Below are 50,768 nucleotides of genomic sequence, written 5' to 3' on the forward strand. Positions count from 1 at the left end.
GGGTGGCCACCCCACACACACTTAGGTGGGGTGGCGCCCCACACACACTTAGGTAGGGTGGCGCCCCACACACACTTAGGTAGGGTGGCGCCCCACACACACTTAGGTAGGGGTGGCGCCCCACACACACTTAGGTAGGGTGGCGCCCACACACACTTAGGTAGTGTGGCGCCCACACACACTTAGGTGTGTGGCGCCCACACACACTTAGGTAGTGTGGCGCCCCACACACACTTAGGTAGGTGGCGCCCACACACACTCTAGGTAGGGGTGGCGCCCACACACAACCTTAGGTAGGGTGGCGCCCACACACACTTAGGTAGGGTGGCGCCCCACACACACTTAGGTAGGGTGGCGCCCACACACACTTAGGTGAGGTGGCGCCCCACACACACTTAGGTAGGGTGGCGCCCCACACACACTTAGGTAGGGTGGCGCCCACACACACTTAGGTAGGGGTGGCGCCCACACACACTTAGGTAGGGTGGCGCCCACAACACTTAGGTAGGGTGGCGCCCCACACACACTTAGGTAGTGTGGCGCCCCACACACACTTAGGTAGTATGGCGCCATTTAGCACACACACTTAGGTAGTGTGGCGCCCCACACACACTTAGGTAGTATGGCGCCATTTAGCACACACACTTAGGTAGTATGGTGCCATTTAGCACACACACTTAGGTAGTATGGTGCCATTTAGCACACACACTAAGGTAGGGTGGCGCCCCACACACACTAAGGTAGTATGGTGCCAAATGTTCTGTCCAAAAATGACGCAGAAAAATTAATCCATGCTTTTGTTACTTCTAGGCTGGACTACTGCAATGCTCTACTTTCCGGCTACCCGGATAAAGCACTAAATAAACTTCAGTTAGTGCTAAATACGGCTGCTAGAATCCTGACTAGAACCAAAAAATGTGATCATATTACTCCAGTGCTAGCCTCCCTACACTGGCTTCCTGTGGGCAAGGGCTGATTTCAAGGTTTTACTGCTAACCTACAAAGCATTACATGGGCTTGCTCCTACCTATCTTTCCGATTTGGTCCTGCCGTACATACCTACACGTACGCTACGGTCACAAGACGCAGGCCTCCTAATTGTCCCTAGAATTTCTAAGCAAACGGCAGGAGGTAGGGCTTTCTCCTATAGAGCTCCATTTTTATGGAATGGTCTGCCTACCCATGTGAGAGACGCAGACTCAGTCTCAACCTTTAAGTCTTTACTGAAGACTTATCTCTTCAGTGGGTCCTATGATTAAGTATAGTCTGGCCCAGGAGTGTGAAGGTGAACGGAAAGGCTGGAGCAACGAACCGCCCTTGCTGTCTCTGCCTTGCCGGTTCCCCTCTTTCCACTGGGATTCTCTGCCTCTAACCCTTTTTACAGAGGCTGAGTCACTGGCCTACTGGTGTTCTTCCATGCCGTCCATGGGAGGGTGCGTCACTTGAGTGGGTTGAGTCACTGACGTGGTCTTCCTGTCTGGGTTGGCGCCCCCTTGGGTTGTGCCATGGCGGAGATCGTTGTGGGCTATACTCGGCCTTGTCTTAGGACGGTAAGTTGGTGGTTGGAGACATCCCTCTAGTGGTGTGGGGGCTGTGCTTTGGCAAAGTGGGTGGGTTATATCCTGCCTGTTTGGCCCTGTCCGGGGTATCATCGGATGGGGCCACAGTGTCTTCTGATCCCTCCTGTCTCAGCCTCCAGTATTTATGCTGCAGTAGTTTATGTGTCGGGGGCTAGGGTCAGTCTGTTACATCTGGAGTATTTCTCTTGTCTTATCCGGTGTCCTGTGTGTATTTAAATATGCTCTCTCTAATTTTCTCTTTCTCTCTTTCTGTCTTTCTCTCGGAGGACCTGAGCCCTAGGACCATGCCTCAGGACTACCTGGTATGATGACTTCTTGCTGTCCCCAGTCCACCTGGCCGTGCTGCTGCTCCAGTTTCAACTGTTCTGCCTGCGGCTATGGAACCCTGACCTGTTCACCGGACGTGCTTGTTGCACCCTCGACAACTACTATGATTATTATTATTTGACCATGCTGGTCATTTATGAACATTTTAACATTTTAACATTTTGACCATGTTCTGTTATAATATCCACCCTGCACAGCCAGAAGAGGACTGGCCACCCCTCATAGCCTGGTTCCTCTCTAGGTTTCTTCCTAGGTTTTTGGCCTTTCTAGGGAGTTTTTCCTAGGGAGTTTTTCCTAGCCACCGTGCTTCTTTCACATGCTTTGCTTGCTGTTTGGGGTTTTAGGCTGGGTTTCTGTACAGCACTTTGAGATATCAACTGATGTACGAAGGGCTATATAAAAATAAATTTGATTTAGCACACACACTAAGGTAGTATGGTGCCATTTAGCACACACACTAAGGTAGTATGGTGCCATTTAGCACACACACTAAGGTAGTATGGTGCCATTTAGCACACACACTAAGGTAGTATGGTGCCATTTAGCACACAGCTCCTGAGTGCACCAAAATAGACACTGTTCTTTCTTCTTCTTCTTCATCATGTTTACAGCTGGAGGCCAGGTAACTGTTCCTTACCTGACTGGGTCTCAGTGAACACGGCCAGGGTCTGTCCTCCTACAGTCTGCATGGTGAACGGGTGGTCCCTGGGGGCCTGCACCCCCGATGGCTTGTCCCCGAGGCTGTCAATCATGGTCAGGTCTTCGTTCAGAGTGAATGCCACCTGGTTCACAACAAGTGTTAAGTTTAAATCAGTTTAGGACCAGGACACCGCTGGCTGAGTGGGGATCAATATTCCATAGGAATGTAATTCATCTGTGTCTGTAACCATAGTCACTATTATTACCTCTGCTTTCCCTTGGTTCCTAACGCAAAATAAGAAGACAACAACTGATTAGCTAAATCACCTTAGCTTGCTACTTCTCTTTAGCTAGCAGAGAAAGTAAACAACGATGGTGATTACCAAACAAACCATTAACACACGAACGAGACAATTCTACATACTTGCCGATCCGGAGCTTCCCCACCTCTCCTCTTCCTGATGCTTTGGCCCATTGCTGTGACAGGTATTTGGGCACCTGTGGGCACAGAGACTGGTTGTTAAAGTTAGCTAGCTAACTTGTGCAGTGTGATGATAATGATAGTTACTGTAGTCTACTTCAATAGATCGCTAGTCTCGTCCTCATCCATCCGCGCTGCCACTAGTTTGCTAACGTGTTAGCCGCTAGCTAGTCGTGTTAGCCGCTAGCTAGCTACTAGTGTTAGTCGTGTTAGCCGCTAGCTAGTTTATACCCAACATTTCCAACGTACCTTTACCAGCCACACGCCCGTGTTCTGTTTAGCACCAGTTAAGTCCACTTCGCCTTTCTCTGACATGTTTAAAACTGTTGAAATGACCTCTTACACGTTACCATTACAATTCGTTTGGCGTTATGAGGTAGGCTAGCTAACGTTAACTAAACAACACACCGTCCGGAAAAAGGAACAAACCATAACTACGGAGGCACAGGAGAGACAGACAGGACTCGCGAAACCGGAAATACTAGAACTCGAAGTTCGGTGGTCAATCATTTACTTTTACTCCCCTAACATTAGTTACTAAATATCTCCACAGAAAATTCAGTGTTTACATTTCGCTCCTCTTTTAGCCGACATTTAATCAATGCAGGCAAACTTTTAGCAAGCTATTCATACTAAATAATGTTTTCCTGCCTGGTGCCAGGCCCAACAAATGCAGCTTCAGGCTCAGCAGCCCTGTCCACCCATCCCCATACCCTGAACCAGCCCTGTCCACCCATCCTCCTGAACCAGCCCTGTCTCCCCATCCCCCCTGAACCAGCCCTGTCTCCCCATCCCCCTGAACCAGCCCTGTCCACCCATCCTCCTGAACCAGCCCTGTCCACCCATCCTCCTGAACCAGCCCTGTCCACCCATCCTCCTGAACCAGCCCTGTCCACCCATCCTCCTGAACCAGCCCTGTCCACCCATCCCCATACCCCTGAACCAGCCCTGTCTCCCCATCCCCTGAACCAGCCCCTGTCCACCCATACCCCTGAACCAGCCCTGTCTCCCCATCCCCCTGAACCAGCCCTGTCTCCCCATCCTCCTGAACCAGCCCTGTCCACCCATCCTCCTGAACCAGCCCTGTCCACCCATACCCCTGAACCAGCCCCTGTCCACCCATCCTCCTGAACCAGCCCTGTCCACCCATACCCCTGAACCAGCCCCTGTCCACCCATCCCCCCTGAACCAGCCCTGTCCACCCATCCTCCTGAACCAGCCCTGTCCACCCATCCTCCTGAACCAGCCCTGTCCACCCATCCTCCTGAACCAGCCCTGTCCACCCATCCTCCTGAACCAGCCCTGTCCACCCATCCCCCCTGAACCAGCCCTGTCCACCCATCCTCCTGAACCAGCCCTGTCTCCCCATCCCCCCTGAACCAGCCCTGTCTCCCCCATCCCCCCCTGAACCAGCCCTGTCTCCCCATCCCCTGAACCAGCCCTGTCCACCCATCCTCCTGAACCAGCCCTGTCCACCCATCCTCCTGAACCAGCCCTGTCCACCCATCCTCCTGAACCAGCCCTGTCTCCCCATCCCCTGAACCAGCCCCTGTCTCCCCATACCCCTGAACCAGCCCTGTCCACCCATCCTCCTGAACCAGCCCTGTCCACCCATACCCCTGAAGGTGGTGAGCAGCATTGTGTTGAATTGTGTCAGGTGACATAATTGCAGGTATTGCAATGCATTGAGGACAGGAATGTGATTCTCCAGTCAGGAAAAATCTGACTTGACACAGAGGGAGCCAATATCAGAGCCTTAATAAAGGAAGAGATGCCGGCTCTTAGAGATGGATGGACGTCTCTCCTGTCTGAGGGAGCCAATATCAGAGCCTTAATAAAGGGAAGAGATGCAGGCTCTTAGAGATGGATGGACGTCTCTCCTGTCAGAGGGAGCCAATATCAATAGCCTTAATAAAGGAAGAGATGCCGGCTCTTAGAGATGGATGGACGTCTCTCCTGTCAGAGGGAGCCAATATCAGAGCCTTAATAAAGGAAGAGATGCCGGCTCTTAGAGATGGATGGACGTCTCTCCTGTCAGAGGGAGCCAATATCAGAGCCTTAATAAAGGAAGAGATGCAGGCTCTTAGAGATGGATGGACGTCTTTCCTGTCAGAGGGAGCCAATATCAGAGCCTTAATAAAGGAAGAGATGCCGGCTCTTAGAGATGGATGGACGTCTCTCCTGTCTGAGGCAACACTGATTGCTACGCAAATGAACATTGCACCTCAATTTAGTAGGGAACACAGCCGCCAGAGGAAAAAGGAAGAGGTTACATGATGAGACATCTGAAGAGGAAACAGCTCAGGACAGTGCAGCAAATGTGTTTCAGAACACAGTGTTTTTCACTTCTATGGACAACATCATAAGTGACTTGGACACTAAGTTCCACACCACTGCAAACATTTGTAGAATAATTTTCTGCTGTTCTGAAAGTTTTTTCAGATTAGTGGAGGATAAAGTCCCTTCTGTGTGCCATCCGCTGATCATGAAGTATTCTAGAGATCTTACACCTGAGTTTCGACATGAAGTAAGATACACCTGGACACTGTATCTGCTGCCACTTTCCCCTCCTAACTTGTCCCCTCTTGGTCTCCTGAACACTGTATCTGCTGCCACTTTCCCCTCCTAACTTGTCCCCTCTTGGTCTCCTGAACACTGTATCTGCTGCCACTTTCCCCTCCTAACTTGTCCCCTCTTGGTCTCCTGGACACTGGCTATGCTGCCACTTGTCCCCTCTTGGTCTCCTGAATGCAGTTTGTAAGATGCAGCTGCAAAGCATTTTGGGAGAAGTGAGCATTGCTTTATGTATATTTTGCACACTGCCTGTAACTGTTGCTGGTGTTGAGAGAACTTTCAGTAAGATAAAACATAATTATTATTTATTTTTTTACTATTTGAGGTCCACTATGTCCCAGGACAGGCTTCGCAGTCTTGCAATGCTGTCCATTGAAAGTCAGTTAGCTAGAAAGCTGGACTTCAAAGACTTAAATCAGTGACTTTGCTACCAAGAAGGCTCAGCGCTGGGCTCTTGGTGAGTAAAGCTGAGCAAGGGCCAGTGATAACTGTTAAATGGCATGGCTATGGATATTGGATCACTACACAACATGATGCCCACAGGCTGAGAACAAGACTGAGAACAAGAACTGAGAACAGACTGAGAACAAGAACTGAGAACAAGAACTGAGAACAAGAACTGAGAACAAGAACTGAGAACAAGAACTGAGAACAGACTGAGAACAGACTGAGAACAGACTGAGAACAAGAACTGAGAACAAGACTGAGAACAAGAACTGAGAACAAGAACTGAGAACAAGACTGAGAACAGACTGAGAACAGACTGAGAACAAGAACTGAGAACAAGAACTGAGAACAAGAACTGAGAACAGACTGAGAACAGACTGAGAACAAGAACTGAGAACAGACTGAGAACAGACTGAGAACAAGAACTGAGAACAGACTGAGAACAGACTGAGAACAAGAACTGAGAACAAGAACTGAGAACAGACTGAGAACAGACTGAGAACAAGACTGAGAACAAGACTGAGAACAGACTGAGAACAAGAACTGAGAACAGACTGAGAACAGACTGAGAACAGACTGAGAACAAGAACTGAGAACAAGAACTGAGAACAGACTGAGAACAAGAACTGAGAACAAGAACTGAGAACAGACTGAGAACAGACTGAGAACAGACTGAGAACAGACTGAGAACAGACTGAGAACAAGAACTGAGAACAAGAACTGAGAACAGACTGAGAACAGACTGAGAACAGACTGAGAACAGACTGAGAACAGACTGAGAACAGACTGAGAACAAGATGTATCTCATAGTAATGGCTGGATTGACCATAAAATATGTTGTTTACAATCAAGACCCCAAGTGGAAGAAACCTATTGATTTGGTGACCTCTTGACCTTTCCTCTAGCGCCACCATCAGGCCTTTTCATTTCCATTTTGTTTTCCATTTTCCATTTCCACTTTTCCAGCTGCTTATTGTCTAGTTGGTATGTATACTTCGTTCAAACAGCAGGAGCGGTAGAGATACTCTGAATGCTCAGCTATAAAAAGCCAACTGACATTTACTCCTGAGGTGCTGACCTGTTGCACCCTCGACAACCACTGTGATTATTATTATTTGACCCTGCTGGTCATTTATGAACATTTGAACATCTAGGCCATGTTCTGTTATAATCTCCACCCGGCACAGCCAGAAGAGGACGGGCCACCCCTCATAGCCTGGTTCCTCTCTAGGTTTCTAATCTCCATCCAGCACAGCCAGAAGAGGACTGGCCACCCCTCATAGCCTGGTTCCTCACTAGGTTTCTAATCTCCACCCAGCACAGCCAGAAGAGGACTGGCCACCCCTCATAGCCTGGTTCCTCTCTAGGTTTCTAATCTCCATCCAGCACAGCCAGAAGAGGACTGGCCACCCCTCATAGACTGGTTCCTCACTAGGTTTCTAATCTCCACCCGGCACAGCCAGAAGAGGACTGGCCACCCCTCATAGCCTGGTTCCTCTCTAGGTTTCTAATCTCCACCCGGCACAGCCAGAAGAGGACTGGCCACCCCTCATAGCCTGGTTCCTCTCTAGGTTTCTAATCTCCACCCGGCACAGCGAGAAGAGGACTGGCCACCCCTCATAGCCTGGTTCCTCTCTAGGTTTCTTCCTAGGTTCTTGGCCTTTCTAGGGAGTTTTTCCTAGCCACCGTGCTTCTACACCTGCATTGCTTGCTGTTTGGGGGTTTTAGGCTGGGTTTCTGTACAGCATTTTGAGATATCAGCTGATGTAAGAAGGGCTTTATAAATACATTTGATTTAATCTGCTGCTGATTTTATCATTTTGTTTGTTATATTATTCTATAGATGATAATGATAATTTATTTTAATTGAAGAGGTTATAATGTATATTTAAGTTATATTTATTTTAAGTTATTCATTAATGTTAAGAGAATTTTCCATTCAAGAATTTTTACCATTTAAAATGACATTTAGGGCCGTCCCTGTAGCTCAGTTGGTAGAGCATGGTGTTTGCAACGCCAGGGTTGTGGGTTCAATTCCACGGGGGCCAGCACAGAAAAAAATTTATGAAATGTATGCGTTCACTACTGTAAGTCGCTCTGGATAAGAGCGTCTGCTAAATGACTAAAATGTAAAAAAAATGTAAAAATGTAAAACATTTAGACTGCTAAAGGCCATCTTTAGCACATTTCTTATAGAGGGCATCAGTCTTGCATCAAATAGTGAATTCCACTGTATGCTGAATGTTACATGCACGTCTGCACAGTGTTATATTTTCACAGCTCACTGTCAGTAAACATCTTACAGTAAATATTGGGACTACAAGAGAGTTGCAAGCTTACAAAGGTAGAGTTATTTAAAGCTTTGAATGGGTCGATTGGGTTCTGGAGGTGTACGGTTACAGGTCGAGAGTTATTTAAAGCTTTGAATGGGTCGATTGGGTTCTGGAGGTGTGCGGTTACAGGTCGAGAGTTATTTAAAGCTTTGAATGGGTCGATTGGGTTCTGGAGGTGTGCGGTTACAGGTCGAGAGTTATTTAAAGCTTTGAATGGGTCGATTGGGTTCTGGAGGTGTGCGGTTACAGGTCGAGAGTTATTTAAAGCTTTGAATGGGTCGATTGGGTTCTGGAGGTGTGCGATTACAGGTCGAGAGTTATTTAAAGCTTTGAATGGGTCGATTGGGTTCTGGAGGTGTGCGATTACAGGTCGAGAGTTATTTAAAGCTTTGAATGGGTCGATTGGGTTCTGGAGGTGTACGGTTACAGGTCGAGAGTTATTTAAAGCTTTGAATGGGTCGATTGGGTTCTGGAGGTGTGCGATTACAGGTCGAGAGTTATTTAAAGCTTTGAATGGGTCGATTGGGTTCTGGAGGTGTGCGATTACAGGTCGAGAGTTATTTAAAGCTTTGAATGGGTCGATTGGGTTCTGGAGGTGTACGGTTACAGATCGAGAGTTATTTAAAGCTTTGAACGGGTCGATTGGGTTCTGGAGGTGTGCGATTACAGGTCGAGAGTTATTTAAAGCTTTGAACGGGTCGATTGGGTTCTGGAGGTGTGCGATTACAGGTCGAGAGTTATTTAAAGCTTTGAACGGGTCGATTGGGTTCTGGAGGTGTGCGATTACAGGTCGAGAGTTATTTAAAGCTTTGAATGGGTCGATTGGGTTCTGGAGGTGTGAGGTTACAGCAATTGCGCAGGGTTGGTGTGGCCTGTGGTGGTGGGGCCCAATGTGACATCTTTCCCCGGGGCCCAAAATCCCTGGCGGTGCCCCTGCATACCTATGAAAAAAAAAACATGTATCTCAACAAAAAAAACATTGGCTACATGAAAAATCTTGACAATTAAAAACATGGTAGCAGCATATAAAACGGGTAGCACTAGCCTACATAGCCTTTAGAGGAAGGGTGCAGCGACAAAACCTCTTAGGAATCCGACTCTTTTCCCCCGAATTTTCACCTAAAATGACATAGCCAAATCAGCCAAACTGCCTGTAGCTCAGGACCTGAAGCAAGGATATGCATATTCTTGGTACCATTTGAAAGGAAACACTTTGAAGTTTGTGGAAATGTGAAATTAATGTAGGAGAATATAACACATTAGATCTGGTTAAAGATAATACAAAAGAAAAGAAGAAAAAAAAAAAAACATGCCTTTTCTATTTTTTGGGGTTTTGTTCCATCTTTGAAATGCAAGAGAAAAGCCATTATGACTTAAGAGTCTAGGCGCAATTTTGATATTGGCCACTAGATGGAAGCAGTGTATGTGCAAAGTTTTAGACTGATTCAATGAACCATTGCATTACTGTTCAAAATGTTGTATCGAGTCTGCCCAAATGTGCTGAATTGGGTCTGTTTTGAAGTACATAACTATAGAGAACATACAAAAATGATATGGTAATTAAAAATGTAAGTACACACTCCCAGGAATGACATAAATGATGGATAATTAGCTTCCAGTTAATGTTATTAATGAACAAACCAGTTGCTGTGATAAAAGTTTTGTTATTGCCCATGCTCCTCAAACAATAGGCCCAGTCCTGTCAAAAAAAAACGTGATTTCCGGTGTTTTATATAGTTCCACATTATGGAGGATGGAATTTATACTGTGAAATTGTGACAAAATATGATAATGCCCTTTAAAGTGTGAGAGCTGTTTGTTAAGGCCTCGTCAAATGTCAGCCTTGTTTTGGTGGGGGGGGGTGGAGTTTTGACCAGTTAGTAGACCAATAAGAAAGAGAGTTCCAAACCTCTCTGCCAATAACAGATCGTTTTCCCCTCCCCACTCAGACCACTCCCAGACAGTCCTAGCAAAATTCTTGCTTGAAAAATGACTCTTTGCTATTTTTGATATTTTTTTAGCGTTTTAATTGAAAACAAAATCACAGCAATGTACTTAACTGTTCCCCAGAAATGATTTGCTATTAAGATAAAAAAAACACAGCTGCACATCGGACCTTTAAAAACTAAAAAAAACGAAGGAGGTGTGGCTCAGTTGGTAGAGCATTGGAACTTTCAACACAAGGGTTGTGGGTTCGATTCCCACGGGGAAACCAGTACGGAGAAATAATAAGTCAGAACATGTATGCACTCACTACTGTAAGTCGCTCTGGATAAGAGTGACTACTAAAACCTAACTAATCAAACTGATATTCACACTTTTATCAAAATACATACAAGTTATACCAGTACAGCTCAGATCATATTTCAGTACAATGTGTTCTGATCGCCTGAGCAATCGGACTGCAATAAAAGTCAACCTGGAACGTTGCCGTCATAATTGACAAGGGTCAGGTGATCAAAAAATGCCCAATCCTGAGCTATTCTGTGTGGATTGTCTCAGAGGAACATTTTCTCCTTGCTGTGTCCGAAGCGTGTGTTGAGCTCCTGGGACTTCTTCAACAGACGTTGTTTCTGAGCTTCATCAAACTTGTTGACTTGCAAGTCCTGGTCCCTGTCGAACGCTCGTCTCTCCAGCGGCTTGGCTCCCTCACCCAGTTTCCTCTTCTTCATCTGCTTCTCATGGAGACTGATCAGAGACTCCCCACGCTTGGTTTCCTAACAGAGAGGAGAGAGAAAGACAAAAGTCATTTTGACAACTAATGGACGGTAGACGTCTGGGTTTAGTATCCGGGCCGGTAGACGTCTGGGTCTAGTCTCCGGGTCAGCGGTCTAGTCTCCGGGTCAGTAGACGTCTGGGTCTAGTCTCCGGGTCAGCGGTCTAGTCTCCGGGTCAGCGGTCTAGTCTCCGGGTCGGTAGACATCTGGGTCTAGTCTCCGGGTCAGCGGTCTAGTCTCCGGGTCAGCGGTCTAGTCTCCGGGTCAGTAGACGTCTGGGTCTAGTCTCCGGGTCAGCGGTCTAGTCTCCGGGTCGGTAGACGTCTGGGTCTAGTCTCCGGGCCGGTAGACATCTGGGTCTAGTCTCCGGGTCAGCGGTCTAGTCTCCGGGTCGGTAGACATCTGGGTCTAGTCTCCGGGTCAGCGGTCTAGTCTCCGGGTCAGCGGTCTAGTCTCCGGGCCGGTAGACATCTGGGTCTAGTCTCCGGGTCAGCGGTCTAGTCTCCGGGTCAGTAGACGTCTGGGTCTAGTCTCCGGGTCAGCGGTCTAGTCTCCGGGTCAGCGGTCTAGTCTCCGGGTCAGCGGTCTAGTCTCCGGGTCAGTAGACGTCTGGGTCTAGTCTCCGGGTCAGCGGTCTAGTCTCCGGGTCGGTAGACGTCTGGGTCTAGTCTCCGGGTCAGCGGTCTAGTCTCCGGGTCAGTAGACGTCTGGGTCTAGTCTCCGGGTCAGCGGTCTAGTCTCCGGGTCAGTAGACGTCTGGGTCTAGTCTCCGGGTCAGCGGTCTAGTCTCCGGGTCGGTAGACGTCTGGGTCTAGTGTCCGGGTCAGCGGTCTAGTCTCCGGGTCAGTAGACGTCTGGGTCTAGTCTCCGGGTCAGCGGTCTAGTCTCCGGGTCAGTAGACGTCTGGGTCTAGTCTCCGGGTCAGCGGTCTAGTCTCCGGGTCGGTAGACGTCTGGGTCTAGTCTCCGGGTCAGCGGTCTAGTCTCCGGGTCAGCGGTCTAGTCTCCGGGTCGGTAGACGTCTGGGTCTAGTCTCCGGGTCAGCGGTCTAGTCTCCGGGTCGGTAGAAGTCTGGGTCTAGTCTCCTAGTTGTAAATGCCATAGTGAGATCTTCATTCAGGTGTTCGTACAGGTGTCATGTAGTTGCTCCGTTGGGCAGAGAAAGAGGTTCTACTACTTACGTTGTATTTGGACACTTTCTCAGCCATCTGGAGCTCTTTGTGAGACAGTCGAGGGACCGGTTCTGTTTCTCCACTCTCCTTTCCCTCCAGCCGTTCCTGTTGAGACAGACAGACAGACAGACAGACAGACAGACAGACAGAAAGAGAAACAGACAGACAGACAGACAGACAGACAGACAGACAGACAGACAGAGAGACAGACAGACAGACAGAGAAACAGACAGACAGACAGACAGACAGACAGACAGACAGACAGAGAGACAGACAGACAGACAGAGAAACAGACAGACAGACAGAGAAACAGACAGACAGACAGACAGAGAAACAGACAGACAGACAGAGAGAGAAACAGACAGACAGACAGACAGACAGAGAAACAGACAGACAGACAGAGAAACAGACAGAGAGACAGACAGACAGACAGACAGACAGACAGACAGACAGACAGACAGAGAAACAGACAGACAGACAGAGAAACAGACAGACAGACAGAGAAACAGACAGACAGACAGACAGAGAAACAGACAGACAGACAGAGAGAGAAACAGACAGACAGACAGACAGACAGACAGACAGACAGACAGACAGACAGACAGACAGACAGACAGACAGACAGAGAAACAGACAGACAGACAGAGAAACAGACAGACAGACAGACAGACAGAGAAACAGACAGACAGACAGACAGACAGACAGACAGACAGACAGAGAGACAGAGAGACAGAGAGACAGATAGAGAATTATATAGTCAGTAGAGTAGGGTGAAATCCCAACAGAAACGTGTCGACAGAACCAGAACCAGTGTTTCCTACCCTGAGCTTGCGTTCTCGATCAGCAGGGGTGTCGGTCCAGAGGGATCGGTCCTTGCTCTCCGGTCCAGCCCTCTTCTTGAAGGTTCTGGCCCCCAGCCCGATGTGCTGCAGCGTTGGAGGAAGCTCTGTCATCCAGGTCTCTCGCACCACGTCCTCCGGACCATTCTGTCAATCAACCATCACAGATAAGGCTGTCAACTCATTCTACCATCTGGCCTGGGGTCTGTTCATTAGGAGGCTGTCAACTCATTCTACCATCTGACCTGGGGTCTGTTCATTAGGAGGCTGTCAACTCACTCTACCATCTGACCTGGGGTCTGTTCATTAGGAGGCTGTCAACTCATTCTACCATCTGACCTGGGGTCTGTTCATTAGGAGGCTGTCAACTCACTCTACCATCTGACCTGGGGTCTGTTCATTAGGAGGCTGTCAACTCATTCTACCATCTGACCTGGGGTCTGTTCATTAGGAGGCTGTCAACTCATTCTACCATCTGACCTGGGGTCTGTTCATTAGGAGGCTGTCAACTCATTCTACCATCTGACCTGGGGTCTGTTCATTAGGAGGCTGTCAACTCATTCTACCATCTGACCTGGGGTCTGTTCATTAGGAGGCTGTCAACTCATTCTACCATCTGACCTGGGGTCTGTTCATTAGGAGGCTGTCAACTCATTCTACCATCTGACCTGGGGTCTGTTCATTAGGAGGCTGTCAACTCACTCTACCATCTGACCTGGGGTCTGTTCATTAGGAGGCTGTCAACTCATTCTACCATCTGGCCTGGGGTCTGTTCATTAGGAGGCTGTCAACTCATTCTACCATCTGACCTGGGGTCTGTTCATTAGGAGGCTGTCAACTCACTCTACCATCTGACCTGGGGTCTGTTCATTAGGAGGCTGTCAACTCACTCTACCATCTGACCTGGGGTCTGTTCATTAGGAGGCTGTCAACTCACTCTACCATCTGACCTGGGGTCTGTTCATTAGGAGGCTGTCAACTCATTCTACCATCTGACCTGGGGTCTGTTCATTAGGGAGGCTGTCAACTCATTCTACCATCTGACCTGGGGTCTGTTCATTAGGAGGCTGTCAACTCACTCTACCATCTGACCTGGGGTCTGTTCATTAGGAGGCTGTCAACTCATTCTACCATCTGACCTGGGGTCTGTTCATTAGGAGGCTGTCAACTCATTCTACCATCTGACCTGGGGTCTGTTCATTAGGAGGCTGTCAACTCATTCTACCATCTGACCTGGGGTCTGTTCAGTAGGAACAAACGTGGGGAAAATGATTCGAAATAAGAGGAATTAAAATTTGTCCTATTAAACAGTAAAAAAAAAAAGTTTTGCACGATTGAACACAACGTATGAGAATCACCCAATGAGCATGTTCCTAAGGGCGCCACCTGGTGGCGGAGTCAAGCACCATAAAGATGAACAAATTACTGGTCAACTCAACAGTAAACAACTCAACGGTAAACAACTCAACAATAAACAACTCAACGGTAAACAACTCAACGGTAAACAACTCAACAGTAAACAACTCAACAGTAAACAACTCAACAGTAAACAACTCAACGGTAAACAACTCAACAGTAAACAACTCAACGGTAAACAAGTCAACGGTAAACAAGTCAACGGTAAACAACTCAACGGTAAACAAGTCAACGGTAAACAACTCAACGGTAAACAACTCAACAATAAACAACTCAACAGTAAACAACTCAACAGTAAACAACTCAACGGTAAACAACTCAACAGTAAACAACTCAACGGTAAACAACTCAACAGTAAACAACTCAACTGTAAACAACTCAACAGTAAACAACTCAACAGTAAACATGTCTCGTCCCCCACTAATGATGCAGCCCCCCCCAGTCTGGACGTAGAACAAGAGACTGGACGTAGAATAAGAACGTAGAATAAGAGTCTGGATGTAGAATAAGAACGTAGAACGAGAGTCTGGACGTAGAACGAGAGTCTGGACGTAGAACGAGAGTCTGGACGTAGAACGAGAGTCTGGACGTAGAACGAGAGTCTGGACGTAGAACAAGAGTCTGGACGTAGAATAAGAACGTAGAACGAGAGTCTGGACGTAGAATAAGAACGTAGAACGAGAGTCTGGACGTAGAACGAGAGTCTGGACGTAGAACGAGAGTCTGGACGTAGAACGAGAGTCTGGACGTAGAACAAGAGTCTGGACGTAGAACAAGAACGTAGAACGAGAGTCTGGACGTAGAACGAGAGTCTGGACGTAGAATAAGAACGTAGAACGAGAGTCTGGACGTAGAACGAGAGTCTGGACGTAGAACGAGAGTCTGGACGTAGAATAACAGTCTGGACGTAGAATAACAGTCTGGACGTAGAATAACAGTCTGGACGTAGAATAACAGTCTGGACGTAGAATAACAGTCTGGACGTAGAATAAGAGTCTGGACGTAGAATAAGAGTCTGGACGTAGAATAAGAGTCTGGGTGTAGAATAAGAGTCTGGACGTAGAATAAGAGTCTGGACGTAGAATAAGAGTCTGGACGTAGAATAAGAGTCTGGACGTAGAATAAGAGTCTGGACGTAGAATAAGAGTCTGGACGTAGAATAAGAGTCTAGACGTAGAATAAGAGTCTAGACGTAGAATAAGAGTCTGGACGTAGAATAAGAGTCTGGACGTAGAATAAGAGTCTGGACGTAGAATAAGAGTCTGGACGTAGAATAAGAGTCTGGACGTAGAATAAGAGTCTAGACGTAGAATAAGAGTCTAGACGTAGAATAAGAGTCTAGACGTAGAATAAGAGTCTGGATGTAGAATAAGAGTCTAGATGTAGAATAAGTGGCGGTGAGGTTCTCACATCTGCTCCTGTCAGTCTGTCCTTCATCTTCTGAGCTCTGCGTTCGATGTCCAAAGCCACGGAGTCCCGGATGGCACCTTGAGCAGGCATGGGCCCGATCACCTCTTCATCCTCCTCCTCCTCCTCCTCCTCTTCATCACTGCTGGAGGATTCTGCTGTGAAGCCCGGTGGCAGGACTGGCCGAGGGAAGTCATCCTCACCGTCATCATCATCTTCATCATCAGATACCGGTCTGTGAAATCCTGGGGGTAAGGCTGGGCCCAATACAGCTGGCCTAGGGGAGGTAGAAAAGAGAATCAATCAACTCAACACAAACCAATAAAAACATTTAGACAAGTTATTGGAAAATATATGCATGACTGGCTGACATATCAATTAATATGTCTGTTTAACACAGAGAGAGGACTAGCTGACATATCATTTAATATGTCTGTTTAACACAGAGAGAGGACTAGCTGACATATCATTTAATATGTCTGTTTAACACAGAGAGAACTAGCTGACATATCATTTAATATGTCTGTTTAACACAGAGAGAGGACTAGCTGACATATCATTTAATATGTCTGTTTAACACAGAGAGAGGACTAGCTGACATATCATTTAATATGTCAGTTTAAAGCAGAGAGGACTAGCTGACATATCATTTAATATGTCTGTTTAACACAGAGAGAGGACTAGCTGACATATCATTTAATATGTCTGTTTAACACAGAGAGAACTAGCTGACATATCATTTAATGTCTGTTTAACACAGAGAGAACTAGCTGACATATCATTTAATATGTCTGTTTAAAGCAGAGAGAACTAGCTGACATATCATTTAATATGTCTGTTTAAAGCAGAGAGAGGACTAGCTGACATATCATTTAATATGTCTGTTTAACACAGAGAGAACTAGCTGACATATCATTTAATATGTCTGTTTAAAGCAGAGAGGACTAGCTGACATATCATTTAATATGTCTGTTTAAAGCAGAGAGAGGACTAGCTGACATATCATTTAATATGTCTGTTTAAAGCAGAGAGAGAACTAGCTGACATATCAATTAATATGTCTGTTTAAAGCAGAGAGAACTAGCTGACATATCATTTAATATGTCTGTTTAAAGCAGAGAGAGGACTAGCTGACATATCAATTAATATGTCTGTTTAAAGCAGAGAGAGGACTAGCTGACATATCATTTAATATGTCTGTTTAAAGCAGAGAGAGAACTAGCTGACATATCATTTAATATGTCTGTTTAAAGCAGAGAGAGGACTAGCTGACATATCATTTAATATGTCTGTTTAAAGCAGAGAGAGAACTAGCTGACATATCATTTAATATGTCTGTTTAAAGCAGAGAGAACTAGCTGACATATCATTTAATATGTCTGTTTAAAGCAGAGAGGACTAGCTGACATATCATTTAATATGTCTGTTTAAAGCAGAGAGAACTAGCTGACATATCATTTAATATGTCTGTTTAAAGCAGAGAGAGAACTAGCTGACATATCATTTAATATGTCTGTTTAAAGCAGAGAGAGAACTAGCTGACATATCATTTAATATGTCTGTTTAAAGTAGGGCGAACTAGCTGACATATCATTTAATATGTCTGTTTAAAGCAGAGAGAGAACTAGCTGACATATCATTTAATATGTCTGTTTAAAGCAGAGAGAGAACTAGCTGACATATCATTTAATATGTCTGTTTAAAGCAGAGAGAACTAGCTGACATATCATTTAATATGTCTGTTTAAAGCAGAGAGAACTAGCTGACATATCATATAATATGTCTGTTTAAAGCAGAGAGAACTAGCTGACATATCATTTTAATATGTCTGTTTAAAGCAGAGAGAACTAGCTGACATATCATTTAATATGTCTGTTTAAAGCAGAGAGGACTAGCTGACATATCATTTAATATGTCTGTTTAAAGCAGAGAGGACTAGCTGACATATCATTTAATATGTCTGTTTAAAGCAGAGAGAACTAGCTGACATATCATTTAATATGTCTGTTTAAAGCAGAGAGAGAACTAGCTGACATATCATTTAATATGTCTGTTTAAAGCAGAGAGAACTAGCTGACATATCATTTAATATGTCTGTTTAAAGCAGAGAGGACTAGCTGACATATCATTTAATATGTCTGTTTAAAGCAGAGAGAACTAGCTGACATATCATTTAATATGTCTGTTTAAAGCAGAGAGAGAACTAGCTGACATATCATTTAATATGTCTGTTTAAAGCAGAGAGAACTAGCTGACATATCATTTAATATGTCTGTTTAAAGCAGAGAGAACTAGCTGACATATCATTTAATATGTCTGTTTAAAGCAGATAGGACTAGCTGACATATCATATAATATGTCTGTTTAAAGCAGAGAGAACTAGCTGACATATCATTTAATATGTCTGTTTAAAGCAGAGAGAACTAGCTGACATATCATTTAATATGTCTGTTTAAAGCAGAGAGAACTAGCTGACATATCATTTAATATGTCTGTTTAAAGCAGATAGGACTAGCTGACATATCATATAATATGTCTGTTTAAAGCAGAGAGAACTAGCTGACATATCATTTAATATGTCTGTTTAAAGCAGAGAGAGAACTAGCTGACATATCATTTAATATGTCTGTTTAAAGCAGAGAGAACTAGCTGACATATCATTTAATATGTCTGTTTAAAGCAGAGAGAGAACTAGCTGACATATCATTTTAATATGTCTGTTTAAAGCAGAGAGAGAACTAGCTGACATATCATTTTAATATGTCTGTTTAAAGCAGAGAGAGAACTAGCTGACATATCATTTTAATATGTCTGTTTAAAGCAGAGAGAGAACTAGCTGACATATCATTTTAATATGTCTGTTTAAAGCAGAGAGAGAACTAGCTGACATATCATTTAATATGTCTGTTTAAAGCAGAGAGAACTAGCTGACATATCATTTAATATGTCTGTTTAAAGCAGAGAGAACTAGCTGACATATCATATAATATGTCTGTTTAAAGCAGAGAGAACTAGCTGACATATCATTTTAATATGTCTGTTTAAAGCAGAGAGAGAACTAGCTGACATATCATTTAATATGTCTGTTTAAAGCAGAGAGAACTAGCTGACATATCATTTAATATGTCTGTTTAAAGCAGAGAGAACTAGCTGACATATCATTTAATATGTCTGTTTAAAGCAGAGAGGACTAGCTGACATATCATTTAATATGTCTGTTTAAAGCAGAGAGGACTAGCTGACATATCATTTAATATGTCTGTTTAAAGCAGAGAGAACTAGCTGACATATCATTTAATATGTCTGTTTAAAGCAGAGAGAGAACTAGCTGACATATCATTTAATATGTCTGTTTAAAGCAGAGAGAACTAGCTGACATATCATTTAATATGTCTGTTTAAAGCAGAGAGGACTAGCTGACATATCATTTAATATGTCTGTTTAAAGCAGAGAGAACTAGCTGACATATCATTTAATATGTCTGTTTAAAGCAGAGAGAGAACTAGCTGACATATCATTTAATATGTCTGTTTAAAGCAGAGAGAACTAGCTGACATATCATTTAATATGTCTGTTTAAAGCAGAGAGAACTAGCTGACATATCATTTAATATGTCTGTTTAAAGCAGATAGGACTAGCTGACATATCATATAATATGTCTGTTTAAAGCAGAGAGAACTAGCTGACATATCATTTAATATGTCTGTTTAAAGCAGAGAGAACTAGCTGACATATCATTTAATATGTCTGTTTAAAGCAGAGAGAACTAGCTGACATATCATTTAATATGTCTGTTTAAAGCAGATAGGACTAGCTGACATATCATATAATATGTCTGTTTAAAGCAGAGAGAACTAGCTGACATATCATTTAATATGTCTGTTTAAAGCAGAGAGAGAACTAGCTGACATATCATTTAATATGTCTGTTTAAAGCAGAGAGAACTAGCTGACATATCATTTTAATATGTCTGTTTAAAGCAGAGAGAGAACTAGCTGACATATCATTTTAATATGTCTGTTTAAAGCAGAGAGAGAACTAGCTGACATATCATTTTAATATGTCTGTTTAAAGCAGAGAGAGAACTAGCTGACATATCATTTTAATATGTCTGTTTAAAGCAGAGAGAGAACTAGCTGACATATCATTTTAATATGTCTGTTTAAAGCAGAGAGAGAACTAGCTGACATATCATTTTAATATGTCTGTTTAAAGCAGAGAGAGAACTAGCTGACATATCATTTAATATGTCTGTTTAAAGCAGAGAGAGAACTAGCTGACATATCATTTAATATGTCTGTTTAAAGCAGAGAGAGAACTAGCTGACATATCATTTAATATGTCTGTTTAAAGCAGAGAGAACTAGCTGACATATCATTTAATATGTCTGTTTAAAGCAGAGAGAACTAGCTGACATATCATTTAATATGTCTGTTTAAAGCAGATAGGACTAGCTGACATATCATATAATATGTCTGTTTAAAGCAGAGAGAACTAGCTGACATATCATTTAATATGTCTGTTTAAAGCAGAGAGAACTAGCTGACATATCATTTAATATGTCTGTTTAAAGCAGAGAGAACTAGCTGACATATCATTTAATATGTCTGTTTAAAGCAGATAGGACTAGCTGACATATCATATAATATGTCTGTTTAAAGCAGAGAGAACTAGCTGACATATCATTTAATATGTCTGTTTAAAGCAGAGAGAGAACTAGCTGACATATCATTTAATATGTCTGTTTAAAGCAGAGAGAACTAGCTGACATATCATTTAATATGTCTGTTTAAAGCAGAGAGAGAACTAGCTGACATATCATTTTAATATGTCTGTTTAAAGCAGAGAGAGAACTAGCTGACATATCATTTTAATATGTCTGTTTAAAGCAGAGAGAGAACTAGCTGACATATCATTTTAATATGTCTGTTTAAAGCAGAGAGAGAACTAGCTGACATATCATTTTAATATGTCTGTTTAAAGCAGAGAGAACTAGCTGACATATCATTTTAATATGTCTGTTTAAAGCAGAGAGAGAACTAGCTGACATATCATTTTAATATGTCTGTTTAAAGCAGAGAGAGAACTAGCTGACATATCATTTAATATGTCTGTTTAAAGCAGAGAGAGAACTAGCTGACATATCATTTAATATGTCTGTTTAAAGCAGAGAGAGAACTAGCTGACATATCATTTAATATGTCTGTTTAAAGCAGAGAGAGAACTAGCTGACATATCATTTTAATATGTCTGTTTAAAGCAGGGAGATCTAGTTGTGTTGTCTTGGTTACCTCTCTGGTGAAGCCTGTGGGTTTGAGAACCCAGGAGGAAGAGCTGGTCCGAAGAAACCATCATCATCATCATCATCCCCAAGCCTTCTTCTCACCGCCTCTTCTACTCTGTGCTGTTTTCTACAGAATGATGCAGACAGTCCATTTCAGGCATTTTACACGCGCTTTCCTTCACAGACAATGAGGAAATGAAGGTGTTTGACGTTAGTTTAAATGTAGAAGTGAGTGTAAATGTGTTACTCTGTGGTGGGTCCATCCCTGGTCGTCCCTCTACCGTGTCTGCTGCTCGTCTTGTTTCGTCTCTTCATCACCACGTCCACCTCCTCCTGGACAAAGTCATCCTCCGAGCTGGAGAGCAACTCCGGTTTGTATCCGGGAGGAAGAGCAGGACCTGCAACTATTGGAGAAGACAGCACATCTTAGGTAGGAAAACACCATTAACAGACACTGGCTTTTTCCATTGAACAATACAGTAAAAGCAGAAAGATAACTAAGCCGTGGATATGACAGCATAGTATCTGATGACACTAGTCTAAAAAAAATCCTGTGGATTTAAACCACTACTAACTTTACTCACATCCTTCCTCATCATCAGAATCATCACTGCTGCTTTTTCTGAACGACGGAGGTAAAGCAGGTCCGATTAAATCATCATCTGACATGATTACCGATTATTATTAATTACCTACTTTTACAACAATAAACACCTCGACGAGAAGGAGGGGAAAAAACGACAGCGAAACCCGGAAATCCGGAAATCGAATCTGACCTCTACCACCGGAAGTAAACAATACCGATATCCAATCAACAAGCGGAATTCGTAGGTCACATGATCATTTCCACACAAGGAGGAAAACGAGTCAGTCGCATCGCAGTTACTTCTTAGTGTTTCTCACCTTCGTTTAACATGGTTTGACGAAGCAAGTTGTTTTTCGGAACAAGCTAATAATATCATGGGGAAGAAAGATAGGGGAGACCGGGGTGAGTATCTAGATGTTCCGGAAAGTGAATTATTTATTACTCCAGCTCATGTTGCGGTTTCACTTGGTGTTGTGATGGTAATTATAGCATGATGCTGAGGCATGGGAGATAGACATGCATTCTGTGTAACACTACCTAACCATTCTACCTAGCTAATACCTGTAGTAGTAGTAGTAGTAGTAGTAGTAGTAGTAGTAGTAGTATAGTAGCTAGCAAGAACCTATAGTATAGTAGTAGTATAGGAGTTGGAAAAACAGACTAACTTCAAGATGCTGCAGACTGCCTTAGTCTGGAGACCCGACGTCGGGGAGACATGAGCGTTTGAATCAGGGATGTTCCCACTAATGACCTCTACAAAGCCAGAATGTTGAATAAAATGACATCTGAACGTACTTTGCCGTTTGTCTGTGCAGTGTTTTGTTTGTTTTACAGGTAGGAATGTGAGACAATATATCCACAGGAAAATAGAATTAAATCAACTTTTCAAAGGTGCTGGTAGAACATTCAGATGTCTGTCACCTGAAACATGAGGAACGTGCTCCTCAGCCGGAAATGTCCCCGAACAGCGTAGTGTCAAACGTGCTCCTCAGCCAGAAGTGTCCCCGAACAGCGTCGGGTCAAACGTGCTCCTCAGCCGGAAGTGTCCCCTCTAGCGTCGGGTCAAACGTGCTCCTCAGCCCGAAAGTGTCCCCTCCAGCGTCGGGTCAAACGTGCTCCTCAGCCGGAAGTGTCCCCTCCAGCGTCGGGTCAAACGTGCTCCTCAGCCAGAAGTGTCCCCGAACAGCGTCGGGTCAAACGTGCTCCTCAGCCGGAAGTGTCCCCGAACAGTGTCGGGTCAAACGTGCTCCTCAGCCGGAAGTGTCCCCTCCAGCGTCGGGTCAAACGTGCTCCTCAGCCGGAAGTGTCCCCTCCAGCGTCGGGTCAAACGTGCTCCTCAGCCAGAAGTGTCCCCGAACAGCGTCGGGTCAAACGTGCTCCTCAGCCGGAAGTGTCCCCTCCAGCGTCGGGTCAAACGTGCTCCTCAGCCAGAAGTGTCCCGAACAGCGTCGGGTCAAACGTGCTCCTCAGCCGGAAGTGTCCCCCGAACAGCGTAGTGTCAAACGTGCTCCTCAGCCGGAAGTGTCCCCCCGAACAGCGTAGTGTCAAACGTGCTCCTCAGCCGGAAGTGTCCCCGAACAGCGTAGTGTCAAACGTGCTCCTCAGCCGGAAGTGTCCCCGAACAGCGTAGTGTCAAACGTGCTCCTCAGCCGGAAGTGTCCCCGAACAGCGTAGTGTCAAACGTGCTCCTCAGCCGGAAGTGTTTTCCATGGCTCCAACTGGTAAGATGCTTCAGGAGGCAGAGAGGTCCTAAATTCGCGCCAGCTATGTGTCCAATCAGGAGGAAGTGGTACTTGCTAAGCAAGCAGCGTGACGTCTTTGTCACATGAACGGAACCATGTAAGTGCGTCATTGTAAATATTGTAAATAATAATAATTTGTTCTTAACTGACTTGCATGGTTAAATAAAGGTTAAATAAAGGTTGAATCAAATATATAATGTAATCACGAGCTCGGCGTGTGTGCGTCTATTTTCGTCTCGTGGCTTGAGGTTGATTGAATCCATCACTTTGAAAAGTTGTTGTAATTCTACTTTCCTGTGGATGTGTTGTCTCACGTTCCTACCACCAAAAGGCCCGACCGCACAGACAACTGGTAAAGTACATTTAAAATATAATTAAATTCAACATTCTGACTTGTATAGGTTGAGAGAGGAAACTTTCCTGATCTAAATACTAATTTCTGCCTGACATAGAATTCAATGAAATTCAACGTCTCGTTAACAGGCAGTCAGCTGCATGTGTCTGACAATAACACTCTCTGAGAGGAGCAATCACTGTGATTAAAATGTATTTTAGTCACAGGGACACTACAGTGAGAGCTGATTTCAGAACAATGTCATCTTCTATCAACTGTCTTTCTCTTTGGTGATGGACATGTCTCACCGAGTGTCCCAGTTGTAAGACTCACGGCTCAGCCAATTTCTCCTTAATTACACCCCTCCTGTCTCTCTCTTTACTCCCTCCTGTCTCTGTCTCTCTCCATCCCTCCTGTCTCTGTCTGTCTGTCTGTCTGTCTTGTCTGTCTTCCTCCAGAGAGGAAGTCTTCTAAGAAGCGTGTGTATGATGAAGAGGAGGATGAGGAGGAGGCGATGGGCAGTGAGTCCCAGGAGACCGTCCCTGCAGCGGCCGGTAAAACGGTGGATGAGTCGGCCATCAAGCTGGATGAGTACGGGGTCACGACCTCTCTGGGTGGTGAGACTGACAGATTACGTCACCAAGTTACCTCACATCTGGTGCTGTTTAAAACTGACAGATTACGTCACCAAGTTACCTCACATCTGGTGCTGTTTCAAACTGACAGATTACGTCACCAAGTTACCTCACATCTGGTGCTGTTTCAAACTGACAGATTACGTCACCAAGTTACCTCACATCTGGTGCTGTTTCAAACTGACAGATTACGTCACCAAGTTACCTCACATCTGGTGCTGTTTCAAACTGACAGATTACGTCACCAAGTTACCTCACATATCTTGGATGGTCGGTCCTGTATATCCTCATGGTTTAATCTGTAATACAGATATCATGGATGGTCGGTCCTGTATATCCTCATGGTTTAATCTGTAATGTGAGTTTTCAGAGAGGGGGTCCTGTATAGGGGTTATGGGGGGTCTAGGGGTTATGGGGGGGTCTGTAGGTTATAAAATATATATGGGGGTGTAGTCATGGGGGGGTCTGTAGGGGGTCATGGGGGGGTCATAGGGGGTCATTCATATAGGGGGTCATGGGTGTATCTATAGTCATGGGGGGGGTTATGGGGGGTAAGGGGTTAAGGGTAGGGTTCATGGGGGTTATAGGGCTCATGGGGGTCTATAGGGCTTAATGGGGGGCTCATAGGGGTTATGGGGCCTACAGGTCAGGGCCCATAGGGGTCTGTAAATTGCAGGGGTCATGGGGTTATGTAATCATGTGTTATAGGGGTCATGTTATAATGGGTCGTATCATGGGGGGGTCATAGCGGGTGAGGGGGCAGGGGTCCATGGGGGGGACCAGCAGGGGGTATGGGGTATAGGGGTATGTTGTAGGGGTCATGGGGTCATACAGGGGGGTCGAGGTCATGGGGGGGGGTCTGCAGGGTCATGGGGGTCCAGGGTCCACAAATGTAGGGGGTCTATGGGGGTCTATAGGGGTCTATGGGGGGCTCTGTAGGGGTCTATGGGGGGGTCTATAGGGGTCTATGGGGGGAAGGGGGTCTTTGGGGGTATAGGGGTCTATGGGTGGGGTCTGTAGGGGGTCTATGGTCTGTAGGGGGTCTATGGGGGGTCTGCAGGGGGTCTATGGGGGTCTAGTGAAGCTGGTGCTGAAACATCAGACAACAAAACACATCTCTATTCACTGCTTTGCTCAAATGGTTTATCAGAGAGGCTCTGTCTGTCTGTCTGTCTGTCTCTCTCTCTGTCTCTCGTGTCTCTCTGTCTGTCTCTCTGTCTGTCTCTCTCTCTGTGTGTGTGTAGTGTGTGTGTGTGTGTGTGTAGTGGTGTGGTGTGTGTGTGTGTGTGTGTGTGTGTGTGTGTGTGTGTGTGGGGGGGCAGGTACTTTGTGGAGAGTGCTTCCCGAGGTGATTCAATCCTTCAGGACAGTGTGATCAGAGATTGTCGTCTTCGAACTGCAGAGGGAACAGACACACACACACACACACACACACACACACACACTGAGGTAACACACACAGACACACACACACACACAGAACACACACATGAGGGTACACACACACACACACACACACACACACACACTGAGGTCGAACACACACACACACACACACACACACACACACACACACACACACACACACTGAGGTCGTAATACACACACACGGACACACACACACACACACACACACACACTGAGGTCGTACACACACACACACACACACAACAAGTATGTTAAAGCCTGTGTGAGAAACCTCCAACCCTCTGCCAGATCTCTAAGTCCCTCCAGGACAACGGAGCAGGGGGCCCTGAGGGCAGACTCCAGAGCCACCCAGGTACCAGAGGACATATTCAGCTACTATGAACAGATGGACAAGGAGGAGGAAGTGGAGATGCAGACCGTGTCCTTTGAGATCGACAGGTTGGTTCTGTGGCTTGGAAGACGTGTTGGGCCCGTGGCCCCTTAATGATTTTGTGGTCTACCATTAAAATGCCCCTCGGCTTCATAACGTTTCCATGTACGGTCAACCTTGAAGTTTTAACACTTTCAATTTACAGAGTCTGTTATCTCTCCTGTTCGGCTGTCGTTACCACACGTTCACGTTTCCTCGAATCCTCCCTTCCTTCCAGGAGATGATCGAATAGCTGAAGAGGTGTATTAATATGAAGTATCCTCTCCTGGCGAGACATTGCAACGACACGGTGAACCCTGACATCAACATGGACCTGAAGGGTACTCAGGCCTCACCGGGAGAAGAGCTTCCAAGATGTTTGGTAACGGCCGAGCCCGCTCGGGAGTCATCGTTCTGCCCTGTGGTGAGAGAGGGAGGAGAGGAGAGGGAGAGGGAGGGGAGAAGAGGAGAGAGAGGGAGGGGAGGAGAGAGGGGGTGGAGGGAGAGGAGGAGAGGGGAAGAGGGGGGGTGGAGGGGAGGGAGGAGAGGGAGGAGGAGAGGGAGGGGTGGAGGGGAGGGAGGGGGAGCGAGAGAGGAGGGGTGGAGAGAGGGGGGAGAGAGAGGTGGAGGGTGAGGGGGTTGCGAGAGAGAGGTGGGAGGAGGGAGGGGGTGCGAGAGAGAGGGGTGGAGGGGAGGGAGGAGAGGGTGGAGAGAGAGGGTGGAGGGGAGGAGAGGAGGGAGGGAGGGGAGAGAGAGGAGGGGGAGGGGAGAGAGGAGAGGGAGGGGGTGGAGGAGGGAGGAGAGGGGTAGAGGGAGGGAGGAGAGGGGAGGAGAGGGGTATGGAGAGGGTGGAGAGGGAGGAGAGGGGAGAGGGAGGGAGGAGAGGGGTGGAGAGGGGAGGAGAGGGAGGTGAGGGGTAGAGGAGGAGAGGGGTGGAGAGGGAGGAGAGGGGGTGGAGAGGAGGAGAGGAGGAGGGGTAGGGAGGGAGGAGAGGGAGGAGAGGGGTGGGGAGGAGGAGAGGGGTAGAGGGAGAGGGGTATGGAGAGGGAGGGGGTGCGAGAGAGAGGGGTGGAGGGGAGGGAGGGGGTGCAGAGAGAGGGGTGGAGGGGGAGGGTGAGGGAGGGGGTCGAGAGAGAGGGGTGGAGGGGAGGGAGGGGGTGCGAGAGAGGGGTGGAGAGAGAGGGGTGGAGGGGGGAGGGAGGGGTTGCGAGAGAGAGGGTGGAGGGGAGGGAGGGGGTGCGAGAGAGAGGGGTGGAGGGGAGGGAGGAGAGGGGTGGAGAGAGAGGGGAGGAGGGAGAGGAGGGAGGGAGGAGAGAGAGGAGGGGGGAGAGAGGAGAGGGAGGGGGGGAGGGGAGGGAGGAGAGGAGAGGGGTGAGGGAGGGAGGAGAGGGAGGAGAGGGGTATGGAGAGGGGTGGAGAGGGAGGAGAGGGGCGCAGAGGGAGGGAGGAGAGGGGTGGAGAGGGAGGAGAGGGAGGTGAGGGGTAGAGGGAGGAGAGGGGTGGAGAGGGAGGAGAGGGGTGGAGAGGGAGGAGAGGGGTAGAGGGAGGGAGGAGAGGGAGGAGAGGGGTGGGGAGGGGGAGAGGGAGAGGAGAGGGGTGTAGAGGGAGAGGGGAGGGGGTGCGAGAGAGAGGGTGGAGGGGAGGAGGGGGTGCAGAGAGAGGGTGGAGGGGAGGGAGGAGAGGGGTGAGAGGGAGGAGAGAGAGGAGGGGGGAGGGGGAGAGAGGAGAGGGAGGGGTGGAGGGAAGGAGGAGAGGGAGGAGAGGGGAAGAGGGAGGGAGGAGAGGGAGGGGAGGAGAGGGGATGGAGAGGGGTGGAGAGGGAGGAGAGGGGTAGAGGGAGGGAGGAGAGGGGTGGAGAGGGAGGAGAGGGAGGGAGGGGTAGAGGGAGGAGAGGGGTGGAGAGGAGGAGAGAGGTGGAGAGGGAGGAGAGGGAGGAGAGGGGTAGAGGGAGGGAGGAGAGGAGGAGAGGGGTGGGGAGGGAGGAGAGGGGTAGAGGAGAGGGGTATGGAGAGGGGAGGGGGTGCGAGAGAGAGGGGTGGAGGAGAGGAGGGAGGTGCGAGAGAGAGGGTGGAGGGGAGGAGGAGAGGGGTGGAGAGAGAGGGGTGGAGGGGAGGGAGAGGAGGGGAGGGAGGAGAGAGAGGAGGGGGAGGGGGGAGAGAGGAGAGGGAGGGGGTGGAGAGGGAGGAGAGGGAGGAGAGGGGGTAGAGGGAGGGAGGAGAGGGGAGGAGAGGGTATGGAGAGGGGTGGAGAGGGAGGAGAGGGGTAGAGGAGGGAGGAGAGGGGTGGAGAGGGAGGTGAGGGGTAGAGGGAGGAGAGGGGTGGAGAGGGAGGAGAGGGAGGAGAGGGGTGGAGGAGGAGAGGGTTAGAGGGAGAGGGGTATGGAGAGGGGAAGAGGGAGGGAGGAGAGGGTAGAGGGAGTGAGAGGGGAGAGGGAGAGGGGTATGGAGAGGGGTGGAGAGGGAGGAGAGGGGTGGAGAGGGAGGAGAGGGGTGGAGGGAGGAGGAGAGAGGTGGGGAGGGAGGAGAGGGGGAGAGGGAGGGAGGAGAGGGGTGGAGGGAGGGAGGAGAGGGGTGGAGAGGGAGGAGAGGGGTGGAGAGGGAGGAGAGGGGTAGAGGGAGTGGGGTATGGAGAGAGGGTAGAGGGAGGGAGGAGAGGGGTAGAGGGAGGGAGGAGAGGGGTGGGGGGAGGAGATGGGTGAGAGGGGTAGAGGGAGAGGGGTATGGGAGAGGGGTGGAGAGGGAGGAGAGGGGTGAGGGAGGAGGAGAGGGGTGGGAGGGAGGAGAGGGTAGAGGGAGGGAGGAGAGGGGTGGAGGGAGGCAGGAGAGGGGTGGAGAGGGAGGAGAGGAGTGGAGTGGGAGGAGAGGGGTGGAGAGGAGGAGAGAGGGAGAGGGGTGAGGGAGGGAGGAGAGGGGTAGAGGGAGGAGGAGAGGGGTGGAGAGGGTGAGAGGGGTAGAGGGAGGAGGAGAGGGGTGGGGAGGGAGGAGAGGGGTAGAGGGAGGGAGGGGGTGGGGAGGGAGGAGAGGGGTGGAGAGGGAGGAGAGGGGTAGAGGGAGGAGAGGGTGGAGAGGGAGGAGAGGGGTAGAGGGAGGGAGGAGAGGGGTAGAGGGAGGGAGGAGAGGGGTGGGGAGGAGGAGAGGGGTAGAGGGAGGAGAGGGGTGGAGAGGAGTAGAGGGTGGAGGGAGGAGAGAGGGTGGAGGGAGGAGAGGGGTAGAGGGAGGAGGAGAGGGGTAGAGGGAGGGAGGAGAGGGGTGGGGAGGGAGGAGAGGGGTAGAGGGAGGAGGGGGTGGAGAGGGAGTAGAGGGGTGGAGGGAGGAGAGGGGTGGAGGGAGGAGAGGGGTAGAGGGAGGGAGGAGAGGGGTAGAGAGGGAGGAGAGGGGTGGAGAGGGAGAGGGGTATGTAGAGGGGTAGAGGGAGGAGAGGGGTAGAGGGAGGGAGGAGAGGGGTAGAGGGAGGGAGGAGAGGGGTGGAGAGGGGTGGAGGGAGGAGAGGGGTAGAGGGAGGGAGGAGAGGGGTAGAGAGGAGGAGAGGGGTGGGGAGGGAGGAGAGGGAGAGGGGTAGAGGGAGGGAGGGGTAGAGGGAGGAGGAGAGGGGTGGAGAGGGAGGAAAGGGGTGGAGAGGGGGAGGGAGAGAGGGAGGGAGGAGAGAGGGAGGAGAGGGAGGGAGAGAGAGGGAGGGAGGAGAGGGAGAGAGGGAGGGAGGGAGAGGGAGGGAGATCTGTGCGTTGTTCGTGTTTGTTGTTCTGAATTATGTTCAGTTGATTTATTAAATGATTCACTCCCTGAACTTGCTTCCTGATCTCCCGACGCCGTCGTTACAACCCCTCTGTGTAAAGCTGCCACCAACACCTACATGTCGGTTGTTTTGACTCATCTGAAGGTCCCCCGGTGCCCGTTGGTTGAAGAATATAATGGATATGGAGTTTGTTTAGTGCCAAAAATACGGGGTTAAATATATTCCTGAGATTTGGCAACAGAAGAGCGCGTTCTGCAGTCGTTGTGATTTGCTTAATTCCTGACCTTTTTTTGAAAAGGTCAAAGGTCAAAGGTAATCGAGGAGAGGAGGATCAAATCCACGTGGATCAAATCCACTTGTATGAAATGACTCCTTATCCACTAGCGTGTCATCAGGCAAATTAAGTTTCCAGAGGAGGAATCCCCAAATATATGTGGAAAGTGGTTAAAATTACATTTAGCTAGTTGTCGGTCCGACCAGGGGGGCGTCGGTCCGACCAGGGGGCGTCGGTCCGACCAGGGGGCGTCGGTCCGACCAGGGGGGCGTCGGTCCGACCAGGGGGCGTCGGTGTGACCGGGGAGGCGAAGTCGGTGCGACCGGGAGGAGCGTCGGTGCGACCAGGGAGAGCGTCGGTCGCGACCAGGAGGCGTCGGTGCGACCGGGAGAGCGTCGGTGCGACCGGGAGGGCGTCGGTCCGACCAGGGGGCGTCGGTCCGACCAGGGGGCGTCGGTCCGACCGGGAGCGTCGGTGCGACCGGGAGGCGTCGGTGCGACCGGGAGGAGCGTCAGTGCGACCGGGAGGCGTCGGTGCGACCAGGAGGGCGTCGGTGCGACCGGGGAGGCGTCGGTGCGACCGGGGAGAGCGTCGGTGCGACCAGGAGGCGTCGGTGCGACCAGGAGGCGTCGGTGCGACCAGGAGGCGTCGGTGCGACCAGGAGGAGCGTCGGTGCGACCAGGAGGAGCGTCGGTGCGACCAGGAGGAACGTGGTGCGACCAGGAGGAGCGTCGGTGCGACCAGGAGGCGTCGGTGCGACCGGGAGAGCGTCGGTGCGACCAGGAGGGCGTCGGTGCGACCAGGGGAGCGTCGGTGCGACCAGGAGCGTCGGTGCGACCAGGAGGGTTAATGACTTCTGGAGAAGGGCCAATGAGCCGTGGAGCTTTGCACGAGGACGAACATGTCTTCTGTGGTTGTTCCGGACAGCCTTAGAGATTTCATGCCTTAATGACCATCCGTATCAACTGGGCTTTCTCTAAACCTCTTAACTCACAGAACATGCCTCTCCGATTTCTTAGAAACCCTAAGCGCCTTGGAAACGTTAGGCTTTTAATTACATGTTAAGTACCTTATTTGGGGATTCTGGGCCGGGTTCTGACTGACATTTTGGTTTTCCAAAGCGCTCTCTGATCGTTGTCGGGTCCTGTGTCCTTGTAGTACAAGAAAGCCCAATCTCTGAGCTCTCTGCTCCAAATTCTCCCAGCAGTGCTGACTTGAAGTGTCTGGTTTCAGACCCCAACAATTTTGAACGATTTCCTGTGCATGTGAAACAGCGTGTATATAAAACCGGTAGAATCTACCGGACTAGTTTCGTCTCACTGTGATCTTCTCAGACGGATTTTGAGTTCTCAACATTAAACCAAAAATACTAAATAATTTCATAGAAAGTGGTCTAATTTCCATTCCTATTAGTCACAGATGGTTCTTACAGCTGAAGTGTCAGCAGTGGTCGGGCCTAACTGTCAGCAGTTATATGAAATAATGACAATATTGTCACAAAGTATGATCATATATATCTTATAGTAAGTCATTTATCATTTAATTGTTACTGTATTTGAAGCGTTGTTACTGTATTTGAAGCGTTGTTACTGTATTTGAAGCGTTGTTACTGTATTTGAAGCGTTGTTACTGTATTTGAAGCGTTGTTACTGTATTTGAAGCGTTGTTACTGTATTTGAAGCATTTCTGTCATTTCAATCCCTTTTAGCCCCACTTGTTGTTGAATAGAAAAAAAACGAATAAATATATATTTTTTTAATAATATTTGTACTATATACTTGAGCTTGTGTCCTTCCAACTGTCTACACCTCAGTAATGTATAAACAATTTATACCAGAAAGATGAGATTGTAACCTTTTTTTGGAGTATACAGCATTACTAGTTATTGTGTAAGGCCCCTCTCGTCAATAAATAAACACTTTTAGGTCTGTCTATTTAGGCAGAAATCTACACTTTGCTGTAACTTTCAAGGGTTTTGAATCTAGCTACGCTCCTTTACCCCGATGACCAGGTATTTTCAGTTAACACCAGACAAGATCTTTTTTTTTTTTTTTAAACTATTGTTGAAGGAAGAGAAACTCTGATGTGATATGTTGTTACCACAAGGTGTCGTCTGAGCATCGGACGGTGGCGTGTTTTCATCAAGAGATGAGAAAGATACGTTTTAATATGGCTGGATAGTTTATACACTGAGTGATGGGGTTTAATATGGCTGGATAGTTTATACACTGAGTGATGGGGTTTAATATGGCTGGATAGTTTATACACTGAGTGATGGGGTTTAATATGGGTTTAATATGGCTGGATAGTTTATACACTGAGTGATGGGGTTTAATATGGCTGGATAGTTTATACACTGAGTGATGGGTTTAATATGGCTGGATAGTTTATACACTGAGTGATGGGGTTTAATATGGGTTTAATATGGCTGGATAGTTTATACACGGAGTGGACAAAACATTATGAACATGACAGACTTCATGACAGACTGACCAGGTGAATCCAGGTGAAAGCTATGATCCCTTATTGAGGTCACTTGTTAAATCCTCTTTAATCAGTGTCGTTGAGGGGAGGAGATCGGAAGGGTGCAACTCATTATAAGGAAGGGGTTCCTTATGTTTGGTATATGAAGGTGTATATGAAGGTGTTATGTGAATCTCTCCTCCTATCCCTCCCCATTACTCCCCCCCATCTCTCCTCCTCTCCCCATCTCTCCTCCTATCCTTCCCCATTACTCCCCCATCTCTCCCCTATCCCTCCCCATTACTCCCCCATCTCTCCTCCTCTCCCCATCTCTCCTCCTCTCCCCATCTGTCCTCCTCTCCCCCATCTCTCCTCCTCTCCCCATCTCTCCCCCTATCCCTCCCCATTACTCCCCATCTCTCCTCTCCCCATCTCTCCTCCTCTCCCTCCCCATTACCCCCATCTCTCCTCCTCTCCCCCATCTCTCCTCCTTTCCCTCCCCATTACTCCCCCCATCTCTCCTCCTCTCCCCATCTCCCCCCCATCTCTCCTCCTCTCCCCCATCTCTCATCCTATCCCTCCCCATTACTCCCCCATCTCTCCTCCCCCCCCATCTCTCGTCCTCTCCGCCCCATCTCTCGTCCCCCCCCATCTCTCGTCCTCTCCAGCCTGTACAGTCCGTAAGCGCTGTCTGGTCCTGGGAAACAGCAGCCTGTACAGTCCGTAAGCGCTGCCTGGTCCTGGGTAACAGCAGCCTGTACAGTCCGTAAGCTGGCTGGTCCTGGGTAACAGCAGCCTGTACAGTCCGTAAGCGCTGCCTGGTCCTGGGTAACAGCAGCCTGTACAGTCCGTAAGCGCTGTCTGGTCCTGGGTAACAGCAGCCTGTACAGTCCGTAAGCGCTGTCTGGTCCTGGGAAACAGCAGCCTGTACAGTCCGTAAGCGCTGTCTGGTCCTGGGAAACAGCAGCCTGTACAGTCCGTAAGCGCTGTCTGGTCCTGGGTAACAGCAGCCTGTACAGTCCGTAAGTGCTGTCTGGTCCTGGGTAACAGCAGCCTGTACAGTCCGTAAGCGCTGTCTGGTCCTGGGTAACAGCAGCCTGTACAGTCCGTAGCGCTGTCTGGTCCTGGGAAACAGCAGCCTGTACAGTCCGTAAGCGCTGCCTGGTCCTGGGTAACAGCAGCCTGTACAGTCCGTAAGCGCTGTCTGGTCCTGGGTAACAGCAGCCTGTACAGTCCGTAAGCGCTGTCTGGTCCTGGGAAACAGCAGCCTGTACAGTCCGTAAGTGCTGCCTGGTCCTGGGTAACAGCAGCCTGTACAGTCCGTAAGCGCTGTCTGGTCCTGGGTAACAGCAGCCTGTACAGTCCGTAAGCGCTGCCTGGTCCTGGGTAACAGCAGCCTGTACAGTCCGTAAGTGCTGTCTGGTCCTGGGTAACAGCAGCCTGTACAGTCCGTAAGCGCTGTCTGGTCCTGGGTAACAGCAGCCTGTACAGTCCGTAAGCGCTGTCTGGTCCTGGGAAACAGCAGCCTGTACAGTCCGTAAGGCTGTCTGGTCCTGGGAAACAGCAGCCTGTACAGTCCGTAGCGCTGTCTGGTCCTGGGTAACAGCAGCCTGTACAGTCCGTAAGTGCTGTCTGGTCCTGGGAAACAGCAGCCTGTACAGTCCGTAAGCGCTGTCTGGTCCTGGGTAACAGCAGCCTGTACAGTCCGTAGCGCTGTCTGGTCCTGGGTAACAGCAGCCTGTACAGTCCGTAGCGCTGCCTGGTCCTGGGTAACAGCAGCCTGTACAGTCCGTAAGCGCTGCCTGGTCCTGGGAAACAGCTCTGTATCAGTAGAACAGTGGAAGGCTCAGTTTAAGATGTGGTCCACCATCGACGACTCTCAGATCTGTCGCTTTACCTCAGACGCCAAGGACAAGGTCAGAGCGAACACCACTGAGCTTTTTTAAATACGGTCTTTCAACAGCCACTGTGTTTTGATCTCTTTTTATTGCTTTTGAATTATTATTTATTTATTTATTATTATTATTATTTATTTATTATTTATTTATTTAATATTTATTATTATTTATTATTATTTATTATTTATTTATTATTATTATTTATTATTTATTTATTATTATTATTTATTATTTATTTATTATTATTTATTTATTATTTATTATTATTATTTATTTATTATTATTATTTATTATTATTATTTATTATTTATTTATTATTATTTATTATTTATTTATTTATTTATTATTGTTTATTATTTATTTATTATTATTTATTATTATTATTTATTATTATTATTTATTATTTATTTATTTATTTATTATTATTCATTTATTTATTATTATTATTTATTATTTATTTATTTATTTCAAGTTATTGTTTTTAGTTTTAAAGTGTGTTGCTGTTTTTTAAAATGCACTTTTTAACTGAAGTTTTATTTTTGTTTAGTTTTTTATGAAGCCGATTGGCTGCTCGGTAGTTACATCAGTACTTACACCATGTTGGGACACACAACCAAGAGGTCTTGGGAGGCGGAGAGAGTGATGGAGTGGATGAGGTCCCGGAGTGGGGTCTCATCATCCTGGACGAGGTCCACACCATCCCCTGGTGAGTCTATATGGGGTCAGGGGTCATGGTTAGGAGGGGTTAGGGTTAGTCCACACCATCCCTGGTGAGTCTATATGGGGTCATGGTTAGGAGGGGTTAGGGTTAGTCCACACCATCCCTGGTGAGTCTATATGGGGTCAGGGGTCATGGTTAGGAGGGGTTAGGGTTAGTCCACACCATCCCTGGTGAGTCTATATGGGGTCAGGGTCATGGTTAGGAGGGGTTAGGGTTAGTCCACACCATCCCTGGTGAGTCTATATGGGGTCAGGGGTCATGGTTAGGAGGGGTTAGGGTTAGTCCACACCATCCCTGGTGAGTCTGTCTATATCTCTGTGGTAAGGGGTCAGAGGTTAAGAGGTTATGGTTGTATCTGATATATACGGTGACGGTGGCCTAGACCGCTGTAGAGGGAGTATACCTGACAGGGGTCATATTAATGGGTAGACTGTAGAGGGAGTATACCTGACAGGGGTCATATTAATGGGTAGACAGTAGAGGGAGTATACCTGACAGGGGTCATATTAATGGGTAGACTGTAGAGGGAGTATACCTGACAGGGGTCATATTAATGGGTAGACTGTAGAGGGGAGTATACCTGACAGGGGTCATATTAATGGGTAGACCGAAGAGGGGAGTATACCTGACAGGGGTCATATTAATGGGTAGACCGAAGAGGGAGTATACCTGACAGGGGTCATATTAATGGGTAGACAGTAGAGGGAGTATACCTGACAGGGGTCATATTAATGGGTAGACTGTAGAGGGAGTATACCTGACAGGGGTCATATTAATGGGTAGACTGTAGAGGGAGTATACCTGACAGGGGTCATATTAATGGGTAGACTGTAGAGGGGAGTATACCTGACAGGGGTCATATTAATGGGTAGACTGTAGAGGGAGTATACCTGACAGGGGTCATATTAATGGGTAGACTGTAGAGGGAGTATACCTGACAGGGGTCATATTAATGGGTAGACCGAAGAGGGAGTATACCTGACAGGGGTCATATTAATGGGTAGACTGTAGAGGGAGTATACCTGACAGGGGTCATATTAATGGGTAGACCGAAGAGGGAGTATACCTGACAGGGGTCATATTAATGGGTAGACTGTAGAGGGGAGTATACCTGACAGGGGTCATATTAATGGGTAGACTGTAGAGGGAGTATACCTGACAGGGGTCATATTAATGGGTAGACTGTAGAGGGAGTATACCTGACAGGGGTCATATTAATGGGTAGACTGTAGAGGGGAGTATACCTGACAGGGGTCATATTAATGGGTAGACTGTAGAGGGGAGTATACCTGACAGGGGTCATATTAATGGGTAGACCGAAGAGGGAGTATACCTGACAGGGGTCATATTAATGGGTAGACAGTAGAGGGGAGTATACCTGACAGGGGTCATATTAATGGGTAGACTGTAGAGGGAGTATACCTGACAGGGGTCATATTAATGGGTAGACTGTAGAGGGAGTATACCTGACAGGGGTCATATTAATGGGTAGACTGTAGAGGGGGGTATACCTGACAGGGGTCATATTAATGGGTAGACTGTAGAGGGAGTATACCTGACAGGGGTCATATTAATGGGTAGACCGAAGAGGGGAGTATACCTGACAGGGGTCATATTAATGGGTAGACTGTAGAGGGGAGTATACCTGACAGGGGTCATATTAATGGGTAGACCGAAGAGGGAGTATACCTGACAGGGGTCATATTAATGGGTAGACTGTAGAGGGAGTATACCTGACAGGGGTCATATTAATGGGTAGACTGTAGAGGGGAGTATACCTGACAGGGGTCATATTAATGGGTAGACTGAAGAGGGAGTATACCTGACAGGGGTCATATTAATGGGTAGACCGAAGAGGGAGTATACCTGACAGGGGTCATATTAATGGGTAGACAGTAGAGGGAGTATACCTGACAGGGTTCATATTAATGGGTAGACTGTAGAGGGGAGTATACCTGACAGGGGTCATATTAATGGGTAGACTGTAGAGGGGAGTATACCTGACAGGGGTCATATTAATGGGTAGACTGTAGAGGGAGTATACCTGACAGGGGTCATATTAATGGGTAGACTGAAGAGGGAGTATACCTGACAGGGGTCATATTAATGGGTAGACTGAAGAGGGGAGTATACCTGACAGGGGTCATATTAATGGGTAGACTGTAGAGGGGAGTATACCTGACAGGGGTCATATTAATGGGTAGACTGTAGAGGGGAGTATACCTGACAGGGGTCATATTAATGGGTAGACAGTAGAGGGAGTATACCTGACAGGGTTCATATTAATGGGTAGACTGTAGAGGGAGTATACCTGACAGGGGTCATATTAATGGGTAGACTGTAGAGGGAGTATACCTGACAGGGGTCATATTAATGGGTAGACTGTAGAGGGAGTATACCTGACAGGGGTCATATTAATGGGTAGACTGAAGAGGGAGTATACCTGACAGGGGTCATATTAATGGGTAGACTGAAGAGGGAGTATACCTGACAGGGGTCATATTAATGGGTAGACTGTAGAGGGAGTATACCTGACAGGGGTCATATTAATGGGTAGACTGTAGAGGGAGTATACCTGACAGGGGTCATATTAATGGGTAGACAGTAGAGGGAGTATACCTGACAGGGGTCATATTAATGGGTAGACAGTAGAGGGAGTATACCTGACAGGGGTCATATTAATGGGTAGACTGTAGAGGGAGTATACCTGACAGGGGTCATATTAATGGGTAGACTGTAGAAGACCAGAAAATCTGTTTCTCACTTCTGTGATGTTTCCAAGACATTTGTCTAATATTGTCTGCGTTGTCTCGCTCCCCCTCCCTCCTCTCTCTCTCTGTCCTCTCTCTCTCTCTCTCTCTCTCTCTCTCTCTCTCTCTCTCTCTCTCTCTCTCTGTAGCCAAGATGTTCCGTCGGGTTCTGACCATTGTCCAGGCCCACTGTAAACTGGGTCTGACCGCCACACTGGTCCGTGAAGACGACAAGATCGTTGATCTCAACTTCCTGATTGGGCCCAAGCTGTTTGAGGCTAACTGGATGGAGCTCCAGAACAACGGCTACGTCGCTAAGGTCCAGTGTGCCGAGGTTAGTCCGTCGTCCACACCCGTACCAGTCTGTGGTGGGGATAAACCTGGTAATGGGCACGACACAATATGGCTAATGGAATAGGATACCTCACGACGTCTAGTCTGGGTAAACATCATTTGGGCAACAAGCCGGATAAGGCAGGGGTGTAGTTTGGGGGGGTTTGGGGAACCAGCGGATAAGGCAGGGCTGTAGTTGGGGGGGGGGTTTGGGGAACCAGCGGATAAGGCAGGGCTGTAGTTGGGGGGGAACCAGTGGATAAGGCAGGGCTGAAGTTGGGGGGGTTTGGGGAACCAGCGGATAAGGCAGGGCTGTAGTTGGAGGGGGGGGTTGGGCAACAAGCGGATAAGGCAGGGCTGTAGTTGGGGGGTTGGGCAACAAGCGGATAAGGCAGGGCTGTAGTTGGGGGGGTTGGGCAACAAGCGGATAAGGCAGGGCTGTAGTTGGGGGGGGTTGGGCAACCAGCGGATAAGGCAGGGCTGTAGTTGGGGGGGGGGTTGGGGAACCAGCGGATAAGGCAGGGCTGTAGTTGGGGGTGGGGGGTTGGGGAACCAGCCGGATAAGGCAGGGCTGTAGTTGGGGGGGGTTGGGCAACCAGCGGATAAGGCAGGGCTGTAGTTGGGGGGGGTTGGGCAACCAGCGGATAAGGCAGGGCTGTAGTTGGGGGGGTTGGGGAACCAGCGGATAAGGCAGGGCTGTAGTTGGGGGGGTTGGGCAACCAGCGGATAAGGCAGGGCTGTAGTTGGGGGGGGTTGGGGAACCAGCGGATAAGGCAGGGCTGTAGTTGGGGGGGTTGGGGAACCAGCGGATAAGGCAGGGCTGTAGTTGGGGGTGGGGGGTTGGGGAACCAGCGGATAAGGCAGGGCTGTAGTTGGGGGGGGTTGGGGAACCAGCGGATAAGGCAGGGCTGTAGTTGGGGGGTTGGGGAACCAGCGGATAAGGCAGGGCTGTAGTTGGGGGGTTGGGGAACCAGCGGATAAGGCAGGGCTGTAGTTGGGGGGGGGTTGGGGAACCAGCGGATAAGGCAGGGCTGTAGTTGGGGGGGGTTGGGGAACCAGCGGATAAGGCAGGGCTGTAGTTGGGGGGTTGGGGAACCAGCGGATAAGGCAGGGCTGTAGTTGGGGGGGTTGGGGAACCAGCGGATAAGGCAGGGCTGTAGTTGGGGGGGGGTTGGGGAACCAGCGGATAAGGCAGGGCTGTAGTTGGGGGGGGGGGGGGTTTAACTGTGGAGCTCTTTTAATTTACAGAGAAAGTCACTAGAGTTCCCATGTCACTAATATGAGACAGAGCTATATACTACATTAGAAGGGTATATGGGGACAGAGCTATAGACCACATTAGAAGGGTATATGGGGACAGAGCTATGTAGTATATTAGAAGGGTATATGGGGACAGAGCTATAGACCACATTAGAAGGGTATATGGGGACAGAGCTATATAGTATATTAGAAGGGTATATGGGGACAGAGCTATATACTACATTAGAAGGGTATATGGGGACAGAGCTATATAGTATATTAGAAGGGTATATGGAGACAGAGCTATATACTACATTAGAAGGGTATATGGAGACAGAGCTATATACTACATTAGAAGGGTATATGGGGACAGAGCTATGTAGTATATTAGAAGGGTAGATGGGGACAGAGCTATATAGTATATTAGAAGGGTATATGGGGACAGAGCTATGTAGTATATTAGAAGGGTAGATGGGGACAGAGCTATATACTACATTAGAAGGGTATATGGGGACAGAGCTATAGACCACATTAGAAGGGTATATGGGGACAGAGCTATATACTACATTAGAAGGGTATATGGGGACAGAGCTATATAGTATATTAGAAGGGTATATGGGGACAGAGCTATATACTACATTAGAAGGGTATATGGGGACAGAGCTATGTAGTATATTAGAAGGGTATATGGGGACAGAGCTATGTAGTATATTATAAGGGTATATGGGGACAGAGCTATGTAGTATATTAGAAGGGTATATGGGGACAGAGCTATATAGTATATTAGAAGGGTATATGGGGACAGAGCTATATAGTATATTAGAAGGGTATATGGGGACAGAGCATTATAGTATATTAGAAGGGTATATGGGGACAGAGCTATATAGTATATTAGAAGGGTAGATGGGGACAGAGCATTATAGTATATTAGAAGGGTATATGGGGACAGAGCTATATACTACATTAGAAGGGTAGATGGGGACAGAGCTATAGACCACATTAGAAGGGTATATGGGGACAGAGCTAAATAGTATATTAGAAGTGTATATGGAGACAGAGCTATATAGTATATTAGAAGGGTATATGGGGACAGAGCTATATAGTATATTAGAAGGGTATATGGGGACAGAGCTATAGACCACATTAGAAGGGTAGATGGGGACAGAGCTATATACTACATTAGAAGGGTATATGGGGACAGAGCTATATAGTATATTAGAAGGGTAGATGGGGACAGAGCTATATACTACATTAGAAGGGTATATGGGGACAGAGCTATAGACCACATTAGAAGGGTATATGGGGACAGAGCTATATAGTATATTAGAAGGGTAGATGGGGACAGAGCTATATACTACATTAGAAGGGTAGATGGGGACAGAGCTATATACTACATTAGAAGGGTAGATGGGGACAGAGCTATAGACCACATTAGAAGGGTATATGGGGACAGAGCTATATAGTATATTAGAAGGGTAGATGGGGACAGAGCTATATAGTATATTAGAAGGGTATATGGGGACAGAGCTATATAGTATATTACAAGGGTAGATGGGGACAGAGCTATATACTACATTAGAAGGGTATATGGGGACAGAGCTATATAGTATATTAGAAGGGTATATGGGGACAGAGCTATATACTACATTAGAAGGGTATATGGGGACAGAGCTATATAGTATATTAGAAGGGTATATGGGGACAGAGCTATAGACCACATTAGAAGGGTATATGGGGACAGAGCTATATAGTATATTAGAAGGGTATATGGGGACAGAGCTATATAGTATATTAGAAGGGTATATAGGGACAGAGCTATATAGTATATTAGAAGGGTATATGGGGACAGAGCTATATACTACATTAGAAGGGTATATGGGGACAGAGCTATATAGTATATTAGAAGGGTATATGGGGACAGAGCTATAGACCACATTAGAAGGGTATATGGGGACAGAGCTATATAGTATATTAGAAGGGTGTATGGGGACAGAGCTATATAGTATATTATAAGGGTATATGGGGACAGAGCTATAGACCACATTAGAAGGGTAGATGGGGACAAAGCTATAGACCACATTAGAAGGGTATATGGGGACAGAGCTATAGACCACATTAGAAGGGTATATGGGGACAGAGCTATAGACCACATTAGAAGGGTAGATGGGGACAGAGCTATATACTACATTAGAAGGGTATATGGGGACAAGCTATATGACCACATTAGAAGGGTATATGGGGACAGAGCTATATAGTATATTAGAAGGGTATATGGGGACAGAGCTATATACTACATTAGAAGGGTATATGGGGACAGAGCTATAGACCACATTAGAAGGGTATATGGGGACAGAGCTATGTAGTATATTAGAAGGGGTATATGGGGACAGAGCTATGTAGTATATTAGAAGGGTATATGGGGACAGAGCTATGTAGTATATTAGAAGGGTATATGGGGACAGAGCTATATAGTATATTAGAAGGGTAGATGGGGACAGAGCTATATAGTATATTAGAAGGGTATATGGGGACAGAGCTATAGACCACATTAGAAGGGTATATGGGGACAGAGCTATATACTACATTAGAAGGGTAGATGGGGACAGAGCTATAGACCACATTAGAAGGGTATATGGGGACAGAGCTAAATAGTATATTAGAAGGGTATATGGAGACAGAGCTATATAGTATATTAGAAGGGTATATGGGGACAGAGCTATATAGTATATTAGAAGGGTAGATGGGGACAGAGCTATATACTACATTAGAAGGGTATATGGGGACAGAGCTATAGACCACATTAGAAGGGTATATGGGGACAGAGCTATATAGTATATTAGAAGGGTAGATGGGGACAGAGCTATATACTACATTAGAAGGGTATATGGGGACAGAGCTATAGACCACATTAGAAGGGTATATGGGGACAGAGCTATGTAGTATATTAGAAGGGTAGATGGGGACAGAGCTATATACTACATTAGAAGGGTATATGGAGACAGAGCTATATACTACATTAGAAGGGTATATGGAGACAGAGCTATATACTACATTAGAAGGGTATATGGGGACAGAGCTATATAGTATATTAGAAGGGTATATGGGGACAGAGCTATATAGTATATTATAAGGGTATATGGGGACAGAGCTATAGACCACATTAGAAGGGTAGATGGGGACAAAGCTATAGACCACATTAGAAGGGTATATGGGGACAGAGCTATAGACCACATTAGAAGGGTATATGGGGACAGAGCTATAGACCACATTAGAAGGGTAGATGGGGACAGAGCTATATACTACATTAGAAGGGTATATGGGGACAGAGCTATTGACCACATTAGAAGGGTATATGGGGACAGAGCTATATAGTATATTAGAAGGGTATATGGGGACAGAGCTATATACTACATTAGAAGGGTAGATGGGGACAGAGCTATATACTACATTAGAAGGGTAGATGGGGACAGAGCTATAGACCACATTAGAAGGGTATATGGGGACAGAGCTATGTAGTATATTAGAAGGGTAGATGGGGACAGAGCATTATAGTATATTAGAAGGGTATATGGGGACAGAGCTATATAGTATATTACAAGGGTAGATGGGGACAGAGCTATATACTACATTAGAAGGGTATATGGGGACAGAGCTATATAGTATATTAGAAGGGTATATGGGGACAGAGCTATATACTACATTAGAAGGGTATATGGGGACAGAGCTATATAGTATATTAGAAGGGTATATGGGGACAGAGCTATATACCACATTAGAAGGGTATATGGGGACAGAGCTATATAGTATATTAGAAGGGTATATGGGGACAGAGCTATATAGTATATTAGAAGGGTATATGGGGACAGAGCTATATAGTATATTAGAAGGGTATATGGGGACAGAGCTATATACTACATTAGAAGGGTATATGGGGACAGAGCTATATAGTATATTAGAAGGGTATATGGGGACAGAGCTATAGACCACATTAGAAGGGTATATGGGGACAGAGCTATATAGTATATTAGAAGGGTATATGGGGACAGAGCTATATAGTATATTAGAAGGGTATATGGGGACAGAGCTATAGACCACATTAGAAGGGTAGATGGGGACAAAGCTATAGACCACATTAGAAGGGTATATGGGGACAGAGCTATAGACCACATTAGAAGGGTATATGGGGACAGAGCTATAGACCACATTAGAAGGGTAGATGGGGACAGAGCTATATACTACATTAGAAGGGTATATGGGGACAGAGCTATTGACCACATTAGAAGGGTATATGGGGACAGAGCTATATAGTATATTAGAAGGGTATATGGGGACAGAGCTATATACTACATTAGAAGGGTATATGGGGACAGAGCTATAGACCACATTAGAAGGGTATATGGGGACAGAGCTATGTAGTATATTAGAAGGGTATATGGGGACAGAGCTATGTAGTATATTAGAAGGGTATATGGGGACAGAGCTATGTAGTATATTATAAGGGTATATGGGGACAGAGCTATATAGTATATTAGAAGGGTAGATGGGGACAGAGCTATATAGTATATTAGAAGGGTATATGGGGACAGAGCTATAGACCACATTAGAAGGGTATATGGGGACAGAGCTATATACTACATTAGAAGGGTAGATGGGGACAGAGCTATAGACCACATTAGAAGGGTATATGGGGACAGAGCTAAATAGTATATTAGAAGGGTATATGGAGACAGAGCTATATAGTATATTAGAAGGGTATATGGGGACAGAGCTATATAGTATATTAGAAGGGTAGATGGGGACAGAGCTATATACTACATTAGAAGGGTATATGGGGACAGAGCTATAGACCACATTAGAAGGGTATATGGGGACAGAGCTATATAGTATATTAGAAGGGTAGATGGGGACAGAGCTATATAGTATATTAGAAGGGTAGATGGGGACAGAGCTATAGACCACATTAGAAGGGTATATGGGGACAGAGCTATGTAGTATATTAGAAGGGTAGATGGGGACAGAGCTATATACTACATTAGAAGGGTATATGGAGACAGAGCTATATACTACATTAGAAGGGTATATGGAGACAGAGCTATATAGTATATTAGAAGGGTATATGGGGACAGAGCTATAGACCACATTAGAAGGGTAGATGGGGACAGAGCTATAGACCACATTAGAAGGGTATATGGGGACAGAGCTATAGACCACATTAGAAGGGTATATGGGGACAGAGCTATAGACCACATTAGAAGGGTAGATGGGGACAGAGCTATATACTACATTAGAAGGGTATATGGGGACAGAGCTATATGACCACATTAGAAGGGTATATGGGGACAGAGCTATATAGTATATTAGAAGGGTATATGGGGACAGAGCTATATACTACATTAGAAGGGTATATGGGGACAGAGCTATAGACCACATTAGAAGGGTATATGGGGACAGAGCTATATAGTATATTAGAAGGGTATATGGGGACAGAGCTATGTAGTATATTAGAAGGGTATATGGGGACAGAGCTATATAGTATATTAGAAGGGTAGATGGGGACAGAGCTATATAGTATATTAGAAGGGTATATGGGGACAGAGCTATAGACCACATTAGAAGGGTATATGGGGACAGAGCTATATACTACATTAGAAGGGTAGATGGGGACAGAGCTATAGACCACATTAGAAGGGTATATGGGGACAGAGCTATATAGTATATTAGAAGGGTATATGGGGACAGAGCTATATAGTATATTAGAAGGGTATATGGGGACAGAGCTATATAGTATATTAGAAGGGTAGATGGGGACAGAGCTATATACTACATTAGAAGGGTATATGGGGACAGAGCTATAGACCACATTAGAAGGGTATATGGGGACAGAGCTATATAGTATATTAGAAGGGTAGATGGGGACAGAGCTATGTAGTATATTAGAAGGGTAGATGGGGACAGAGCTATATACTACATTAGAAGGGTATATGGAGACAGAGCTATATACTACATTAGAAGGGTATATGGGGACAGAGCTATATAGTATATTAGAAGGGTATATGGGGACAGAGCTATATACTACATTAGAAGGGTATATGGGGACAGAGCTATAGACCACATTAGAAGGGTATATGGGGACAGAGCTATATAGTATATTAGAAGGGTATATGGGGACAGAGCTATATAGTATATTAGAAGGGTAGATGGGGACAGAGCTATATAGTATATTAGAAGGGTATATGGGGACAGAGCTATATAGTATATTAGAAGGGTATATGGGGACAGAGCTATATACTACATTAGAAGGGTAGATGGGGACAGAGCTATAGACCACATTAGAAGGGTATATGGGGACAGAGCTATATACTACATTAGAAGGGTATATGGGGACAGAGCTATGTAGTATATTAGAAGGGTATATGGGGACAGAGCTATATACTATATTAGAAGGGTAGATGGGGACAGAGCTATATAGTATATTAGAAGGGTATATGGGGACAGAGCTATATAGTATATTAGAAGGGTATATGGGGACAGAGCTATATACTACATTAGAAGGGTAGATGGGGACAGAGCTATAGACCACATTAGAAGGGTATATGGGGACAGAGCTAAATAGTATATTAGAAGTGTATATGGAGACAGAGCTATATAGTATATTAGAAGGGTATATGGGGACAGAGCTATATAGTATATTAGAAGGGTAGATGGGGACAGAGCTATATACTACATTAGAAGGGTATATGGGGACAGAGCTATATAGTATATTAGAAGGGTAGATGGGGACAGAGCTATATACTACATTAGAAGGGTATATGGGGACAGAGCTATATAGTATATTAGAAGGGTAGATGGGGACAGAGCTATATAGTATATTAGAAGGGTAGATGGGGACAGAGCTATATAGTATATTAGAAGGGTATATGGGGACAGAGCTATAGACCACATTAGAAGGGTATATGGGGACAGAGCTATATAGTATATTAGAAGGGTATATGGGGACAGAGCTATATAGTATATTAGAAGGGTATATGGGGACAGAGCTATATAGTATATTAGAAGGGTATATGGGGACAGAGCTATATAGTATATTAGAAGGGTATATAGGGACAGAGCTATATAGTATATTAGAAGGGTATATGGGGACAGAGCTATATACTACATTAGAAGGGTATATGGGGACAGAGCTATATAGTATATTAGAAGGGTATATGGGGACAGAGCTATAGACCACATTAGAAGGGTATATGGGGACAGAGCTATATAGTATATTAGAAGGGTGTATGGGGACAGAGCTATATCGTATATTATAAGGGTATATGGGGACAGAACTATAGACCACATTAGAAGGGTATATGGGGACAGAGCTATAGACCACATTAGAAGGGTAGATGGGGACAGAGCTATATACTACATTAGAAGGGTATATGGGGACAGAGCTATTGACCACATTAGAAGGGTATATGGGGACAGAGCTATATAGTACATTAGAAGGGTATATGGGGACAGAGCTATGTAGTATATTAGAAGGGTATATGGGGACAGAGCTATATACTACATTAGAAGGGTATATGGGGACAGAGCTATATAGTATATTAGAAGGGTATATGGGGACAGAGCTATATAGTATATTAGAAGGGTATATGGGTACAGAGCTATACAGTATATTAGAAGGGTATATGGGGACAGAGCTATATACTACATTAGAAGGGTATATGGGGACAGAGCTATAGACCACATTAGAAGGGTATATGGGGACAGAGCTATATAGTATATTAGAAGGGTATATGGGGACAGAGCTATATAGTATATTAGAAGGGTATATGGGGACAGAGCTATATAGTATATTAGAAGGGTATATGGGGACAGAGCTATATAGTATATTAGAAGGGTATATGGGGACAGAGCTATATAGTATATTAGAAGGGTATATGGGGACAGAGCTATATACTACATTAGAAGGGTATATGGGGACAGAGCTATATAGTATATTAGAAGGGTATATGGGGACAGAGCTATAGACCACATTAGAAGGGTATATGGGGACAGAGCTATATAGTATATTAGAAGGGTGTATGGGGACAGAGCTATATAGTATATTATAAGGGTATATGGGGACAGAGCTATAGACCACATTAGAAGGGTAGATGGGGACAGAGCTATATAGTATATTAGAAGGGTGTATGGGGACAGAGCTATATAGTATATTATAAGGGTATATGGGGACAGAGCTATAGACCACATTAGAAGGGTAGATGGGGACAAAGCTATAGACCACATTAGAAGGGTATATGGGGACAGAGCTATAGACCACATTAGAAGGGTATATGGGGACAGAGCTATAGACCACATTAGAAGGGTAGATGGGGACAGAGCTATATACTACATTAGAAGGGTATATGGGGACAGAGCTATTGACCACATTAGAAGGGTATATGGGGACAGAGCTATATAGTATATTAGAAGGGTATATGGGGACAGAGCTATGTAGTATATTAGAAGGGTATATGGGGACAGAGCTATATACTACATTAGAAGGGTATATGGGGACAGAGCTATATAGTATATTAGAAGGGTATATGGGGACAGAGCTATATAGTATATTAGAAGGGTATATGGGTACAGAGCTATACAGTATATTAGAAGGGTATATGGGGACAGAGCTATATACTACATTAGAAGGGTATATGGGGACAGAGCTATAGACCACATTAGAAGGGTATATGGGGACAGAGCTATATAGTATATTAGAAGGGTATATGGGGACAGAGCTATATAGTATATTAGAAGGGTATATGGGGACAGAGCTATATAGTATATTAGAAGGGTAGATGGGGACAGAGCTATATACTACATTAGAAGGGTATATGGGGACAGAGCTATGTAGTATATTAGAAGGGTAGATGGGGACAGAGCTATAGACCACATTAATTTTGAAATTTGAAATTTGATTAGAAGGGTATATGGGGACAGAGCTAAATAGTATATTAGAAGGGTATATGGAGACAGAGCTATATAGTATATTAGAAGGGTATATGGGGACAGAGCTATATAGTATATTAGAAGGGTATATGGGGACAGAGCTATATAGTACATTAGAAGGGTATATGGGGACAGAGCTATATAGCACATTAGAAGGGTATATGGGGACAGAGCTATATAGTATATTAGAAGGGTATATGGGGACAGAGCTATATAGTATATTAGAGAGGGTAGATGGGGACAGAGCTATGTAGTATATTAGAAGGGTAGTGGGGACAGAGCTATATACTACATTAGAAGGGTATATGGGGACAAGCTATAGACCACATTAGAGGGTATATGGGGACAGAGCTATATAGTATATTAGAGGGTATATGGGGACAGAGCTATAGAGTCATTAGAAGGGTATATGGGGACAGAGCTATATAGTATATTAGAAGGGTAGATGGGGACAGAGCTATATAGTATATTAGAAGGGTAGATGGGGACAGAGCTATATACTACATTAGAAGGGTATATGGGGACAGAGCTATATAGTACATTAGAAGGGTATATGGGGACAGAGCTATATAGTACATTAGAAAGGGTATATGGGGACAGAGCTATATAGTATATTAGAAGGGTATATGGGGACAGACTATATAGTATATTAGAAGGGTATATGGGGACAGAGCTATATAGTATATTAGAAGGGTAGATGGGGACAGAGCTATATACTACATTAGAAGGGTATATGGGGACAGAGCTATAGACCACATTAAGAAGGGTATATGGGACAAGTATGTAGTACATTAGAGGGTAATGGGGACAGAGCTATGTAGTATATTAGAGAAGGGTATATGGGGACAGAGCTATGTAGTATATTATAAGGGTATATGGGGACAGAGCTATATAGTATATTAGAAGGGTATATGGGGACAGAGCTATATAGTATATTAGAAGGGTAGATGGGGACAGAGCTATATAGTATATTAGAAGGGTATATGGGGACAGAGCTATATAGTATATTAGAAGGGATATGGGGACAGAGCTATATACTACATTAGAAGGGTAGATGGGGACAGAGCTATAGACCACATTAGAAGGGTATATGGGGACAGAGCTAAGTAGTATATTAGAAGGGTATATGGAGACAGAGCTATATAGTATATTAGAAGGGTATATGGGGACAGAGCTATAGTATATTAGAGGGTAGATGGGGACAGAGCTATATACTACATTAGAGGGTATATGGGGACAGAGCTATAACCACATTAGAAGGGTATATGGGGACAGAGCTATATAGTATATTAGAAGGGTAGATGGGGACAGAGCTATATAGTATATTAGAAGGGTTATGGGGACAGAGCTATATACTACATTAGAGGGTATGGGGACAGTAGTATATTAGGGAATGGGGACAGAGCTATATACTACATTAAAAGGGTATATGGGGACAGAGCTATAGACCACATTAGAGGGTATATGGGGACAGAGCTATATAGTATATTAGAAGGGTATATGGGGACAGAGCTATATAGTATATTAGAAGGGTATATGGGGACAGAGCTATGTAGTACATTAGAAGGGTATATGGGGACAGAGCTATATACTAGCATTAGAAGGGTATATGGGGACAGAGCTATATAGCACATTAGAAGGGTATATGGGGACAGAGCTATAGAGTACATTAGAAGGGTATATGGGGACAAGCTATAGAGTATATTAGAAAGGTATATGGGGACAGAGCTATGTAGTACATTAGAAGGGTAGATGGGGACAGAGCTATATAGTATATTAGAAGGGTATATGGGGACAGAGCTATATAGTATATTAGAAGGGTATATGGGGACAGAACTATATACTACATTAGTGAAGGGTATGTAGGGACAAGAGCTATAGAGTATATTAGAAGGGTAGATAGGGACAGAGCTATGTAGTATATTAGAAGGGTAGATGGGGACAGAGCTTGCTAGTATATTAGAAGGGTATATAGGGGACAGAGCTATGTAGTATATTAGAAGGGCATATGGGGACAGAGCTATGTAGTATAT

The 50,768-nt window shown here is 46.2% G+C and overlaps 2 protein-coding genes and 1 pseudogene across 3 annotated transcripts; 1 reads left to right on the top strand and 2 right to left on the bottom strand.

Annotated features, from left to right (window-relative positions):
- Nucleotides 1-2,440: 2,440 nt before the first annotated feature.
- On the bottom strand, nt 2,441-3,485 carry LOC123731793 (general transcription factor IIF subunit 2-like). The gene is made up of 4 exons (XM_045711205.1): nt 3,277-3,485; nt 2,971-3,044; nt 2,813-2,831; nt 2,441-2,689 (listed from the first exon to the last, which is right to left on the bottom strand). The coding sequence occupies exons 1-4, from the start codon at nt 3,340-3,342 to the stop codon at nt 2,513-2,515; spliced, it is 336 nt and encodes a 111-aa protein (XP_045567161.1). The 5' UTR covers nt 3,343-3,485; the 3' UTR covers nt 2,441-2,512.
- A 6,906-nt stretch (nt 3,486-10,391) lies between these two features.
- Nucleotides 10,392-21,994, bottom strand: LOC123731792 (GPALPP motifs-containing protein 1). Of its 2 annotated transcripts, none has more exons than XM_045711203.1 (7): nt 21,800-21,994; nt 21,463-21,619; nt 21,223-21,342; nt 15,935-16,208; nt 13,091-13,255; nt 12,279-12,374; nt 10,392-11,098 (listed from the first exon to the last, which is right to left on the bottom strand). In XM_045711203.1, exons 1-7 carry the CDS (start codon nt 21,882-21,884, stop codon nt 10,880-10,882), a joined length of 1,116 nt encoding a protein of 371 aa, XP_045567159.1. In that variant the 5' UTR covers nt 21,885-21,994; the 3' UTR covers nt 10,392-10,879. The 2 variants fall into 2 exon arrangements, with proteins under 2 accessions (XP_045567159.1, XP_045567160.1); XM_045711204.1 differs by having other exon boundaries at nt 21,912-21,985.
- A 57-nt stretch (nt 21,995-22,051) lies between these two features.
- LOC123731794 (general transcription and DNA repair factor IIH helicase subunit XPB-like) lies at nt 22,052-38,644 on the top strand (annotated as a pseudogene).
- The last annotated feature ends 12,124 nt before the right edge of the window (nt 38,645-50,768 follow it).

The sequence above is a fragment of the Salmo salar genome, unplaced genomic scaffold (assembly GCF_905237065.1).
Source record: "Salmo salar unplaced genomic scaffold, Ssal_v3.1, whole genome shotgun sequence".
Taxonomy (NCBI): domain Eukaryota; kingdom Metazoa; phylum Chordata; class Actinopteri; order Salmoniformes; family Salmonidae; genus Salmo; species Salmo salar.

Coding starts and splice junctions, on each gene's coding strand:
- LOC123731793 (XM_045711205.1), bottom strand. CDS start 3,342: ATGTCAGAGAAAGGCGAAGTGGACTTAACTGGTGCTAAACAGAACACG. Junction 3,045..3,276: donor CGGGCGTGTGGCTGGTAAAG/GTACGTTGGAAA, acceptor CTGTGCCCACAG/GTGCCCAAATACCTGTCACA.
- LOC123731792 (XM_045711203.1), bottom strand. CDS start 21,884: ATGTCAGATGATGATTTAATCGGACCTGCTTTACCTCCGTCGTTCAGA. Junction 12,375..13,090: donor ATCGAGAACGCAAGCTCAGG/GTAGGAAACACT, acceptor CTGTCTCAACAG/GAACGGCTGGAGGGAAAGGA. Junction 11,099..12,278: donor AGAAAGTGTCCAAATACAAC/GTAAGTAGTAGA, acceptor CCTCTCTGTTAG/GAAACCAAGCGTGGGGAGTC.